Source organism: Muscardinus avellanarius, assembly GCF_963383645.1.
Source record: "Muscardinus avellanarius genome assembly, chromosome: 6".
Taxonomy (NCBI): Eukaryota; Metazoa; Chordata; class Mammalia; order Rodentia; family Gliridae; genus Muscardinus; species Muscardinus avellanarius.
Genome location: NC_137791.1, coordinates 135,604,680 through 135,670,311, shown reverse-complemented (window position 1 = coordinate 135,670,311; position 65,632 = coordinate 135,604,680). Strand labels below are relative to the sequence as shown.

Here is a 65,632-nt window from a genome sequence, read left to right as displayed (position 1 = left end):
GCATTACCAAGGCGATGGGCTGGTAACTTATTCCATAGGCAGGTGGTGCCTCTGTCTCTGGACAGCGCACTTACCAAGTGCGGGGTCAACAATCTACCTGGCTTCGCCTCTGCTGTATTGGGCAGTATCGGTTGCTCATCAACTGTGGGTGCTTTGAAGCCGCACACAGTTTACCTTCCTACACCCAGACCAGGTCACGGAGGAGAGGAGGTAAACAGAGGCACTGATCGCCTCTCTATATTTTTAGGGCCAAAGGCTTCAGTTGACTTTGAGGCTTTTACTATAGGCTAATCATTAGAATGAAGGGCAAAGAGAGAGGGGAGCTCTGGGTTGTAACAGCCGCCGCCCCTCCCTCCCCGAGCGCCTGTGCAACACCCAGGCCCTGACTACTTTTTACAGTTTGGACATTAATACCAAAGCCATTTTCTAATATCAGCACAGCCACCATGATGTCCCAACCTGTGCAGCGGGTTCTCTCTGGGGAGCTGACCTGTTGCCCTCTGGTGACCACAGCGTCCTCCTCTGGTGGAGCTGATGCTCTGGACCTCTTCCAGCTCCTACAGAGATCAGGAGTGGGGGAGACCTGGCCACCTGGCCACCCGCTCTGCTTGACCAGGGAGTGTGCATCTCAGCTCCAGGGCACTGATTCCTCTGGGTAGTTACTTTCAAAGCCCCAGTGCCTGGGGCCTCAGTGCTCTGAGGCATTCAGCCCAGGAGCTTTTGAAAGCTCCCTGGTGTGGTGGTGGTGGGGTAAGGGGACTCTGCTGTCCCAAAGAGACAAGTTATTCTGTGAATTAAACAGGAAAAAAAAGGCCTTTCTGGCTGCAACAAGAGCAAATTATCTAGTTTTTCTTTGGAGTAAAGCTCCAAACAGGAAGTTTGGTCAATTGATTTATCACCGAAATCCAGAGTAGTTTGCAAAGTTGGGCTGCCAGAAGTCAACCACCTGCTGAACAACTTCAACAAAGGATTACCAGCCTCCGAGGGCGGTTTCCTAGCAACCAGAAAGCTTCTAAAACCCGAAATAATTGCTCATGTCAGGAGCAATTCATTTCAAACAGCAAGGTCCTTTTTTAAAGAAAAAAAAAACTAAAAAAAAAAAAAAAAACAAAGCGCTATTATCTTTACCTGGATGCTGTTGGAATCAGGCAGCGGCCCACACAGTCAAATGACAGCGTGAGTCTCAGGGAGGGACTGACAGTCTATGAAAGGCAGCAATATTGGGGAAAAGTACAAGTGAACGTTGTCAGCGTTTCATTATTAGCTCTACTCAAAAAAGCCCAAACACGCAAAACAGAGATGGATGTTTGAGGGAGTGAATTATTCATGCAAGACATTTGCAAAGTCTCTGAGAGGTGAAAACGGATGTGCTAAAAAAGAGCCAACTTCCCAGCCGGGTGTCGTGGCGCACACCTGTGATCCCAGCACTTGCGAGGCTGAGACAGGAGGATCACAGATTTGAGGACAGCCTCAGAAATGTACCAAGACTCTTAGCAAACTAAAGGGATTGATTCAAACCAAAAAGTAAAGGGCTGGAGGTAGAGTTCAGAAGTAGAATGTCTTTTGAGTTCAATTCTCAGTACAAAAAAAAAAAAAAAAAAAAAAAGCCACCTTCCCCGTGGAAAGGTCAGCATTTATCTCTGCGGCTCTGGCTGCTCATCAATGATTCATTCAACGCCTGTTTCCTGAGCACCAACTCTGAGTGGTGGGAGGGCGGCTCTTCTCCCTATAAGTGGTGATGTTTCTGTAGGGTGCATGTAAAATCCACTGAAGGGCTGATCTGAGTGGATTTACTGGACAGTAACTTGACAGTGTGGCTGGTGTGGCCTTGGCGATGCTATCTGTCCCTGGTCACTTCCTATCTGGCTCTCTGCCTTCAGGCTGCCATGGGAGGGGCTGCCGTCCTCGGCCTCACACTGTGCCACCATGATGCCTGCCTTAGAGCCAGCCCACTGTGGACTGAACCTCTGAAACCGGGGCCCAAATGAACCTCTCCTCCTCTAAGTCGTGCTTGTCAGGCATTTTGGCCACAGCAATGGAAAAGAAAACAAATCCGCCACCCCGATGCTATGTGCAGACAAACCCTGAGAAGCCCTGTGCTGGCCCTGCAAACCCAGGTGGGTCCCAATGCCTCCGGTAGGGGCCTTCTCCCAGGGCGATCTCCCCAGACCCGCGCCTGCTTGACTTGACCCTCATGATGGAGTGTGGGTTGACAAAGTGTGCACGCAGGGATGGCTTCACAGACGGCTGTGCACTGCTGCAGACAGCCCAGAGCGCAGCGGAACCCAGCTCTTCCAGGCTGCGCCCAGGCAGAGGTGCTTCCAACTGGACCACCCAGGAGAACTGCCAGGGGGAGCCGGGATCCGGAGGGTCACACACACCGATCTTCTCCCTTGGGACCCTGTCTGGAGAGGCCTGAAGACCCCGCACTGGGGGAGGGAGCTTCAAGGGCGGAGGCCCCTCCCTGGAGGCAAAACCCCACTTCCAGGGGTAGAAGGTCGCAGAAGGCAGTGGGGTGATCTAGGGGTTCTGGGCCCTGCCACTGGCCCCATCTGATGCCATGCCACCCATCTGGGCATGGGGGGTGTCACCACAGAGCCTCAGCATTGTCAGCAGGACAGAGGAAGCAGGGAAACCCAGGTCCTCAGGCAGCCGCATGTGAGGGACTCCTGGCGCACAGTGGATGGAGGTGGCCAGATGCAACAGGCAGAGGGGGTGCCTGGGAGCTGGGCTGGGGAGAAGAGTGGAGAGAAGGCCATCGTCCAGGCCTGAGACTTGAGCCCGGGCCCGAGTGGGAGTGATGGCCACCAGGCTACCCTTTCCTAAGGCTGTGACTGCTGGGCGGCCGGCATGGGGGGCTGAGTGGGAATGACGCTTTGGCTCCCAGCTGGCTCTGCCACCTCCAGCCCACACCAGCCACTTTGGACAAGTTGCTCAGCCATGAACCTTCAAGAATCCTCCCAGGTATGGCGTTGGGGAGGAGGTCTAGTTGCAAGGTGGTCATCAGATCACGCCCAGGGGCCAGCAGGCAGGGCCCGTGCACCCACAGGCAAGAGGAGGCCGGAGCTGGCAGATCCTGGCAGCCCTCAGAGGCCGTCTCTGTAATCAAAGGGCCAGCCTTCCAGGCCTGCTGGGAAGCCAGGGACCTTTCAGTCTCTTCCCCACCACAGGGCCAAGCAGGGCTCCCAGGCCAGCCCCGAGAGCCAGGCCAGCCCCCAGCTACCTTCAGGACAAAGGCCACATCCCTAAGTCACCTCCATCTGGCCTTTGCAGCCACTCCCAGGACTCTCCTGTTTGGCCACACCACACCTGAGGCCCAGGATGCTGGGAAGCCTCCCCTGGCCTCTCCTCCCCTGGCTTTCGATGTGGTGGAAGCCTTCCTGACCCCTCGGGCCCCAGGCTGGATGGCCACTCTCTCCTCTCGGCTTCCCCAGCACTTCCTGTCTCACCATCTGGGCCAACAGCTAAGGGTTGTGATTTCCTGAGGCTGGAACTGTGATTGGCTCAGTGAAATCATTGCAGTGCTGAGCCTCACGCTGCAGTGCATGTCTGCTCTAGGCAGTACCCAGCCGTTCAGGGCCACCAGGTACGGTAAACGAGGAACGCTTCCGACAGGTGTGGGGGGATCTACACCCTCCTGCGGGAGGAGGGGGCTGCTCACATCTGGGTGTGTGTGTGTGGCGGGGGACAGACAGAAGAACAGGAGACAGGGGCCCTTTGTTGAGGGAAGCCCAGGTGTCCCAGCAACCACAATGACCCGAGTTCTGGTTATAATCCTAGGGAATCATCCCTGTGCATGGCCGGAGACAGGACAGTTTCACCAGTACTATACCTGACAGGGTGGCAGCCACCAAACCACGAATTACCATGCACGCCCTAGTTGGTCAGTAACTGTGACTGGTACAGTCTTCACCTAAAGCCTAGAGTTGACTGCTGGGCAGACGTCACCTGGGCTGGTGCCAGATGCCCCTGTGCCTAACCTGAAGGTCACCGTAAGGCCTCAGGGCCCCTCGTGCTCGGGGTGGTGCCAGGCCTGCAGGTGGACACCTGCCGCCGTGCGAACATCAATTCTGCCCTCCGTAACCCGGGCCACACTAGGATTTCCTTCCACAGAGCATGGATGACCCCTCGCAAGTACACAGTAAGTCTTACACAAAGACAGGGAGAAGCCGTGGAGATTTCAACAAAGCTTTTTATTTCTGCTGCTTTAGGGCCTTGACTTTCTGCTCTACAGTACTAACTCACCCCAGCTTTCCCAGGCACTAAGAAAGGACGCCCCGGGGTTCTTCCTATTCCCCGAGTCCTGGCGGGTGCAGGCAAGCGCTGGACAGGGGAGCCGCGGGCAGGCTGTGGCGCCAGTGCAGGCACGCTCCTCCACGGCTGCCTCACTGGCTCTCACCGAGGGGATCTGCCAGGCCTGGCCCACGTGACCAGACGCAGGCCGCTGCGCCAACCCCAGGGCGGAACAACAGCTGTCAAGGCTTAGCAGTAACCAAATAAATAAGAAACACTACCACGGCATCTATACAAACACGGATTTGGTTCTTCTGTTGTGCGGTGCTGGGGATGGAGCCCGGGGCTCTTACCTGCTAGACAAGTGCTCTGCCACCGAGCTGTATCCCCAGCCCACCATAAGGTTCTTTAGAAAACAGCTCCAACACAAGGGAAGGGCACCGGGTGTGTGGAGGTGGGGAGGAGGGTCCCATGCATAAAGTGCTTTCGGGGCACGGGGGTCTTTTGGGTTTGGCTTGGGGCCCAGCCTCCCAGGGAGAGGCGGGTGGCGGGGAAGGGTGGCATGCAGCTCCCGGCAAGCTCAGCATCCGGAGTGGACAGGGCTGAGGAGCCGCCGCCCTGCCCGGCGGTCCACACACGAGCAGGTCCTGGAGCCCGGATCTGCACCGGGAGCAGGCGGGCGGCGGGCGGGCCTCGCGGAGACCTGCACCGGGAGCCCGCGGGGCCTCCCGCCTCACACGGCCGACAGGAAGGGGAAGAAGAAGAAGTCGAAGGCGAACTTGAGGGCGCCGTGCACGGTGCTGCGCCAGTCGTGCTCGATCTTCACGTGCCGCTTGGCCGGCGAGAGCTGCGCCACGCAGTTGAGGCAGCTGATGGCCTTGAGCTCGAACACGGGCCACTTGCTGCCCAGGCGGCCCTCCAGGATGGTGCTGAACTCCACCAGGCTGCCCTGGCGCAGGCTGAGCAGCACGCCCTTGAACTCGCTGCTGGCCCGCAGCACGATGTCCTTGGTGATGTCGTCCTCCTCGTGGCCGCGGGAGCCGTTGGCGCTGCCGCTGAAGGGCATGCCCACCGTGATCTCGAACTTGTAGCGGTCGAACTTCTTGATGTGGCAGGGGTGCTTGGCCAGCAGCTTGAGGCGGCACAGCTCCTCCTCGGCTGTGGCGGTGTCGCCGGGGCTGCAGGACGGGTAGGCCTCGCCGTACAGGCAGCGCATCCAGTCGCCGATGAAGAACGGCAGCATGTTGATGGCCGACTCGGCGCTGTTGTCGATCTCCGTCACCCGCACGTACTTGAAGCGGCCCGTCCACGTGACCCTGTGGCCCTCCAGGTGGCTGCACAGGATCTGGGTGCGGGCCATGTTGGTCTCCTTCCAGGCCCGCGGCCCGCACAGGAAGCCGTACTGCTGCCAGGTGAGCGTGGAGTTGTACACCTTCATGCCCTCCGAGCGGTACACGTAGAACCAGCAGAAGAGCACGATGGCCGTGAGCCACACCAGGATGAGCTTGACCATGGAGCTGCGCGTCAGGGACTTGAGCATGCCCGCCACGGAGAAGCTGGCCCTGCTCCAGCAGCGCAGCAGCAGGGGCACCGTGCACAGCGCCACGGTGACCAGGATCTTGGTGAGCTCCAGGGACACGAACCAGCGGGCGAACTGCACCACGCCCATGAGGGCCAGGCCGGCCGCCAGGACCGGGAGCGCGAAGAGGAAGAGGAAGTAGCCGATGGAGGCGCGGACCAGGCCCAGCGCGGTGGACTGCAGCAGGATGACCACGCAGAGCTCGCACCACATGAAGCAGACCATGTAGGGCACCAGGTAGCAGTAGGTGCCCTTGAAGTTCCTCAGCCGGGCCATGCGGAAGAAGAGGTAGAAGAGGTAGACGTAGAGCAGGCAGGGCAGGCTGACGTTGAGGACCACCAAGTGGCCCACGGGCACCGTGAAGAAGGTCTGGCCGAGCGCCTTCAGGTAGTGCCCGTCCACCGGCATGCTGGGCAGGAGGGACAGCAGACCGGCGGCCACCTCGGTGGCCAGGGCCCTCCTGGTGTAGGGCTCGGCGCAGCTGCTCAGGCTCACGTAGCTGGTCACCGTGAAGAAGGCGGCAACAACGGCCAGCTCCGAGCAGGGGATGCAGTCCTTGCTGGCCAGGGGGAAGGAGAAGATGACAAAGGCGACCGAGAGCAGGAAGTGGGCGTAGGGCTCCAGGTGGTTCCAGCCGAAGTTCCCCTCGGCCTGCTCCACGTCCAGGTTGGGCTCGAAGCGCAGCAGCAGGTCGGTGAGGGTGCGGAAGTTCTCCCAGGCCTTGCTGTCCTGGAACACCTTGAGGGTGCAGATCACCATGGACACGAAGGACAGGTAGAAGACGACCAGGGGGATGCAGAAGGCGAAGAAGTCGATGGTCAGGTTGCTGATGATGAAGAAGAAGATGAGGGCGTTGATGTGGTGGGTGGGCACGATGGTGGACAGCCAGTGCATGCCCGCCTTGGAGGCCAGGTCGATCAGGTACTCCTTGACCTCCATGATGGCGTGCAAGGGGTACTTCACCACCTGCGGGAGACGGCGCGTTAGCCCGCCCTGGGGCAGGGACCCCTCAGCCCCCGTCCGCCCTCACCCCGCACAGAATGAATCACTGGGCCTTCGTCCTACCAGGTCTTCTCCCTGGAACACTGGTGCCTGCGTGGCAAAGAGATGCCCACGCTCTACGGCCTGAGAGGGCCTTCTCACTGGCCAGCCCAGTGCTGGCCCTGGAGCCCCTCTCGGCCCACCCATGCCTGGCTCCCCACCTCCTGCCAGGGTGATGGGACTCAGGTGTGCCTGCACCCCTGCAAAGCACCTGCATGAAGCCACCTGGCTTTCCGCAATGCACCCACTCGGGCCAGAGCCCTGGGCTGCCTGACCAGGAGATGGTTTGTGTGTCTCTGTCTCTCACTGCAAGAAGGCTGTCACCTCCCCGAGCCTAGCTTCGTCAAGGGGACGGTACCCTTACTTTAGAAGCCTATGGCAGTCCCGGGGTGGGGCGGGGCGTGCTGAGCAGCATCGGAGAGAGCTCAGCCCAGAGGCAGACAACGAGGGCGTAGAGCATCTTTCCTGGACCGAGACTGGATCAGCTATAGCGGGGCCAGGTGAGACCCCAACGACGAGCCGCCCGCCGTGCCCGCTACACCCGCCCATGCTGTTCACACAGACGCATCCCACGCAGCCTCCTTCAGAGCCAGCCCCCCCCACCTCGGGCTCTCTCCCCCATTCAGCATCTCGTGCAAGGGTCAGAACTGACTCTTGGCCTCTGTCACCACGAGACACGAAAATGGCCGCGAGAAACAGGGCGCGGGCAGCCTTGGGAGGGGGTGGAGCGATTCTGCCACCCAGGGGAGCCCACATCCTGCCTGGCTGCAGGACCCTCTGAGGCTCGGTCTGGCCAGGGCACAAGGAGATGGAGGGGACAGAGGGGAAGTGTGTAGACAGCCCTGCAGGCAAGCGTGGCACACAGGGCAGGGTGGGGCCTGGCCCACATCAGGGAGAGAATCCTCAGAGGCCCAGCCACGTGGGCAGGGAAGCGCGCCTGAGCGGCTGGGACGGAGCCAGGCCTGAGCACCGATGGGCAGCTGGACGCCGCCCAGTGCTGGCCTCCCCGCTCCCTAAGGCGGGCTCCCTCTGCCTGCCCCACCAGCACTGCGGAGGATCCTGGTGAAGACAGGGACCACGTGGGAAGGCGGTCCGCAGCTGCCCTGGCCAGCAACTCACGGTAGCCACAACAGTTGGAGGCCTCAGCAGACTGGCTTTTGCACAGGTGAGGAGGTGGGATTCACAGAGGACACTGAAATGTTTAAGAGGTGTATACACCCATAGACATGTGGAGGAATAGCTTCTTGAAAAAACCATACCCTTGCACCAGGTGTGGTGGCGCAAGCTTGTAATCCCTGCACTTGGGAGGTGGAGACAGGAGGATCACACAGGTTCGAAGCCAGCCTTGCTGGCTTAAGAGACCTTGTTTCCAAATAAAAATATAAAAATAGGTCTGGGAGTGTAGCCCGGAGGTAGAAGGGTTTCCAGGAACCCTAGTACCACCAAAAACCAAACAAACAAACACCATACCCTTAAGTCTGTTTCATAACATGGAATAAACAAACAAAATACTAACTGGTGGCTCCCCAGAACCTTCTGGGGTCACCACCCTTCCCCATGAGCAGAGACCCCCACTAGGAGATGGCCACAGGGGGCCCAGGCACTGTGGCACCAGCCTTTGGGGGCATTTCTTTCTTTCTTTCTTTCTTTCTTTCTTTCTTTCTTTCTTTCTTTCTTTCTTTCTTTCTTTTTTTTGGTGGTACTGGGGTTCCTGGAAGCCCTTCTACCTCCGGGCTACACTCCTAGACCTATTTTTACATTTTTTTAAAATTTGGAAACAGGGTCTCCTAAACCAGCGAGGCTGGCTTTGAACCTGTGTGATCCTCCTGTCTCTGCCTCCCAAGCGCGGGGATTACAAGCGTGTGCCACCACGCTCGGCCCTTTGGGGGCATTTCTAACCTATGCCAGGCAGCAAATCGACGTTCCTGGACCTGCATCTACTCCAGGGTTTCTCTGGGAGGAGACCCTAGGCCAGCCAGCTCAAACTGCCAGCTACGCGAGGAGCCAGCAGCATCCTCTGCTCATCCCAGTGGGTGGGCCTTGCTGGCAGCAGGAGAAAATAAAGGTGGCCCAGGGACTGCAATGTCTCCCCAGGTCACCAGCCCTGGCACCTGCAGGGGTGGTCTGGTGGTGCCTGAGTAGCAGGCATGGAAATAGTCTGACATCCTGTCCTAATGGTCAGAGCCGATCACTTCTTCCTTGGCCTGTGCGGCCACAGGCCTGGCGTGGAGAGCCTGAGAGAGCGTGATGCATCCAGAAGCTCTGCAGTGGCCAGCCCCTGCTTGGTCGTGTTGCATGACACCCCTGTCTGGGTCAAGCGGTCCAGTCCCTAGTGATCCCTACAGACCGCAAGATGGGCACATCTAATTCCCCCTCGTGAGCTGCACCGTTCTTTGTGAGAGCCCTAGGGCCATTTCGTGTGTTTGCACTGAGTGCCAAGAACGTGGCCAAGGCTGGGTGAGTGGCTCATGCTTGTAATCCCAGCATTTGGGAGGCTGAGACAAGAGGATCACGGTTTACGGACAGCCTCAGTTACTTAGCAAGGCCCTTCGCAACTCAGTGAGACCCTGTTTCAAAAAATAAAAGACTAAAAAAAGAGGGCTGGGGGTGTAGCTCGGAGGTAGAATGCCCCTGGGTTCCATCCCCAGTACCGCAAAATAAATAAATAAATAAATAAATAATAAAAAGACTAAAAAATTGGGCTGGGGATGTAGCTTGGAGGTACAATGCCCCTAGGTCCCATCCCCAGTACTGTAACAAAACAAAACACAAAACAAAAACAAGAACGTGGCCAAACCCAGAATGCGGCCCGCGTGTGCTGGTTCCGCTGCCCATGCTGGTAGTCACCTCCCTCAGGCACGCCCAGGCTCCCACATGGGTGCGGGCCCCTCTCCCAGCCCCAGTCTCCCTGAGCCCTGGTGGAGCTGGGAGTTACCAGCACTTTCCCCAGCGGAGGGACTGGCCTCTGGCCTTCCCTACATGGTGAGTTAGGTGAAAGCCCGACTCCACCCCTGCACCTGCGCCCCACGGGGCCCAGCACAGAGAGCCACAGAAGGGCCATGGCACTGGTCATCCGAGACACCGCCTGATGCCACCCCTGGTTCCCAGGCCTAACGGCATTAGAGGGCTCCTCCGGAGGACACGTCTTTACACAGGGCCAGAGGACCAGCCCCAGGATGTGCTGTGAGGTGAGGACCAGGCGGCGAGGCCGCCGCTCACCTTCTGGCGCAGCGGCAGGTCCTCGGGGCTCCTCCCCGCCAGCTCGTCATCATCGTCGTCGTCGTCCTGGAACAGGTTGGCAGGGATGATACCCTTGGCGTACTTCTTGGTGATCTCCACGAAGTCGTCCAGCGCGATGTAGTTCTTGGCTGGACAACAAGAGAAAAGGGCACAGGTCCTCGGGGTGAGGCGGGGATGGCAGATCGGGGGCCCCTGGGACAGGAGCTGAGTTTAGGTGCAGGTGGCCTCCCCTGGGTGTGTGCACAGCCGAGGACTGGCTGGATGGAGAGGACGTGGCAGGTTGGTGGCATGCCGGCTTCTGCCTTGGTGACGTGCGACCCGTCCCAGCTCCTGGATCCTGGAGTCCACCTGCTCCCGAGTCAGCCCGCTGCCAGGCCTTCAGCCACCGGCACCCCCACGCCCTCTGATCCCCGCTCTCCCTGGAGCCCTCCTCGGGGCTCTGTGCTGGTGACAAGCTGCCAGGAGCCATCGCCGCCAAGTCCCTGCTGCTATAAGCCCACTGGCCCTGCATCCAGCACACGTCTGCCAAGAGCCCTCTGGGCAACGGGGCACTTCTCGACGCCCTGGGAAACACTCAGAAAGCCGAGTGCACACGCGCACCTGCCCCCAGGCTCACAGGAGACAAACACTAGACGAGGGCTGGTGGCCAACAAGGGCCGCGTCCCTGTCCCCACTGACGCGCTCCTCGGGGCTGCCTGGGAGGGTGTGCAGAGGAAGTACACACACAGCCCCACACCCACCCACCTTCCAAGCCCCCGCCAGGGGTCTGCCCTCAGCTCTCCCACTAACGCGGAGCCATCTCGGGTGCCCCTGAAACAGGGTCAAAGGAATGAAAGGAGACCGAGGAGGGAAGAGAAGACTGTGGTTTTAACCCCAAGTCTTGTGTTCAAGTTCCTCATGTCTTTTCTCCTGGACCTGTTTTTTCTCCCAGGCCTCTCAAATTTCTGAGAAATGTAGAAATCTTAGTTACTGCGATTCACTCATGAAAAATGCCCAGTGCAATATACTGACATGTATATTTTTAGACTAGGTTAAGCAAAGGGAGATACGGGATTTTAAGAAACCTATAACACAGGGTACATTCAAAAAGCTATCCGTGGAGGAGATAACAGAGACCACGTCAACCTAACGATCCTAGGAACACCGGGAGTGGCGGGGCCCTGCAACCACCATGCGCCCAGGCGCACCCTCACGCCTCCCTCAGAACGGCCTGAGGCCGAAGGTGCTTCTCACTCAGACAGCCCACGCTCGCCTGCGGACGCCCTCACGCCTTACTTTCTGTAGAGCTCTGTCTCTGCTAAAACCCACCACACCCTCAGGTTATTTCCTGTTTCGAGAGCCTGGAAGGTCCTAAGAGAGGCCTCCTCTGCCCCTGGAGACACCACTCGACCCCCTGCCGTGCTGCCCCGTCTTCTCTGAATGGCAACCTGGCCGGCCGGCAGAGTCCTCCCCATGCAAGTGAGTGGCCGGCAGAGTCCTCCCCATGCAAGTGAGTGGCCGGCAGAGTCCTCCCCATGCAAGTGAGTGGCTGGCAGGGCAGAGGCCGGTGAGGGTGAGTGAGTTTCTCCTTTTTTTTTTTTTTTGTAGTACTGGGATAGAAGCCAGGGGCATTCTACCTCCGAGCTACACCCCAGCCCTATTGTTTATTCTGTATTTTGAAACAGGCTCTCACTGAGTTGCAAAGGGCCTCACTAAGTAGTAGCTGAGGCAGGCCGCCAACTGCGATCCTCCTGTCTCAGCCTCCCAAAAGCTGGATTACAAGCGTGTGCCACCACGCCTGGGGAGTTTCTCCTAATTTTGACCCTGAACATTCGAAAGGCACCCAGCTCAGGTGCCTCCAAACCTCTGTCCCTTCAGGTGCATGCTCTGTTCCTTTGTCCCCTCCTAAGTGCCTATGCTGGGTGCTACATACCGGGCTCTCCAGAGAGCCAGCTCCCTCACCCTCTGGCTCAGGTGGCACCCAATGTGGGCTCCCCTGCCCACCTGCTGGCCTTTCTTCACGTGACAGTCGTGTTTCCTGCTCCAGCCTGTGCTCTCAGTGGACGGGGTCCAGGGCCCCGTGCCCACAGCACGGTCAGCCATTCACACCCCCAAGACCCTGGCGGGGGTAGCCAGCTTGGATCTCCAGGGAGGGGGCAGTGTATGCTGCACCTGCATAGTGGGGTAAGTGGGGCGCCAGGGCCCTGTGCCCACAGCATGGTCGGCCATTCACACCCCCAAGACCCTGGTGGGGGTAGCCAGCTTGGGACTCCCAGGGAGGGGCTGCGGCTGCACCTGCATGGTGGGGAGCGGGGTTGCAGGGCCACCGGGTGCAGGACAGGCACACTACTCACATTCGCTGCTGACCAAGCGCTCCAGCATCCGCCTCTGCTTCTGCAGGAACTTGGGCACAGGGCCTGGCTGGGCCCCTCCATCTGCAAGGGACAAAGTGCACTGAGAATTAGGGCCGTCTCCTCAGGCCCCGCAGCCCCTAAACAGGGGTCCCCAGACTTTGGTATCTCTGAACTTCGGGGACCACAGGGCCCAGGGCCTTCATCACAGCCCATGGGCCTGGCAGGGGTCACTTGCCTTGGCAGTCACCTGAACTCAGCTGCAAAGCAGCTCAGCAGCCCGGCAGTGTCTCCACTGGGTGAGGGACATGGCTGCTGAGCGCTGGACACACCATCCTGAACAAGACCACTGCTGGCCACCACTGGCGGCTGAGCAGACAGCGAGGTCCCTGGGGATGAGGGCCAGGCTCTGTCACTCCCTGCAGCCCTGGCCCTGGCCCCGGGAGCTCAGCATGAGTTTCACCAATGAATCAACACCCGAGCCAGGATTTACGGCGTCCTTGGGTGAACGGCCGCTCCCGACCTCGGGGCACCGTCCCCATAAGGAAGGCCCCGTGGCGACGCGGCTTGCCCACCGTGCTCGTTGACCTGGCCGACGTTCTCCAGCAGCTCTGACACGGCCACCTGCTTCTTCTTCTTGGGGTTGAGCTTCCAGTACATGACCAGGGCGGCCTTGCGCACTGCCCTCTCCAGGTCGGTCTCGGAGGACAGCTGCTTCACCTCCGCCTCGTTCTCCGAAGTGATGCCTGAGAGATACAGGTGTTAGGTGGACGCTTCCCCACCTGCCTGAGCCCGCCAGTGCCCCTCGAGGGCGATACTCCAGAGTGGCCCAGGTCCTTGGCTACTGGGTAGACCTTTGACCCCAGTGGCCATCTGAGCCAAGCCCGAGTGTCCACGGTGCGCAGACGTGTTAAGGCTTTCTGTCTCCTGGCGCACGCCCTCCCCTACTTGATCCTCATGGAACCCTCCTAAGTAGGTGCTGCCCCGAAGCGGAGGCACAGAGGGGGATGCGACCTGCGACCTGTGCTCAGGGTAGAAATCTGGAGCCACGTGGGATGGGGAGGCCCTGTGCTGCCACCTGCTGCACGTCCATAGGTACAACCCTTGCCTGGCCCCTTGCAGCCCCTGGGGACCACAGCTCCCAACCACGGCCAGGTGATCTGCACTCACCTGTGCCAGCCACACCACTGCTGCAGGCTACGGAGGCTGGGTGGTGAGTTCTGGTTAGATGAAATTACCCCAAATTCAATTTTTTTTTGGTGGTACTGGGATTCCTGGAAACCCTTCTACCTCCGGGCTACACTCCCAGACCTATTTTTATATTTTTTAATTTGGAAACAGGGTCTCTTAAGCCAGCGAGGCTGGCTTCGAACCTACACGATCTTCCTGTCTCTGTCCCAAGTGCAGGGATTACAAGTGTGTGCCACCATGCCCAGCTCCCAAATTCAATTAAAAAAAAAACCACCAATCTAATTTTTGAAGAAAGAAGATACTGTATAATAAATGTCACTTTTTGTTTTTGCAGGTCTGGGATGGAAAACAGGGGCATTCGACCTCCAAGCTATATCCCCAGCCCTAGTTTTTATTCTTTATTTTGAAACAGGGTCTCACTAAGTTGTGGAGGGCCTCACAAAGTAGCTGAGGCTGTCCGTGAACCACGATCCTCCGGCCTCAGCCTCCCGAATGCTGGGATGACAAGCGTGCGCCACCACGCCCGGCTTAAATGTCACTCTTAAAGCATTTTGATACAAACAGAAGGAAATGTGCCAAAACATGGAGAACTTCTGCCTGTTCAGGGCCGTGGTAATCCAGGCCTTTAGGGTTTCTACAAATTCTTCCAAGTTTCATATGATAAGCAGAGGAAATGAAAAAGTACTGTCATTTAAAGAAAACAAATCCCCCGCAATACTTACATCTTGCCCCAAGGCTTGGAACCTTCAGGAAGCTGGCTGCTCCGTGGCACCTGGAAAGCCGCTTCCCTCGGGCAGAACAGCTGGTCCTCCCTGCCTGGTCCGCGGCCTCCTCCACGCCCTGCCTGCGTGGTCCTGCACTCGCCTCCTCTCCTCTGACCCTCCTGCTCACCTCCTCCCACTGAGCCACCTCTGGGGGCTCCCGGGCCCCTGGTCTCCCCACCCTCACTGCTCTGCGCACGGGATGGAAGGCCAGCCCAGGGAGCAGCCAGGCTGACCGCAGCCCCAGCTGGCGCTGCGGCACTGCCCTCCTCGGCTGACTGTGTTACATTCCCCTCAGTTTGGACCAGAGCTCAGAGGGAAGATGGATAATCAATGATTACTCGGAGATGCAGATCATCGGCCGGAGGGCCTGGTCTGTCAAAAGCCCGCCATCCTCCAGTGATGACGTCTCCAACGACAAGGCTGCTAGCCACACCACTTCCTTCCCCACATCAGGCGGCTGTGTGCAGCTGGACGGGGACTCACCTTTCCTGTCGGCCAGGCACCGGCGCAGCAGCTTCACGGCCTCCCGCCGGCCCTGCTTGGCGGCCAGGACCAGCCAGTCCACGGCCGTGCAGTTGTTGAGCTCCTCGTCTTCGCGGCCGGCCAGCCGCAGGTAGTGCTTCCCCACCTGCCGGCCACACACCGTTCAACCCCGCCTTCTGCAACCTTCCCCCGCGCCCCGCCAGCCCGCTCCCGCAGCCCTTGTCACCCAGGCCGAGAGGCATGGAGGGGAAGGTCCCACTGGAGCCCAGGGCACTCTGGGTGCTTGCTCCTTCTCACACGTGGTGAGGTGGGGCTGCGGCCCTTCTCCGCTGAGGGAACCATGGGGTCCGCCCCGGTCAGGTTTCCCTTGGGCCACTCCTGCCACGTGGAGAGGAGTAACCCTAACAGTGAGGTCAGCATGGGCCAGGGGCCAGGAAGCTGGAGGAGAGGCGGCATCTAGGAGGAAGGGGGCTTAAGGTGGGTGTGAGCTGACCTGAGATGAGCACGGCGGCCCCAGCAGGGTGCCGGGGTGGGGGATGACAGACCAACAGGAGGCTGGTCCATGGCCAGGCACAGCCAGGCCGGCTCCGCAGCCCCGTGCATGGGGCAATGACTCCCGCCACGGGCTGTCCCGAGTCCTCACCTCTGTCTGCGCCTTGGGGTCCCCAGCCTTGGCCTTCTCCAGGACTTCTTCAAAGGGGATTTCCATGTCTCCCTTCGTGGGCCCTTTAACACAGGAAAAACAAGCAGAATGTCACAAAGCCAGACCTGTCACCTGCCAGAGCGTTGGGATGGCAGGAAGGGGCTTCAGAGGACCTGGGGCTGAGCCCCGTGGCACAATCCAGGCCACAAAACAAGCCCAGGAGGTGGGGTCTGCCTCTGGGTTCTGCCTCCCAATTCTTCCCTATCAACTCGCAGCTATGGGGGCACAGTCCTGATTCTCACACTGTGCCCCTCAGCTCAGGCCTTCTCTCCCCAGGATTCCAGGTTGGAAGCCCCTGACCTTTAGGAACAATTTTCCTGGCATGGGCTCTTCAGCTGGATTACTAGGCCAAGAGCCTGACATCTTACTGCTCATGCTATATTCCTTGCTAAAATGTTATCTCCAAGAGCACCCCACAGAGCTGGGCGTGGTGGCACACACTTGTAATCCCAGTACTTGGGAGGCTGAGACAGGAGTATCACAGGTTCAAAGCCAGCCTCAGCAACTTAGTGAGGCTCTCAGCAACTTAAGTGAGACCCTATTTCCAAATAAAAAATAAAGTAGGAGCCAGATGTAGTGGCATACAGTTGTAATCCCAGTACTTGGGAGGTCGAGACTGGAGGACTGGAGGTTCTCAGCTACTTAGTGAGGCCTTCTGCAACTTAGTGAGACTCTGTTTCAATATAAAGAATAAAAAGTAAGACTGGGGGTATAGTTTGGAGGTAGAATGCCCCTGGGTTCAATCCTCAGTACTGAAAATACATTATAAATACATACATAAATAAAATAATAAAATAGGGCTGTGGCTATAGCTCATTGGCAGAATGCCCCTGGGTTCAATTCCCAGAACTATACACACACACACACACACACACACACACACACACACACACACACACACGAGAAGCCAGGGGTGGTGTCACATGCTTGTAATCCCAGCATCCACAAGGCTGAGACTGGAGAATTGCAGTTTGCCAACAGCCTCAGCCACTTAACAAGGCCCTTCGCAACTCAGAGAGATCCTGTTTCAAAACTAAACAAGATTTTAGGCCGGGCGTGGTGGCGCACGCTTGTAATCCCAGCTCTTGAGAGGCTGAGACAGGAGGATTGCACAGGTTCGAAGCCAGCCTCAGCTACTTAGTGAGGCTCTTAGCAACTTAGTGAAACCTTGTTTCCAAATAAAATAGAAAACAGGTCTGGGAGTGTAGCCCAAAGGTAGAAAGCCTCTGGGTTCCATTCCCAACACCACAAAAATAAATAAATAAATAAATAAATAAATAAATAAGGTTTTAAAGATAGGGCTGGGGGTATAGCTTGGAGGTACAATGCCCCTGGGTTCCATCCCCAGTACCGAAAGAAAAAAAAAAAAAAAGCATCCCCACACAGCTTCATCAACTCCCTGACCACGTTACACTGAGTATCACACCACAGTTTTGGAAAGAACTCCATTTCACCAGTCCCTTTGTTAATTAAGGCAAGCAACATACGGGCTGACAGCCAACACCACACCTGGCCTCTGAGCGCTGTGATCTCCTTGGCGGGCAGCTCGTGGGAGCAGCCAGGGAGCTGCCTGCTTCCCAGGAGCTCGTCAGAGATGAGCAGACGTCCGGCCCCAGCCCCAATACACTAGGGGCTGCACCCTACCCGCTCACCCGGGCTCTCCCAGCCTGGCTCCGTGCCAGCTGAGCGGGCCCCTGCACCCAGCGCCATGGAGCACGGAGCTTCCGCAGGAGGCGGTGTGGAGAGGCTCAGACAGAACCTGCCAGGTTCAAAGACAGGGAGGGGTCCCATGCAGTTTGAGGAGAGCAGGGGGCTGTGAAGATGCCAAGGCAGGCGGCACGGGAGGTCCCGGCGATGCATGTGCCTGGGAGGAGGCCTTGGGAGGCTGTGCGGGAGGGTGCAGTGTTCCCGCAGGGTGCTGGGCTCAGCTCCCCTCCAGGACCCCACTCGAGATGGCTCCAGGGCCCACGAGTGGCACCGAGGATACTTGCCCTTCGGAGCGGCCGCTGCCCACGCCTGCTGTTACCTGCTAGGGTGTCCACCGTGGCCTCGAGCAGCGCCATGGCACAGCCTGAGCGGTATCTGCCCTCCCTGTCACACCACACTCCCCCCTTCCCGTTCTGGCCAGCGCTCAGTGCAGCTCAGCAAACACTGAACAGAGGGATGAGTGGGGGGGGGCAACGAGGGAGAAAAAGCCATGATGCAGGCCCAAGGCTTTCATCTGTCTCCCCAAATCCTAGCATGGCCAGAGCCCAGCAGGCACTTGGCTTAGCACCCCAACGCCAAGCCGGGCTCCCTCCGGGAGGGAAGGAGAGCTGAAGAGAGGCCTTCTTCCTGGGCAGGGCCACCCACGCCATGTGCTGGGAAGCTTCCAGGGTCCTTCCCCACCAGCCCCACCACGCACAAGGCTCACCCAGGCACCGTCTCTGCTCCTGTGTTGCTACGGCTAACCAAATACGCCTGAACAGTTTTATAAAATGTTTATAAGCACATGTCAATAGTTCTTACAAGAGCGTAATTGTAAACACAGTCAATAAATATGGTGTAACGCCCTGCCTCCAGGGTGCTGCCACCTCCCACTTCCTTACGTGCTGGGCCTGGGTGGTCCCCGGCTGGAGGACCACAACACCCGCCAAAGGATGGCGTGAAGCACAGAGGGTACCGCGTGTCGGCATCGCTCCGTGGCCAGAGCCAGGCTGTGGCCTTGCATCAGGAGAGGCCCCCATGTAGGCTACCTGGACCAAGGTACCTTACATGAGGTGTCTGGTGACCACAGGGGGCTCCTCATCACAGTGGCTAGGGACACATCTCAGGCTGTGTGGTCACTGGATACCTAGAGATTACCCTGGCTCTCTTCTCTCCCCATCCATCCCTCAGCTACCACCCCCCACGGCTGGCTGGGGCCACGCTGCATGTAAGGGTTTTGCCATCAGCTTCCACAACTCCTGCAGGGTGGGTAGGGAAGGACATGGTGCGGGATCCGCACAGCCCTGTCTCTCCGGGCTGGCTGAGCTCTGGGGCAGGGACAGAGGCAGAGGTCCTCTGAGTCCCAGCCAGAAGCTGACCTTCTACCAGGCCCAAACAGGGCTTGTCGACTCAGCCCCCACCACTCACCCACTAGATATTTACTGAGCCCTGGTCCTGGGCAAGTCTGACTGCCTAGAGGCGAGAGTCCTGAGCTGATGAGGCAGGACGCCTGCCCTCACTGTGGCCCACGCTGGGGGCCAGCAAGGATGACCACGTTCTATCACAGCAGGTGACTGGAGACATCTGTGATGACGGGGAGGCTTCCTGAAGGAGGTGACATTGGAGGCTAGGAATGCAAGTAGGAGGTTAACAGTGACCGCAGAAGGCACGTCGCCAAGCTTCCGAAGACCTGGAAACCGCCCGGGTGAACCTCTCCGGACCCTAGCTCGTGGTAAGTCGGCTCCCAGCCTGGGTCACAGCACGTGAGCAGACCCACCTCATCAGGATAAGACGAGTGGAAGAGTGGTTTCCTAAACGATGGAGAGCAGATTCCCAGTGCTGCTCAGCGGCGTGACTCATGTCCAGGCTGTGACTCTGCAGCCAGCCCACGTCCACCCCTGCACCAGTCCCCAGCCACCCCCATCTAGACTGAACTCCACCACTGGGGCTCCATCGCTGGCTGGGCCGCCATTGGCCCTCCGCTGCCTGCCCATCCCTCAGCTGCCAAGCACACTGGCCGCCTCCTTCCCTGGCCAGGCCCATCCTCCCTGCTGGCCTGACCTCCCCCCTGCCTTCCCCTCCTGAACACACCTCAGCTCCTCCCCACTCGATCCCTCTACAGGCTCCCTCCAACTCACAAGAGCAGGGCTCCTTTCCCCACCCTCAGGCAGAGCTCTTCCTGCCTCCTCCACCAAGCACACCTGCGGGCTGCCCCGGCACGGCCACACCTGGCTAGCCTGGGTGAATGCCCCCTGGCGGGCCCGCCCTGTCTGGCTCATCACCCATGTCGCTACCGCTGCCCAGCAAGGCCACTCAGCACCGACAGCCGGCAGGCCTGAAAGACTCTGACACTATGGACTGGCCATCCACCGAGGCCTCCCGGGCGGCAGGCAGGCCCCGCACTGCCCCGCAGCCTCCATGGTGAGCCGTCCCCTGTGGGCATCTCTGAGACCGACCATGTGGCCAACACTGTTCTTGGACCCTCCTGACACCTCCTGTCCTCCACCAGGCCAGGCTGTGGTCCCGCTTGAGCCCCAGGAGGCCCAGAGGCTCCTGGGAGGCCTGGGGTCATAAGTGAGAAGGGATAAAGCCCGGGTGAAACCAGGGTGGTCTCGGCACCAGAGGAGCATGCTTAAACCGTGGCGCACCCAGTCTGGAGATGCAAGTTCCTTCTACATTCACCGGCTGGCTTCCTGCACGGGAACTGGGCCCATGAGCCCCTGATGGTGCCACAGGAACAGCCTTTCCCTGCCAGCTGCAAGCCCTGCCAGCCCTGGAGTCTACTCGGCTCTTCATGCCCAGTGCCACAAAACAGCCCCCAGCCAGGTGGGAAGACCCACCCAGCGCAACCACAGCTGCAGGTGGCTCCACATCGCAGGCTGTGAGGCCCACCGCTAGCCCCCGTGCTTGCTGGGTCACCGGGACCAGGTGGCTGGCCTAGGACCAGGCTTCAGTTCCCCTGAACAGAATAACGGGTGTCCACAGGTCTCAAGAGCAGGGACACCTGTGAAGAAGGCTCACGTACCACCAGCCATTCAGCGGCACCACCTGGTCAAACCTTGGAAGTGACCCATCTTGGCACCGGGGCACCCACGCCCTCCCCCAGGGCCTCGGGATTCCTGTGGCTTTTTTTTTCAGTACTGGGGATGGAACCCAGGGGTATTCTACCTCCAAGCTATACCCCTAGTCCTATTTTTCAGTCTTATTTTTATTATTATTATTATTATTATTATTATTATTATTATTATTATTACTATTGGTGGTACTAGGGTTTCTAGAAACCCTTCTACCTCCGGGCTACACTCCCAGACACCTATTTTTTATATTTTTATTTGGAAACAGGGTCTCTCGAACCTGCATGGTCCTCCTGTCTCCGACTCCCAAGCGCGGGGATTACAAGCGTGCGCCACCACGCCTGGCCAGTCTTTTTATTTTTTGAAACAGGGTCTCACTGAGTTGCGAAGGGCTTAAGTAGCTGAGGCTGTCCGCGAACTGTGATCCTCCAGTCTCAGTCTCCCAGGAATGCTGGGATTACAAGCGTGTGCCACCACACCCAGCTTCCTGTGTCTTTTATATATGTGTGAAGGCAGGAGGTCCTGGGGATGGAACCCGGGGGAATTCTATACCCAAGCTATGCCCCAGTCCTATATATTTATTTATTTATTTATTTATTTATTTATTTATTATTTATTTATTTATTTTTGAAACAGGGTCTTGCTGAGTTGCTGAGGCTGGCCTCAAACCTGTGACCCTCCAGTTTCAGTCTCCCAAGTCCTGGGACTGCAGGTGTGCACCACAGCTCTCAGCCTGTGGACTTTTGGCCCGCGCCATGGTTTTCTTTTCCTGTCTGGCCCCAGGAGCATCGGAGTTCTTGTAAAGACCAAAAGAGCCCAAGGACTGGCATGTTCTGAGGTGAAATGGGCCGGGCCAGCTGAGCTGTGCAGCGAGCCTTGGCCCGGTATGACCAGAGCCCGGAACCCTGCCAGCTGTGCTGGTGAGGCGGCCTGTGCAAGACAGGAGAGGCTGCTCCGGCAAGTCACCGAGCCTCTGGGCCTCAGTTTCCCGACCTGGGCCTGCTGGGGGTCACGACTTGGCCACCTCTGGTCAGAGCTGCACACAGAGGGCCAAGCAGGGGTGTGCAGCAGGACCAGGGCCCCGGTGGGGACACTGCTGGGCTGGGTGGTCATGGCATGCCGCGGCCTCTCTCGGGGAAAACAGAAGATGGCAGGGCTCAAGAGAGGACACAAGCTGACCAGGGTGGGGTGGGGGATGAACCCCTTTACTCACACGCCACCCAGGGAACAAAAGGCTCCCGTGCACCCAGCCCATGGGTGACGAGGAGGAGTCCCGGCCTCTGCCTGGGGAAAGGTGAGAGGTGCTGGGTGAAGAGAAGCCCCCGGGGGGCATCTAAGGGGTCTGCAGGTGCTGCAAACCCTGGAATATGGGGGGGCAATGGAGGGACCCCAGTGTCCCTGGGCCACGCCACAGGCCCAGCTGTTCTACTAGGAGGCCACAGCCTGGGCTTGGACTGGTAGGCTTCCCAGCCCTATCCCCTTACCGGCTCCCTCTGTGTCTTCTCGGTTCCTGGCATGAGGGCCCCGGGGCTCAGCCGGGGCAGCTGCTTCTCCAACACAGGGACCAGGGCCAGGGCCAACCTGGGGCCCGGGAACCCGGGGCGCCTCGCTCCTGTCGTGTTCCACCGAGGCAGTGGCGTTGAGCCGAGCGCGGGCCTGGGGCTGCGGAGCTGGTGGTGGCTGTGGCCTGGAGGGGCTCAGAGGAGGGGTGCTGGGGTCCATTGTGCCTGCAAGAGAAGCGGACAGTCAGACATACACCAGGCCCCCAACCCAGCCTGCTCCTGTTTTTAGTTTCTGGTAAAGAGCAGAAAGCAAAGAGATGGGCAGGAGCTGCCAGGTATGAACTCTGACCCCATCTAACCTCAGCCCGCGGGCCAGCCTGTGTCACAGGTCACCAGGGCCATCGAGCTCCGAATCCAGGGCAGCGATCCTGAGCTCGGGCCCACCGGCCTCAGAGCGCAGGGCCTGGCTCTGAGGCCGAGCAAGGCCCTCAAAAGATCCGTCCCTGACATCTGTGAAAGTGGCCTTAATTGGAAAAACGAGTCTTTGCAGATATAAGAAGTTAAAGATCTTGAAAAACTGTGATCGCCCTGGGATAGAGTGGTCCTAAATCCAAAGGCCACTGTGTTCTTAGAAGAAGAAAGAAAAACTCAGACACACAGAGCAGGCCATGTGAAGACAGTCCAGAGTGACGCGGCCGCAGGACAGGACACCGGGGTTGCCGGCCACCACCAGATGCTCCCTCCCTCCCTCGGAGCCTCCAGAAGGGACCACCCTGCCCACGCCTCGGCCTTAGACTTCTGCCTCCAGATCTGCAGTTTTAGGCCAGTAAGTTCCTGGTGATTTCTCATGGAAGCTTTAGGAAATGAATGCCCTGGTACAAAGTAAAAGGTCAATAATGTGGGAAGGTGGAAAAGACTGGGGGGCAAACTTGGTAAAGCCAGATTCCCAACTGGATCCGCCTGATCCAGAGCCCGCAGACCAGCCCTGATCCCAGGGCATGAGTCACCGGACCCCAGCACCCCGGCTATTCAAGCACAGTAAAAAGCAAACGAATGCACACAGGGTGGTGGTGGTTTGAGAAGAGACTTCTAGAATAGCCGAGAGGGCCAGACCAGAGAGTCCAGGGCACATGTCATGACGGGGGAGGGCTCAGTCCACAAAGGGGCCTGGAGTGCTGCTTAGCAACATGGAAAGCAACCCATCAACACAATTAAGGGCCACCGGGAGCCACAGGCCTTGGGCAGGAAGTCCTAGAGGATCACCAGCCCAGATGGGCTTCAGGAGGGCACCAACCATCAGGCCCGGACACACTGTAGGGTGGGCAGAGACTTCCTTAGATTCCCAATGGCCTTTCCCATACTCAAGGCACATCCATCCTTATCATCAAAGAGGGAACACTGAGGCGCACAGCTGGGGAGGCCAGGCATGAGATCTGTCTCCTAACCCTTCTGTGCCCAGGCCCCTTGCTCTTGGCCCTGGCCTGCTGCTGTGTGGTCCTGCGCAGCCCTCGTCTGTAAAAGGGGACATCATGCTACCCTTGGTCCAGTGAGGACCAGGGTGACCGGAGCCCTGAGCTGTAGGAGGAGTGAGGGTCTGGCTCCCGGCCCCAAGGCCACCTGAGTGGGTGGTGGTGGATGTTTCTAGAGACTGTCATCGCTGGAAAAGTCAGGAGGGGCTGCAGGCGCCGTCTATTAGTCCCAGGCGGTTTCCGTTTTTCCCCTTCCTCAGCTACCAATGAGACCCAAACATCAAATCTGTCTAAAGAACAGTGTAGATTGCAATCAGAACATTCCTCCCTCAGACAGACTGAGCCCTGAGTTTAGTTTTTCAATGTCTTTGAGCTCCCTGCAGGGATGTTTTAAAGCCAAAAGCATGGCCAAGCCTCATGAGTCTGCTGGGAAGTCAACTCGGGGCTTGATGCTGTCTCAACCTCCCGGCTACAGGGAGCACCAACTCCCTCCTGGAAATGTCGCCATTTACCTGCAGGTGCAGACCCGGAAAAGTGCATGCCCGAGGGGGTGTGGGAAAGTGAGCTGACCCCCTGCACAGAGCCCTGGGGGTCAGCAGACACAGTGGGGAAGGGCACTGGCTCACTCACTGTTCCCTGGGGCTTCTCCGCCGCACAATCAACGCTACCTTCTGTAATGGTAGACTACCTCAATGGAGGGCTGCCTTCTCTTGAACAATGGCTCTGCCGTCAGTCCCCAACACGCGCTTTCCGATGGGATTCCCTACCCTGGCAAGCAGGCCCGACATCCTGGTGCCACCGATGCAGACACTACTGAGCTTCAACCCTGGCCCCATTTCAGAGCCTAGGAAACTGAGGCCCAGGAAGGTGAGAGGCCCCTGGAAGCAGATCTTGATGCCGGGGGCTGAAATTCAAGTGCACACCTGTAGGATTCCCAAACCTCAGCAAACACAGCTCGGAAAGAAACAAAGGGCGTCTGCACCTCCCTCTACCCTCTCCTGCTGGTCCCTCCCCTCCACAGCACCAGGCAACAGGCCCCTGCAGCACCTCTTCCTGGAAGCCTCCTTCCCCTCCCACAGACCACAGCTGGACAGCCTGCATTGGGGGCTCCCGAGACACCTCTGGGGGGCTTTTCCAGCTGCCCCTGCAGAGGTCTTGACTTCCTCGCCTGCTCACGGATAAAGACAGTACTTGGATCCTCCATCAGCCCGCCCTCTGCTACAAAGGCAGGAGGCACAGGTGCTGTCCTGCCAACCAGACCTGCTTTACAACCACGACTGGGAGATGCCGCTTAACCTCATGGGCGTAGTTTTCCCACTTGTAAAGTGGACATAACAACTTCCACATCAGGATGCAGAGGGGAGTTCCAGGGATGGAAAAGCAGACCAGGGGCAGACTCAGTAGGAAGAAGAAGAAAAAAAAAAAAACCTTAGAAAAGAAAATTTCAGAAAAATCAACTTTCTGGCTGGCCTGTCAGGCCAGTATCATACAGGTCACATTACAGTCCAAGTAAAACTGTTTAAAGCAAAACTTCTGGTTTTAGTAAGAGTGGATGAATGCAGAAGGATTCGTTTTCAGGTTCCCTGAGGGCTGGCCAGGCCTGGTTATAATCAAAGAGCTTGTTATTTCAAAATACAAAAAATGATTCCAGGATCCAGAGGGTCATAGGGACAAGAAACACCAGGAAAAAAAAAGACAAAAATAAAAAAAACCATGGAGGAAGGAGCTGCCTGGTATCTGCTCCTTCCTTTGGATTCCAGCTCCTGAGCCCCAGGGCGGGGGCTGCACCCCAGAGTACAGAGGGCCCTACTGAATGTGGGGTAGAAGCCTGAAGCAACCTGGCCTCAGAAAGAGGCAATACAGCCAGGCTTGTCATCCCAGCACTTGGGACGCTGAGACAGGAGCATCATGGTTCGTGGACAGCCTCAGCTACTTAGTGAGGCCCTTTGCAACTCAGTGAGACCCTGTTTCAAAATAAAGAAGCCGGGCGTGGTGGCGCACGCTTGTAATCCCAGCATTCGGGAGGCTGAGACCTGGAGGATCGCGGTTCGCGGACAGCCTCAGCTACTTAGTGAGGCCCTCTGCAACTCAGTGAGACCCGGTTTCAAAATAAAGAATAAAAAATAGGGCAGGAGGTGTAGCTCGGAGGTCGAATGCCCCTGGGTTCCACCCCCAGACCAAAAAAAGAATAAAAAAAAAATAGGTCTACCCAGAGGTAGAATGCCCCTGGGTTCCATCCCTAGTACAAAAAAAAAAAAAAAAAAAAAAAGAAAGAAAGAAAAGAAAAGAAAGAAAAAGAAAAAGAAAAAAAGAGGCACTAGTTGGGTATTGATGGGCTGGGCGGCTTAAGCAAGTGCCCCCCAAGGCTGGGTATCCCTGACTGCACAGCAAGAGCCTTATGGCTGCAGCTCTGCCCCCAGCTCCAGGACAACCCACTGCACCATGGGCAGGGCGGTAGCTTAGAGCCCGTGGTTGTATAAGATCCCAAAACACAGAGCGGAGAGCATTCTTTCCCAGTGAGCACCAAAGCATATTTATATCCCATCAAAACATGAATGCCAGCACCAAGGAGCCAGCTGAGGAGCTGCCCCCCCCCACTGCTCCCCCCAAGTCCACACAGAAAAGAGAATGACCGTGTGTGGCTTCCTGCCCAGAACGCCCTCACCCGCGCCCAAGCCAGTGCCTATTCTGCTCTGGGAGTGTGTGTGTGGGGGGGTCCCCACTCTCTAGGCCAGGTCCTTGGAAACCACGCTGGGAAGCCAAGATGACAACAGCGTCTCAGCCTCCAGGTCCCAACATGGGAGAACCAGGGGGTCTATGCGCAGGGGCGCCCCTTACAGCAGCAGCCTCTGGCTTCTAGAGCAGGGCCGGGAAGGCAAGTGACCACCTTCCCTATGGTGCGGCACTCAATGGCTATTGAATGTGGCCCATAAATGAAGGTTTAAAGATGGGGAAAAAAGTTTGTGTAACACTGCTGAGCAGAATTGAAAGCAAGATAAAATATCGTCCTGGGTCTGTTTAGGATGAAGACATCCTCAACATCAGCTAGATAAAGATAGGAAAACATCCTATCTTTATCTGCCGAAAAAGATAGAAGAAAATGTTCCCCCCATCTGAAATGTTAACATTTGCTATCTCTGAATAAAAAATTATGGGTATTTTTGCTTTTTAAAATGTATTTCCCTAATTTTCTATGATGAATGTGTCATTTTTTTCAAATTGAAGCAAAGTGATATATAAAAACCCATCTGTGATCAAACCCTAAGGACGAGGGCCCAGTAGGTCCTTGGCCTGGAATGTCTGCTCCAGCCTGGCACCTCAAGACAAGGGCACAAAGCCCTTGGTGGCTCGCAGGTACCTATTTTTGCCCAGGGTATTAAGGGCCAAACCAAGGAACATTCCGGCTCACCCAATGTGGCAAGTTCACAGAAACAAAGGGAGAAGGAAACGGGGTTGCCCTGGGCTCTAAGCGTGGATGGCCCTGGTCTGCTGTACCTGGCCCCTGCTCGGGCCAGGCCGGGGCTGGTCAGCAGGTCCATGCCAGGCACTGTGCTGGTCCTCCTTGCCTGGCAGAGGATATATGGAGGGCCAGCCTTTGAGCAGCGCCATCTGGATGGGAAGGGAAGCACTCAGGGCTGTGGGGTACAGAGGGGGCCCTCGTTCAACAGGGGCAGGGGCAGGCTAGGGACTCCGTAAAGGCCCTACTGAGCCTACTGAGTCTTTAGGATAAGCAGGTGGGAGCCAGGGAGGCAGGGTGTTGGGGGGATCTGGGCATTCCAGAAGGGGATGTACCCAAAAGAACAGAGAACAAAGGCTAGGGTGTAGCCAGCAAAGCCAGCAATGTGGCTGGCAAAGCGCAGGTGACTGGGACATGATTCCTGCGGGGGGGGGGGGGGCACAGGAAGAAGAGCAGAGCAGCACCCCAGGGCCTGAACAAATGCCAGGCTTATGGGATGGACCACATGCCCCAGGCCAGAGGGGAGGGGAGTTGAAGGACTATCGGGGGTGTAGAATCAGATCAGATCAGAGAGAGCAAGCAGGAGGCTGGGACCACTGGGGAGAGGGGCTGGGGGAGGGCAAAGATGTAGGCAGCAAGAAAGATGATTGAACTTAAAGGAATCTCTTTCTAGATCTGCTCAGACACCAAGGGCTCCTGTGAGAGCCACAGGCCCCTGGAGACAGGGCAGGGCCGGGAAAGGGCAGCTCTGGGCTCCCCGGGGGGCTGCCAGCACCCAGGGTACCAAGGCACAAGGCTCCATGACTGATGGGTCCTGGCAGAAGAGAATGCCTTTACCAAGCACAGAGTCCTGGGCCAGACGCCAGGGGTCACTGTCCAAGGCGAGGGAGGCAGGACTGCAGTCAGGAGTGGGAGCACAGGGCTCGCGTGTGGAATCACTGCTGAGATTCTAAGCAGGCACCACACCCACCCACCGAGCCTCGCTCCTCCTGGGCCAAACTGGGGCTGGAATTCCTACCCCTGAGACAGAGGGTTAAATATGGGGTGAGGGTGTCCAAGGAACCCCCAATGCTAGTTCCTTGGAGTTTCGTGACATACACTATAAAAAATGGTGTCAGAGGACACTGCTCCATCACACCCACAGGGGCTGGGTCAGTCTCCAGGAATTTTTCATCAGATCAGAAATTAAATACCCAGGGCGGGTCACACCAGGCAGGGTCGGGGGCTGCCGCTCTCCTCCCCCCATTGGCCGCCGAGATGTGCGTGGGGGGAGGACTGCCACCGCTCGCTCCTAGGTGGGCCGTGGAGATCCAAAAGGGCCGCTATCTCCCGGCAGTGCACCTGGGGCCCAGACGCCCTCCCGAGGCTTGGGGGTGGCCCGGGCTCCCGCCCCACCGGCTGCGGGACGCCACGACCCGGCGACTCGGGGCCGCGGGAGGTTCGGGGGCGTCCCCCAGCCGCTCGGACTCGGGGTGCGCGGCGAGCATCTAGCGGGTGCCGCGACCCGAGTTCCCCCACCCGAGGGTCTCCGGACTGTGGGACGGGAGGGATCCCCGGCCCTCCAACTTCTGGGAACTTTGCAGAGACTTCGGGCCGGGCCACTGATCGCTTCAAAGGGGAAACTGAGGCCGGCGGTGGGCAGCATCGCCCCGCGCTCGGGGGCCCTCCCAGTCCCTGCGCGTACGCACCGCCACCCGAGACCGCCCGGAGCACTCACCCGCCCGGGAGTGGGCCGCTCGCGGCGCGCTCGGGCCTCCGGGCCGGCCGGCAAAGTTGCCGAGGAGCTGCCGACGCGCCCGCCGGGAGAGCAGCAGCGGCGGGCGGGCGGAGCGGCGCCGGGAGCCGAGCCGGGCGGGGCGGGGCCTGGCGGGGCGGGGCCTCGCCGTCCTCCAATCCTGGCGCGGCCCGGGGCACGCGGCGCCGGCTCGGCTCGCTGAGCGGCTGGCGCCACCGCCAATCACAGTGCGTCTCCGCCAATCACCGCGCGCCCCGCCTGCCGCGCCCGGCTGCCCCCCCCCCGCGGGGCCTCGGGGCCCAGTGTCGGGAGCGCGGGCCCGCCCACGGCGGAAGTTTCCGAGCGGACTCGGCCCCGGCCCCGCCCACGGCGTCCCTCGGCGGAGCGAGGCCCGGGAGCCCGGCGGGTGTCGGGACCCACGCGCCTCCGCCGCCGCCCTGCACCCGCCTCGCTCCTCCCCGGCCCGGACTTGGGGTCCCTGAGCCGGACGCCCTCGGTCCCGGGCGGGGGGCGTGGAGGGCTCCCCCAGTACGGCAGGGCCCCAACTCTGCCCGGGTACGCGAGCGCGTCACCAAGCAGTCTGTGCAAGCGCGGGGTCCAACGCAGGGAGCACTTTTCAGGACACAATCGTGAGGTTCGTTTAAAGTGTGCATTAGCCCACGGAGCCATGCCGGCTCCCGAAAAGGGAGGAACCCCTTCTTAAGGTCCCCTGAGAGAGGTGTGGAGGTGAGGGCAAAGATCGCCGCTTTACGCTGCCCCGCCCTGGGCAGTGCGAGGCCAGTCCCAACCCGGCATCGTCCCGGGTTATCCCTGCAAACTGCAGCTCAGCGGTGCCGACAGGTGGGGGCGGATATTCCCGGTGGGTTTGGAGATGGGGTTCTGTCCACGCAGCACACTGCCCGGGGACTTTGGTAAAGCAGCAGCTTCCCCTCCACGCCGCCCACAGTGACCGGAAGGCAGGCGGGAGTGAGCAGGCTCTGCCCAGGCCTTTTTTTTTTTTTTTTTTTTGGTACTGAGAACTGAAACCAGAGGCATTCTACCTCCGCACTACCTCCTCAGACCGATTTTATTTCTTAGTTGGAAAAAAGGTCTCACTAGGTTGCTGGAAACTTTGTGAAATTGCTGAGGCTGTCCTGGAACCTGCGACCCTCCAGTCTACCCAGGCTTTCACACATGGAGGTTTTTCATTTCATCCTTATTGACCTCAGGAGGCAGGTAACATGAAGCCCCCCCCCCCCCACACACACACACACCCTTCTGCACTGGGGATTGGACCTGGGATGTTCTATTAACGAGCTACACCCCCAGCCCTTTTTAATTTTTTTTTTTTTTTTTTTGGTGGTGCTGGGGGTGGAACCCAGGGGCTTTCTACCTCAGGTCTATACTCCCAGACCTATTTTATATTTTATTTAGAAACAGGGTCTCACTAAGTTGCTGAGAGCCTCACTAAGTAGCTGAGGCTAGCTTCGAACCTGTGTGATCCTCCTGTCTCAGCCTCCCAAGCGCGGGGATTACAAGCGTGTGCCACCACGCCCGGCTCCTTTTTAATTTTTATTCTGAAATAGGGTCTCATTGAATTGCAGAGGTTGGCCTTAAATCTGCGTTCCTCCCATCTCAGACACTCAAGTACTGGGATTTCAGAGGGGCGCCACCATGTCGGGCTCATTTTTATTGATGAGAAAAATTGAAGCCCTATTATTTGTCCATAGTTGCTCAGAACTCTGCTCCCCCTTCATATATATATATATATAGTAATTTCTGTATGTGTGTGGTGCTGGGGATTGAACCCAGGGCATTGTACCTCCAAACTACACCCCCAGCTTGATTTTTTTTTATTCTTTAATTTTTAAACAGGGTCTTACTAAGTTTCCGAGGGCCTAAGTAGCTGAGGCTGGCCACAAACCTGTAATCCTCCTGTCTTAGCCTCCCAGGTACTAGGATTACAAGCATGCACCACCACGCCTGGCTCTCCTAGTATTTTAAAACTGGGGGAAATACAAAAAGAAAGCTTGAATTTTAGAGTCTTCCAGAAGGGCTTGAATACCCCTTCTGGATGTTTCCTAAGAGAATGTCCTGTAGTAAGAGCACTGGATCAGTTCTGTAAGAGACGTTTTTACCGAAACACGTTTCTCCAAGTTGTTTCAAGCTCACCTCTAAGAAGACACACGCTGCCCGGCTAATTACCTTTTTAAAAAATCTTTTCCAATATGGAAAATGAAAAAAGCCCTTAGCGGTTGTAATCTGCATTCCCGTGGTGACTAATTGCCTTAATCTGTTCTCTGTTGCTATAACAGAGCACCGGAGGCTGGGTAATTTAGAGAGGAAAGAAGTTACTTGGCTCACAGTTGTGGAGGTGGGAAGTCCGAGATCGGGCCGCTGCATCTGGTGAGGGTCTGGTGCTCCATCACATGGGGAGGGAGTGTGGGAGGCCAGCAGGCACACGGGAGGGCCGAGGAGAACACACGGGCAGGCGCGCTCTGTAACAGCCGGCTCGGGAGGCAGCTCACACACGGCTCCTCAAAAAGGCAGTCACCCGCCTTAGTCCCCTTTAAAGGCCCCACAGCCTCTCAACAGTTTTCACTGGAAACCAAACTTCTTTTTTTTTTAATGAATGTTAAGTTATTTTTAATTCAAATAAAAACATAAAAGCCATACATACTTTGGGGGTAAAGTGTGTTTTGATACATGTATATATATTGTGTAATATTTAAATCAGGGTGAGCCAGGCCTGGTGGCCCACGATTGTAATCCCAGCACCTGGGAGGCTGAGACAGGAGGATCGCACAGGTTCGAAGCCAGCCTTGGCTACTTAGTGAAGCTCTCAGCAACTTAGTGAGACCCTGTTTCCAAATAAAGTATAAAATAATAGTCCTGGGAGTATAGCCTGGAGGTAAAAATGCCCCTGTTGTTCCACCCCCAGTACCACTAAATAAATAAATAAATTAGGGTAAACATATCTATTCATAAAACATGTAACATTTATTACGTGTGTGTGTGTGTGTGTGTGTGTGTGTGTGTGTGTGTGTGTGTGAGTGAAGGGTACTGGGGCTTGGACCCAGGGGTGTTCTACCTCTAAGCTATACCCCAGCCCTATTTTATTTTTTCTTTTGAAACAAAGTCTCACTAGGTTCCTGCATACTGGCTTTGAACCTGCAATTCTACTGTCTCCGCCTTCCAAGTATGGGGATTACAGGCATGCACCCAGCTGAACATTTACCATTTCTTTGTGGCAAAAGTATTTGCATTCCTTTCTTCTAGCTTTCTGAAGCCTATAGGACATTATCCTTATCTGCGGTTAATCTGCTGTGCAATAACACACCAGACTGTAACCAAGTGCCATCGTTTTCCTGCCCCCATTTCTCTCCTCAGTACGAGTTCTGAGGGGACAGACCGTATCTAAATAACACCAGTGAGTTTGGACACGTCATGGTTCTTCACCTTGAGAAGCGCGTGTTTCCCATCTAGCTCTTGAGAACTCAGGCTCTTTGAGAACAGTTGCACGAGTCCCTTTTCCCTTCAATCCACCTGTGCTCCCCGGCAGCCCGGAGGGGTGGGGCTCCCTGAATGGCCCCCACAGCCCCCTGGGCCTGGGAACCAGCAGCGTCACACTTGTGAAGCCCAGCGGAGAGGCCCCTCCAGCAACTCCTGATTTGCCAACTTATTCTCCATGTCCATAAGGGTCGGTGTGGCCTGGTCATCTCCTGGCCTGCCGGCTGGCCACTGCCCAGATCACAGCAGCTGCTCCTTAAGGACACTGCACACACCACTGCACGAAGCTGAGACACGTCACAGATCCTTGGAGGGGGCTCAGGAACAAGAGGAAGAGGGCAGATTGAACGCCGCTTTCAAAGGACTAGGGGAAGAAAGGAAATTCAGGAAAAATGTGCAAGACTGCTTTAAGTGGCCAGTCAGAGCAGAGCAATATTGGACACTCGCCATGGAGCCAGAAACCTAGCCAAGCAATGGGCAGACTCAGAAAGAGAACAACTGAGATGAGGGCACATTCGCACACTGGAAGACCACTTGGAGTAAATGCTGGGAAACGGAGAGAAAGACACGAAAAGCTCCAGGGGGGAGTATCATGTGATGAACAGGAGCTCCACGCTGTGTCATGCGTGGCAAACCCCAAGGACACAGAGAAAGTCTCAAGGCATTTCAGAAAGAACGCCACGTGCAAGGCAGAATCCGGTGGCACCCGGTTCCTAGGGGACTGTGGAACAATGCCCAGACACTCCGGCTGTGTGATCAAGGGGCCTTTTCTGGGCTGTGATGGGACTCCTCTCTCAGGGAAAAAGAAAGAGTATTCAGCCAGGCAAGAATGAGCGCAGACCCAGCCAGGCCCCCTTTCAGAGGAAAGAAGCCACGAAGTTCCCTCTTGCTGAGACGGCTCAACCACAGTGGGGATCAGGGCAAGTAGCGCGGGCGTCCAGAGCAGGAAGTGCGGCCTACAGTGACCCCTGCAGAATATATATGGTTTAATCTACAAGTGTCTGCGACCTCATACTGTAGTTGCTAAATAAGGATTTTTGAGGCATAAGCCATGCGCTATAGGGGAAATCTATACTAGCCTAAAATTAAAAAAAAAAATAGAAACTATCTTAGTGTGGAGAAGTCAGAACACTCTGAGGTCTCATCTGGTCGGGGAGAGGAAGAGGCAAGTCTGATTTGGCTTGTGGGAAGAGAGTGGGGAAGGAAAGGCTTGTGGTAGGCCTCATTACTATTTATTTACTTATTTATTTTTGGTTCTAGAGGTTGAACCCAGGGGCATTCCATTTCTGAGCTGCATCCCCAGTTCTTTTTATTTTGAAACAGGGCCTTGCTAAATTGCTGAGGCTGGTCTTGAACCTGCGATCCTCCTGTCCCAGCCTTCCATATACTAGGATGACAGACTGCGCCACCACACCTGGCTTGCCACTTACTTTTTAATATGTTAACAGGGACTATCAGTTTGATTATGACTCTCAGGAACTAGAAAGCAGCAAGTAGTAGAAAAAGAGCGGAGGACTTCTGAACCGATGGGCGGATTCCAGGGAGAACAGGTGTGCAAGTATCCACGTAAGATAACAACTCTCACGTAAGAAAATGGCTTATTTCAAGCCAACATGGGTAAACATACCCAAGAGCAAAAACCCAACAACAGGAGCTCCAGAGGATGAGGTCCCCCAGGATATGGTTCTCCCATGAAGAGATTACACGAGCCTTTTATAGTCCCCAATAAAATAGAATAAAATAGGCAGAGTCATCAGGTAGGCAAGGGACAAAATGGTGGGGAGACCTTCCCCAGGATTCAGATGACTTCCAGAGAGCACGGAAATGTCCTGCAGGATCCATGTGCTGTCTCATTTCCGGTCTTAAGGTTTTTTTGTTTGTTTTTGTTTTTTTGTTGTTGCTTTTGTTTTTGTTTTGTTTTGTGTGTGGGGGGGGGTACTGTGGTTCCTGGAAGCCCTTCTACCTCTGGGCTACACTCCCAGACCTATTTTATACTTTTTTTTTTTACTTTTTGGAAACAGGGTCTCTTAAGCCAGCACGGCTGGCTTCGAACCTGCGTGATCCTCCTGTCTCCGCCTCCCAAGCGCAGGGATTACAAGCGTGCGCCACCACGCCCGGCTCCAGTCTTAAGGTTTTATAGAGGCCAAGTGGGGTGCGATGGCACACACCTGTAATCCCAGTACTTGGGAGGCTGAGGCAGGAGGATCACAGGTTTCAAGGTCAGTGCCCAATAACTTAGTGAGACTATTTCAAAATAAAAACTAAAATAGGGCTGGAATGTGGCCCAGTGGTAGAACACCCCTGGGTTCAATCCTCAGTGCCTCCCCCCACATACACCCAAAGAATTAATAGACCAAATGTCCACCAAACTCAGCATACATTTATCCTGTAGTCACAAAAAATGCTATTTTGGTGCAAAGGCTGATTTCAAAGGACTGTCAAAGCAACCCCAACAGCTCACTACAATTTGGGCTTCTTACTGTACGACAAACATCCCTCCTCAAGACCTCACTCCAGTCAGTGAAATTCAAACAAACTAGAAACTCCCATATACAAACGCAACCTCTGGAGAACTTCACAGAAGTCAAATTAAGGAAGGGAAAAGAGAGGAAACAGCAGCGATAACAAAACAGCTTGATAAAAGGAAGCCGGGTGTGGTGGCGCACGGGCGTGGTGACGCACGCTTGTAATCCCCAAGCTTGGGAGGAGGAGACAGGAGGATCGCGCAGGTTCGAAGCCAGCCGCACTGGCGTAAGAAACCCTGTTTCCAAATAAAAATATAAAATAGGTCTGGGAGTGTAGCCCGGAGGTAGAATGGTTCCATCCCCAGTACCATAAATAAATAAATAAATAAATAAATAAATAAATAAATAAATAAATAAATAAAATGGAACATGTTGTAAAATGAATAATCCAGAGGCAGCAGCTTTCATAATTAGTTCGTGGGCTGGATTTCCCAACAAAAGCCCACACGATGGGGGTAAAAGCTAAAAGTCAGTGAAAAGCTATTCACAAGAAACCCACCAAAAACACTGACAAGAGGCGTTCAAAGCGGACATCTGGAAAGTGGGATTTAAGAAAAGCCAAACAAAAACCAAGAAGCTAGGTGTGGTAGCACACGCCTGTAATTCTAGTACTTGGGAGGTTAGACAGGATTGCAGGTTCAAGGCCAGCCTCAGCAGCTCAGCGAGAGACCCTCGGCAACCTAGCAAGACACTTTCAAAATAAAAAGGTCTAGCGGGGCGTGGTGGGCATGCTTGTCATCCCCGCGCTTGGGAGGCAGAGACGGGAGGATCGCGCAGGTTCGAAGCCAGCCGCGCGCTCTGGCTTAGGAGACCCTGTTTCCAAATAAAAATGTAAAAATACGTCTGGGAATGTAGCCCGGAGGTAGAAGGGCTTCCAGTAACCCCAGTACCACCAAAATAATAAAAAAAATAATAATAAATAAATGAAATACAATAAAATAAAAAGGTCTGAGGGTGTAGCGCAGAGGTAGAAGGTCCCTTGGTTCAACCCCTCGTACCGAAAGAAAAAATAGGTAAGAATAGAAAATCAATACTGGATAAGGAAGACTTGAAGGCAGAATGGATTCACATGAACAAAAGAGTCTTATATAAGTGAACGAGGCAGAATGCGCTCAGATTTAATCATCACAAATCTCAATGTGTTAGAAACTTTAGCAGCAGAACACTTAAAGCAATAACTGCTAGAAATACAGGAGGACTTGTCAAAACACAGGCCTGGTGGGAGGAGAGCTTGCTTTCAGCGCCATGTCTCCGGGGAGGCCGCGCCCCTCACCGCAGAGCTGGGCCCCGCTCTTCCCAGGAGTGTTAATGAAGCAGTCAGTGAATGAGGCCCCGGTGCAAGGACCGAGGACCTTACGCAGGCCCGTCCTTGCTTAGGGCGCAGCGTCCAGACTCCCCGGCGTTCTCCTTGGCAATGAAGTCAGTAAGTATTTGTTGAGCTGAAAGTGGGCTTTAAATAGAAGTCAGCAAGAACGTGGGGCAACACCATGGACACAGACTTGGAAAGTTGTGGGTTTGGGGGGCACATTTGGACACCCTGTGGACGGGTTTGGACCCTGTTCTATAAGCGAGATTTGGCCGGGCGCAGAGGAGAGCGCGCTGCGAAGGCGGGGCAGAGAGAGGCTTGAGGACCCTGGGCTTGGACGGCAGAGGAGCCGAGGGATGTGGGCGCTGAAGCCTGGACGTGGCCAGGAGCAGTCCTCCGTGTTTTGGCTCTGTCACGCTGACTTGAGACTTGGCCTCTGGAACTGTCACCGAACACGTTTCTGTTGTCTGAAGCCACCGTGTCCCCGCAGCCACAGGAAAGTCATGTAATTGTCCTGACCCCAGGACTGAGGTGTCTAGCCAAGGTCCTGCAGATGAGCTTGGGCGGGCTATAAAAATCCAACCGCTGGGCAAGGCATCACCAGCTCTTTGGCATTCACACAGATACCGTCACAATCAAGGAATCAAGGTGCCAGCTCCCCTGGCACAGTCCCAGGAGGACAAACAGGCAGTAACAAGCGCCAGGGAAGTGCTCCCTCGGAACCAGGCCGCAGGTTCCAGAGACTGTGGCGCTCAGAGCATGGCGACCCCCTGTGTTAGGGTCTGGGTTTGGAATGGCCCCCCAAAGGCCCCCAGTACAATAGTAGCAGAGGAGAAATGATCGGATCAGGCTCTAATCTCACCCATGGGTAAGTCCACTGAAGGGTTAATAATCTGAAAGATTCACAGGGTGGTAACTTAGGCAGGTGGGTGTGGCTGGAGGAGCTGGGTCTCTGGGGTCTGGCCTTGTGGACTGTATCTGTCCCTGGCGCGTGTGTGAGCATGCACACACATGCGTGCGCATGTGCGTGTGTGTCCTTTTCTGCTGCCAAGAGCTGAGCTGCTGTCTGCTGCTACACATCCTGCCACCATGATGTCTGCCTTGGAGTTGGCCTACTGTGAACTGACCTCTGGAACCATGGGCCCAAATAAACCTTCTCTTCTTTATGTTGTTCACGTCAGGTGTTTTGAGCACAGTGACAAAAAGAGAAAAAGAAAGAGAAAAGAAAAACAGTGTAATATGCAGTGACTTAAGTCTGAGGTTTTGGCCCACTGGGTCAATGAGATAAAACCACTTAGGGGCATTTGGGCCATACACTGGACTCTCGGGGCCACCCATGTCAGCATCCCTGGGAGCCAGGACCAGATCTGCATTTTTTTTTTTACTACTGGGGATTGAACCCAGGGGCATTCTTCATTTTAACAGGGTCCCCGGGTACTCTGATACACAGGGACACTTGAGCCCATGAGCAAAGCCAGCATTTCACAGTTTTATGGGTGAGGCAACCAAGGACATTGGCAGCAGTCGCCTAGGCACAAGTTAGCAGCCCAGAGCCCACGGGCTGCCCCAGACCTCCTGAGTCAGGGCTGTGTTTCCACAAGAGGCCCAGGGCTTGGAGGCGGATGAGAGGTACAGAAGCCCTACCAGGTAGAGGCGCTCAGCCCAGGCTGCCCACATACAGGCCGCCCACAAGGCTTGTCCTGCCCAGGCCCCTGGACCAGAAGTCTGGATTCCACAGGCAGCCCGGGCAGATGCGGGACGGAGGGGCACAGGGCCACCTTGGGGACTTAGAGACACCCCTGGCTTCCCTGCTGACCCCACTGGCCCTGGCCTTGACTACATCAGGAAGCTAGTTTTGGTGTTTCCGCTTGATGGATCTTCCTAATGCATCTTTGAGACAGAGGCTCCCCAGGGTTGCAGGTGCCACAGAACCTCTGGGCTCCCACCCCTCTCGGCCCTGCCTCCCCCTCCCGTCCTCCTCCCTCCTCTCCATCTTTCCTTTATAAACCTGAGCTGCGCCCACTCCACAGTCTCCTGGGAGTCACAGCGCGGGTGGGAAGAGCTGTGGAGGGGCGGGTGCTGGTCACACGGCTGCGTCACCAGGGACGGGCGCGGCACTGGGGCCCACGCCTGCCAACACCGCACACCCCCGCGTGCACACGCCACCTCGTGGCGGGAGCTCTGAGCCCGCCCGTCTGAGTCGAGCCGTACCACTCTGAAGCGGAGTGACTGCCGTGCGCTACCTTGCCCCTGCGTCACAAAGTGCGCCAAGGAGTTTCACGTGATAGGAACACACAGGAGGCGAAGGCCCCTTGGAGAGGGAACAGGACCTGAGCAGGGAGGAGCACGCACGGGTCCAGACCTCCTGCATTCCCGCACCCAGGCCGGCCACTGCGCCCCACACTCAGCTGTGAAAGAGGCTCAGCCTGCCGCCCTGGACAGGGGGACGGGGGCCACGGCAGCGCGGGGCCTGGCTCATGACGCCATGGCAGCTCAGGCCCTGGGCTGTGCCACCAGGGTGGGATACAGCAGCTTACGCTGAGCACGCCAATAAGCCTGGCACCATCCACCCACTGTTCACACCAGGGCCAATGAGCCTGGCACCACGCGCCCACCGTTCACACCAAGTTCATCTTATTCAACAGGAACATGAGGGAGTTTATTAGATGCCTACTGTATACTCCCTCACAGAGCTCCCTGGGCACCATGGAAATGGTGTTACCCTGCTCAATCCCCCGCAGAGGGCTTCTGAGCTGGGTTGGTTGGGAAGCTGGAAACAGCAGCCTCCTGTTATCCCTGGAGGGGCTGACCCAGGGAGAAGCTGATGCTGGAGCAAATCCCAGCAGGGAGGCTCACAACAGGCGGCAGTAGTCAGGGAAGGCTCCCTGGAGGAGGGGGCAACTTTAGTCTGCCTCGCCTTTTATTTTAATAGGCTTCATGTCTAAGCTGCCGAGGCCTCTCCAAGTCGCTAAGACTGGCCGTGAACCTGCTATCCTCCTTTCTCTGCCTCCCAAGTACTAGGATTACAGGCGTGTGCCATCCTGCCTGGCCAGTCTCTGAGTTTAGATAAACATATGACATGCCCACCACTTAGAGTATCATCTGGAGTAGCTGCTGAGAATCCCTCCTGCCTCAGCCCCTGCCCGCAGTGATCCTGCGCTGTCTCCCTCGCTCCGCCTGGCTCAGGACTCAGTGAGCGGCTTGTCGGGTTGGCTTCTTTCTCTTAGCAGGTGCACGCAAGTTCCTCGATGCTTGGTGGCTTCGCTGCTTGGTGGCTGTATTATGTCTGGAGCCAAATAACCCCCCACTGGCTGGGCACCGCCGCGCTTTCCTTTGCTCGGCATGGAAGGACATCTTGGTAGCTCCCATGAGCTGCTGCCCTTCAGTCAGGGGGCCAAGCATGGATGGGGACATCAGGCAAGTTGCCCCTGAGTTCCATCGCCAGTACTGCAAAAAATAAAAAATAAAAAAGGTTTTCCTAGAGAAAGCAGTCTCCATGGCTGTTTTCCGTTCTCCCTTGTCCTCGTATGCATGGACCACGGGCTGCCATCTCAGGGCACCACTGCTCTTTTTCCCTAAGCAAAGAGCAGGGACAATCTGTCCTGATCCAGGAAGACCTGCGGCTTGAGTCTCAGTGGCACACGAGGTGGCTTTCAGAGGCGCGTGCACGGCAGGTGTGTGTGAAGGGCTGCGGGGCCCCAGGTGGCCTGGGGCGGCGGAAGAGGTGGTTTGTGCGAGGTCTTAAAGAGGGAAGAGCTGTTGGGTGGTACTATTTTTCTCCCTATTTTATGGTAGGGGGAACAGAGTTAAGGGCTTACTCACGTCACAGTGGTCATAGGTTCAGAAGCAGCCACCCACACTACCTTGATGGCTCAGAGCCCAGCAAAAATCAAAATTCCCTATTTTGTAGCTGGGGCTCAAAAAGGTCAAGACATTTGCTTAAGGCCACAGGGCCAGGAACTGAATCTTGTCTCCTACATCCCACAGGAGGCCACTCCCTGACAGCCAGCTCTTTATCATAAAGCCTACTGAACTTTAGGCCGCTGCCTCCTGGGTCGCTCTGGTTGTTAAATGACACAGAGATGTGCGCTGAGTAGACACCTTCATTGAACCCTCTCTTTGGAGCCTGCCTGGCTGTTATCGTGCATGCCTGGATGGAATCAGAGCTCTAGGAAGGTGAAATTGGAACCATCTGCAGGTCTCCCTTCTCTCCACCTTGGGGTCAAGGGACAGTGGGCTGACTGAACTGCAGTGGGTGCTGCAAATTATAAAGTGCTTCTAAAGCCTCATGAATATGCAGATAAGATCCAGTAAGGCCTCAGGAACAATCACGCTCTTTCCTGGCAAGCCGAGAGGATCATTACCAGAAATTCATCACCAAATGGAAAAGGCTGTAAGAGAATCGAGCGCGACCTGGAGGAGCCTGAGCCTCCCGGGGCTGCTCAGGGCTCACCAGTCCTCTGCTTCAAGTCCATCTAAGAGCACGTTCTCCACTGGCCCCAACTAAAGCAGCCCACACTTTCTCCACCACGTCTCCGCCACAGACCTGGGCGGGCTCCTGAGTATTTATTTGTATTGTCCTTGCTGAGTGAATGAATAAACGAACTTCTTCTTTCTTCTTCTTCTTCTTCTTCTTCTTCTTCTTCTTCTTCTTCTTCTTCTTCTTCTTCTTCTTCTTCTTCTTCCTCTTCTTCCTCCTCCTCCTCCTCCTCCTCCTCCTCCTCCTCCTCCTCCTCCTTTTTTTTTGCGGTACTGAGGATGGAACCCAGGGGCATTCTACCTCTGAGCTACACCTCCAGCCCAATTTTTTTATTCTTTATTTTGAAGCAGGGTCTCACTGAGTTGCAAAGGGCCTCACGAAGTAGCTGAGGCTGTCCACGAACCTCGATCCTCCTGTCTCAGCCTCCTGAATGCTGGGATTACAAACATGCACCACCATGCCCGGCTTCCAGCCCTATTTTTTTATTCTTTATTTTGAAACAGGGTCTCACTAAGTTGTGGAGAGCCTCACTAAGTGGCTGAGGCTGGCTCCTGTCTCAGCCTCCTAAGTACTGAGATTACAAGCGTGTGCCACCACACCCAGCTAACCCAGTGGTATTCTACCGCTGAGCTACACCTGCAACTCTATTCTATATCTTGAGACAGGATCTCACTAAGTTGTAAAGGGTCTGATTAAGTAGCAGAGGCTGGCCTAGAACCTGCGATCCTCCTATCTCAGCCTCCCAAGTACATTTGCCACCACACCTGGCTTGTCAGTTCCTTTATAACTTGAAGCACATGATCTACTAATATCACAACCAAGCCCGCAGTCTGGGCAATGCCAGAAGGCTCTGCACACACTCCATCAGCCCAGGCCACGGTCCGGGGTTCAGGTCACACTGTGGCAGAAGTGGCCAGCTGCCCTGGCAGTGTGAGCTCTGCATCCCCAGCACAGCTGCCCAGCACAGACAGAATTTCCCAGGCCCCTCGCTCTGCAGCTGTGTGACCAGATCTCAGGAGTAGATCCATGAGAAGCGATGCACATGCTGCCCCTGGGGTGCGGATTGCGCCATCCCTACACACATCCTCCCTGCCGGCCAGAGGAGGCCTCTGGGGTTCCAGGGAGGGTGGAGCCACAGGCTGGATGAAGCCCGGTCCCTGTGGAGGGAGGCTTCTGGCCACCAGACTCAGTGCCAGGCACAGGAGCTCCTTTCTGCTAACCAAGCTACTGACATCAGATTATTTGTTACAGCAGCAAGCCTGGCCCTGAATAACACACAACTAACAAACCTGAGTTCAATCCTGGCCTTACCCTCTGCCAGCCATCTAACCTTGGGTAAGCACCGTCCCTTCCAGCCTCAGTTTCCCCACCTGCAACAAAGGAGTCCCACCTGCCTCTGGAGGTTGCCTGAGGAGTATAGCAGGTCAGTGACGCATGTCAAGGGACTGGCACGGAGTTAAGCAGCTGTAACTGAACGCAGCTGCCTCCCGTGCCCACGCCAACACCCAATCCATCCAGCCATCCAGCCAATCTCTGTCCCTCTCCTGCTGTGGCAGAACGTCAGACACTTACACAGGGTGTTTTCTGAGCAGGCCAGGGTATTATTTGAATAACAACAAGACACCTAAACTAAGCCAAGAAAGGTAATAGCAGTTGTTGAAAGGTGAACAGAGAGTTGATAAATGTATTTGCTGGCCTCTCTCCTGGCTAGGGAGAATTCCAAATACGCGTTCTCCAAGTCCCTGCATTAGCGATTCTCATTGTGGTGAAGCCGTTACCTGGGATCCTGTGGCAGTGCCGATTCTAACGCAGCAGGCCCAGGGCAGGGCCCGACCCGGCTCCTCGAAGTGCTCTCTGCGGGACAGGCACATCCGCACAGAATACCATGTGTATGGAGCAGGGGGCACAGAGGCCCCGCCTTGCCCCACGCCGCCCACCGAGGCACCGTCCCATCTGACCGCCCCACAGGGACATTTGCGAAGCGCTGCTCAGCTGGCCGGCCGGGTTTAGGCCACCTGGAGGAGACCGGGCGAGGCCTTCCAGCACTCCCTGATAGGGTCCTCCGGAGGCGGCGCTCAGCACTAGCGCGGGCGGCACAGGTGGTCGGAGACCGCTCATTTCGCTCTGGTGACACGTAAGCTTCGCTCTGCCCACACCCGCGCACCTGTTAGACATTTACTGCGCCTCCTCCTGCCTGATGTCTTCTACGGAGGCTGTGTCCCCCTCTCAACCCATTTCAGAGGGACAGGAAGGGAGGCCCCATCCCTCCTTGATGGCCCGTGGCCATGGAGGGCTGCACAAGAGAAGCAGGGACTGAGGGACTGTAAGTCCCACTCCTGCCAGCCAGCAGCTGCTTCTTCAGGTCTGAATTCAGGAGGACCTGGCTGTCCAGAAAATGAACCAACACAGTGCCCCGGGGATCCAGGGAGCCTGCGCAGTAGATTGGCTGGACTTCTACAAGCCTGCACTGGGGCCTCGCCCCGCCCCTCCCACTGTTCCTCTGAGACCTGACGTTGGGGTCCTGTGAGGTCACCTGGGAGAGCCCGCGGGGCCTTGGCCTTTGCTCCTGTGGACACTGGCCACATGCTCGGCATCACGGTGGCAAAACCAGCCTGCTCTCCAAGGGCTCAGCGTCCAGCCCTGGAGCAGAAGAGGATTTCACAGGTGAGAGGTTCCAGGGGTCCACAAAGAAAGGGCTTCCACAGAAAGGGGGATCAGAGGCTGAGGGAATTTCCTCCTGGGGTGCAGGGGGGCTGTGTGTTGGCCTGCGGGGTCGGCAGGGCAGCCTGCTCTAGGAAGCAGCCCGCATGGTTGGCCGCGGGCTGCAGGAAGGAGGTCCAGTAGCGGTCAGCTGCACGGGGCAGGAGGCAGGGCAAGCACTGTTGCCCTGCTCGACCCTCAGGCAGCGAGAGGAGCATCAGGTCTCCCACTCCTTGGAGAAAACCCTCCAGGGCTTCCGTCCTCCTGGTGATAGCAAAGTCTTCCTGTGGCCCTGAGGCCCCGGTCCCGACCCTACTCATTCTGCTCACCAGCCCCATGCCCGCTGGAGCCCACTCCTGCCACGGGCCCTCGTGCGTTCTGTTCCCTCTGTGGGATGCTGTTCCTCACACCGCATAGTGGCTCCCATACCTCAGGCTCAGGACACCTGCCTCCTCCCACTGAGGCCTTCCCTGACCTACTGGGCCAGTGCCTGTATTCTCATGGCCTTCCAGTACGATATCAGGCCTGTCGAGGCTGAGCAGTGCAGGGTGGGGGCAGCGCCTGCCCCCTCCTCCGTTCCCTGCTGGATGCTGGGGAACTGCGGGTGGGTTGTTGGCCTGTTAAGAACCCGGAGTCCAGAAGGGAGGGGCTTGTCGGCTCACTGCTGCCCCCAGTGGCTGGAGCTGTGCCTGGCGCCTGCAGGGCCTCCACAAAGGCAGAAGACAGGTGGACAGGTGGGCTTGGACCTGGGGAGCCATTCGGGGCTTTTGAGCAAGGGGGTGGCCAGGTCAGGACTGTGCACTGGGAGGACACAGTCCGCCACTGTGGCCAGCAGGCTGGGGGGCTCCAGTTCCTGCGTCTAGAGGCAAGAGGAGGACCGAATGAGGGCCCAGCTGGGCAGGGACCCCCCTGGTCCTATTACTCAGCCCCAAGAACATTAGGGTCATGGGCAGGCCTTGCCCCGCTCACCTGGAAAAGGGCCAGAGCTCTGTGGGGACACTGGTGAGTGTCAACTCCCCCAGAGGCCCAGGCGAGGAGAACCCATCCGTCGCTGGTCCCAGGGCCCTTCAGGGAAGCCACCAGCACAGGGCTCCCGCCCTTGGCTCTGAGATGCTGGGCTCTGGTCCCAGCTCCGCCACTGAGCCTGGCCTACAGGGCCTGTGATACGGCCACATCCTGGGCTGGGTCTTCCCCATCTGACAGGTGAGTGCCCTCACCTGTATACCTCTCCACGCATGCTCGCAACCCACGGGAAGAATGTGCCATTCCCTAGAGAAGGCCGAGCACCTTCAGCTGCAGGAAATCCCAGGTCTCCCAGGGGCCTGCATCACAGGACAAGGAGCCCTCCCCGTGGAGACAGGAGCATGGGGCTTGGTTTCTGTTCAGTGGCAAGTTCTGGGCCCAGGGCAAAGCTCCCCAGGAACGACCCGCCCGGTCGGGGCTCAGCCTTGGAGCCGGAAGCGCCTCTAGGAGACTCGTGGCCCAGCTGCCTGCACTTTATGATGGGGACTCCTGGGCTGAGAGAGGAGAGGAGAAGCGGCCCGCCAAGGCCATCTGGCTGCAGAGGAGCCGAAGGGTTTCCACCGTGGGGAGCAGTTCTCTGACCCCGCCTTGGCATGCCCTTTGTACATGCACATCTTCCACGAAACATGCCTCGGAGGAGGTTGGCACAAAGCTCCTGTAGTGGATGTGACGGGTCGAGTAGAGGGTCCAGCTCCGTGGCTGGCATTTTCTCCAAGCTCCTGGTTGGCAAATACATTAACTAACGACCTGGCTCTGGTGCCCTCCAGTGGCCACACTGTGAATGGCAACAGGAGGAATCTTACCAGGCAAGTTCCCAGGAGCGTGTGGGCCAGGGCTGCACTCCTTAGCTCTTACAGGGCGAAAGCCATTCTGCGTATCATTAATACACGGACACGGGGTCAGGTCTGTGGCAGTTGGAGATTACTGTTCATAACAAGCACCCGGGTGATGTGAATGAGGTCCTGGGTTTAGAGGGAAGGAGAGATGTGGTGGTGTCTGCCCGTAAGTAACCCCAGCACTTGGGAGGAAGAGACAGAGGAATGCAAGTTTGAGGTCAGCCTTGCAACTCAGTGAGACTCTGTTTCAGAATTTAAACACAAGAACTGGGGTGTAGCTCAGTGGTAGAACACCCTGAGTCCCCCCCCCCAGCACTAAAAACAAAGTGAAATTTTCCATTTCAAATTTTTATTTTAAGTTTTGTAAACATAGTATGTAGTGATTCGTGAGAAACAGCACAAACTTAGAAAGTGTAAAAGTAGTATTCTGAGTAATACATAATTTATGTAATATAACAAACAATACTTTGATAGCTTCATTAGAAGATTTCTTTGTCTCTTTTCTGCAAATTCACTTGTGATCGTAACGTTTATACTTTTGGTACCTTCATTTTGATTGGTATGATTGAACGGAGCGCCAGCTGCTCTTGGTAATTCCAAGGCCCCAAGCATTTCTGGTCAGTTTTAATCTTAAGAGGGATCTTTCTGTGGGTGAGATCATTATTGGAATTATTAAGAGAATTTTATTATTTTATTATTAAGATAATTTTATTATTAGAAATATAATTTTATTATTAAGAGAATCTCCCAATGCCTTAACATTGGGAAGCATTTCTGATGAAATATTTGAAATGCAAATGTCAGAACATCTAGAGCTGCTGACCCATGCAGCCCAGTCCTTCGAGACACACGCCGGCTTCCTGGAGTCTGCGTGTGGCTGTAGTGTACACAGCGTATGCTGGTGTTTACTGTCTGACATTTCCTGTGACTGCTGGAGATTCCACGAGGCCAACAGGAATTCCACAATTTGTATATAGTTCAATCTCCTGTTTATGCCTCCCATCACGGTGTCTTGAATTATTTAGTTTAAAAATAGTCTTCCTCATTAATGCTTGTTTCATTGAAGTTTGATGTGAAAATAGGGTTCTTTGAGGACAATGAAACCATCTTTACACTTAATTTCTTTTCTTCCTTTCTTTTCTTTCTTTCTTTGTGTGTGTGTGTGTGTGTGTGTGTGTGTGTGTGTGTGTGTGGTGCTGGGGATATTGAACCCAGGGGCATTCTACCTCTGAGCTACACAGCCAGCACTTTTCATTTTTTATTTTGAAATAGGGCCTTGTTAAGTTGCTGAGGCTGGCCTTGAACCTGGATCCTCCCGTGTCAGCTTCCCAAGTACTGGGGTTACAGGCGTGTGCCACCACGCCTAGCTTTATACTCAATTTTTATTTTTTTAGTAAATTTTTATTGTTGCATTATAGTCATACTTTTCAATGGGATAAAAAACTAGTGGAGATATACACACACGCATCACCCAATCAGCCCTCCCCAATCCCTCCCCCTCCCTCCTGCCCACGCTCGGCTTCCTGACTGACTTTGATACGTTTAAGTACATCATGTGCTTTATTTATTTATTTATTTATTTATTTATTTATTTATTTATTTATTGGTGGTACTGGGGTTCCTGGAAGCCCTTCTACCTCCAGGCTACACTTCCAGACCTATTTTATATTTTTTATTTGGAAACAGGGTTTCTTAAGCCAGCGCGGCTGGCTCTGAACCAGCGTGATCCTCCTGCCTCCGCCTCCCAAGCAGGGGATTACAAGCGTGCCCACTGCGCCCGGCTTTATCATGTGCTTTGAAGAGCTTCCCTTACCCTCCCTCTATCCCCTCAGATGTGTCCCCTTCACTGCTCCTCTGTAGGCTCCCTTCTTCATCTAGAGCTCCTCCTGTTCCCATTTCTCCCTAATATTTTGAACATTAAGAAAAGCATCTGATTTCTTATTTTTTGTGACATTTCACTGTAAATGCCATAATTTTGTTCTCCCTTATGGCTGGGCAAAATTCCATTGTGTACACATCCCATAGTTTTGAAATCCACTCATCTGTTGAAGGACATCCTGGCTGGTTCCACAGTTTGGCGATGGTGAGCTGTGCAGCTATGAACATGGTTGTTCATGCATTAGTTTGGTATTTTTGTGGGTTTTTTTTTGTTTTTTTTTCAATTAAAATTTTTCTTTTGTATTATGTATAAAAACAGGAGGTTCAGGAAGGCAGGCGTCATCGCTAATCCTACAGAAAGAGCGGTGAGGCCACACCAGGGCCGTGGGTGTGCTTGGCAGGGGCAGCTGGGGCGGCATGGTCACCTCTGTGGGGCCTGCAACACCTAGAGCTCGTCAAAAGAAGATGACATCTTCCTTGCTGGTTTCCTCGCTGATGGCCAGTGGCGTGTCCGGCAGGGGTGAGGGGCAGGGGGGCATGGGGCGGCCCCTGCCTTGAGGGAGCCGGCCTCTGGGGGGGGGACGTCAGCCCGGGCTAGACCCGAGGCTGGAAGGCTGGGGTCTGAGGTGGGCGTGGAGCTGCGGCTGCCCAGCAGGCTGGGGCTCGGTGCGCGGCGGCCCCGTGAGGCAGGCTCATCCTTGCCCTAGTTTGGTATTTTTATTTCATTCTTTTTGGTAGATACCCAGAGGTGGTATTGCTGGGTCATATTGTAAGTTCGTTTTCTTTCTTCTGAGGATCTTCTATACTGTTCTCCAAAGTGGTTGCACCAACTTGCAATCCCACCAACAGTGTATTAGAGCTTCTATTTCTTCACACTTATTCCCACTTACTGAAAACCTGAAAGCCAGAAGGTGAGTAACTTTGACAAGATGATCTACTCCCAACCAATTTTTTTTTTTTTTTTTTTTTTTGGTGGTACTGGGGTTCCTGGAAGCCCTTCTACCTCCGGGCTACACTCCCAGACCTATTTTATATTTTTGAAACAGGGTCTCTTACGCCAGCGCGGCTGGCTTCGAACCTGCGCAATCCTCCTGTCTCTGCCTCCCAAGCACGGGGATTACAAGCGTGTGCCACCACGCCTGGCCCAATTTTTTTTTTTTTTTTTTAATAGAGGTCACTTGGATCTGGAAATCTGCTGAGAGATTAGGTGAGGCAGCAGCAGCTTCTAGAGCTTCCTGGCCACACAGTTGAAGAAACCCGCTGGCCCTTTGCTGTGGAGCAGGCCCCAGTTCCAGGCCTGCTGCGCAACACGCTCCGGGCCCGGCCTCGCTGGCTCCAGACCCGGCCTCGCCCCGCGGCAGACTCTGGGCCTGGCCCATACTCAATTTTATGGCTAAGCCTTTGGAAATTGGCCTAACAGTGTTGCGATGTTTAGCAGATGGGCTCTGCTCCAGCACATCGGTGCGGCCATGTCTGTTCTGTGGTAACTCTGACAAAGGTTCACTCCTGGGCCTGCAGTTCTGGCCCAGCCCTCTGTGGGGAGAGTCAGTGTTGGCACAAAGGCCTGGGCCTAGATGGGCTCTAGGGACAGGAAGGCTGGCTGGCCTCCCACAGTGGTCTGAGATACTGGCTGCAGGGTCGCCTGCTGCCACCACCACCCACACCTGCCGCCTAGGTCCCAGACCCGCCAGTGCCCCAGTGCCACGGCCTGCCTCCTTTGGAGTCTGCGTGATCACTGCATGCATGACGTGGCACATGCTTGAAGAAAGCAGGCCCTGAGGGAGCGTTGTCCCTGGTCAAACTACTCCTTGTTCTTAGATGTTCTTTCATAGCTATTGTTCTTTTGGTAATGATTCTGTTAACTTTTCACACAAATGGCTCCGGTGATGTAAAACGAGGTCCCAAAATCAGGACTGTGGGAGAAACTGATTCTGTGGAAGATAAGTTTTCTGGTAATATATGTCTGAGCCCTTAGACTCCCCCTGCCTTGCTCCAAGCTATAATAAAATTGGAGAGAAGACAGAGGGGGGAAATGTGCCAGTATTGGAAAGAGACATCAAAATATATTAATGTGCTGGTATTGGAAAATTGCTTTGATAATTTCCAAAGTGTAAAATATAGTCAGAGCTTAGGTGCTGTGCAGGCACTCAGGCAGGGAGGGGGCTGCAGCGATTACAGTGCAGAGGTCCTCTCTGGCTTTGCCCTTCATTCTAATCATTAACCTATAGTAAGAGCCTTAGAGTCAACTGAAGCCGTTAGCTCTAAAACTACAATAGAGGCAACCGGAACCTCTGTTTACCTCCTCTCCTCTGGGATCCGGCCTGGGCATAGGAAAGGTAAACTTTGTGTGCGGCTTCAAAGCACCCTAGCTGATGAGCAATCAATAGTGCCCATTACTATAGAGCCGAGGGCCAGGTAGATTCTTGACCCTTGCACTTAGTACATGCACTGTCTGGAGACAAGGAGGCACCACCTGGCTAAGGAATAAGTATGTCAGAACAAAAGACAGAAATAATAAGTATACAGGTATAAAGTTTTAATGGTTATAAAGGAAATCTTGTGAGAATGAGAAAGCATTTTGTATGAAGTAAGTTTTATCCTAAGATTGTCCCAAATGGGAAGGAAAGGACCAGGATAAAAATCAGAGGGCTAAAGCAAGTTGCAGAAGGTTTGTGGTATGTTTATTTGCATATGTGATGAAGGTGGATTATTAAAAGAGGAGGAGGTTTCTGTGTATGCCCAAGAGGAAAGTGCTCAGCAGCAGGAGCGTGCTATGGATAGTAGAGGCTCGAGGAGCACATCTGACAATTAAATCTAAAGACTCCAGAGTCTGCAATGATATTTATCAGAGAACAGTTACTGGAATCAGCTCGCCTGTGTCTTCTCGTCATGGTGCCTTTGGGCCCTGTCTGCTAAAATGTATTGTGAGTGTTGTCTCATAGGATTGAAGCTTTCAGACTTCAGATGGGTTTTACACACAGAACGTGACAGACATCTATCGCTGCCCTCTGGATCGTCATAGACGTACACGGCATGGACCCATCTGATTCCCCCATGCCAACCACATGCATGAATGTTATCCTAAAGCTGGGGCCCCCAACCTCGTCCCTGTCCAGCTCAAAGAAGTTACTAGACAGAGGAGGACATGGACAAAGCCTAAGGTATGGAAGGTTCCAAAAAAGTTAAAGGAGATTCTAAAAACCGAATTCTCCAAAAAACTCTGGGTGTGACTCCTGTCGTTTTTGGAATTTGCCCTCTAAGGCCGCCCATCTGCAATGCCAAGGGACTGGCCTCAATCACAAGATCCGGGGCGAATCTTAATCACAAGACCAGTGATGTTACGGGTCTTCCTTTTGTTTTGTTTACATGTCCTTCACTATTGTTCTTTGGTGTTTACACTTTTCTACTAGGAATTTCACTGAAGAAGGGTATAAGAATCTTGATTTTGGAAAATAAATTTTGTCAGTTGCACGAGAGGCAATTGTCTGGTCCATCATTTCAGGTCTCTCCCTCCCAAGTCCCGGAGAGGGATCTCCACATTTAGGACCGTGAACAGGGACTTGAAGGAGTTTTATTTGATAAGGGGGAGAGATCGCTGCAGAAAAAGCCGCTGCAGAACTAAGCCGAATCCTTGCCCACCTTCCAAGAATCCTGTCCCAATGGTCCCCAGTGTTCCGGCCGAGCTGGTCCATTGCACCCCAAGGCTCCAGAGTCCTAGTACTAGCATACTCAGTCCCTGTGCACACTGCATGGTCCCACAAAACACAGGCCCAAGGGTTCAACCAAGAATTTCAAGATGGCGCAGCATGGCGTCAAAGCCAGCTCAAGGCCCTTCTGAGAGTGTGATCTGTGTGACGGTCAGAGGTACCACACCCCAAAGGCCAGCTGTGGCCGCCATCAAGGCTACACCACCATGTGCTCAGCACCTGCAGGCCCAGGGCTGGGAGCCCAGGAACCTGACGACATCCAGTGGGGTCCTGCAGTCACCCCCAGTTCATGGGAGAAATTAGCTTCTCCGAGGTCAGATAACTTAACAGAAGCCACCAGCTACTCCGCTTAGTCTCAGGGTCCGTCTTGTCCAGCTCCATGCCCTGCGGGGAGGTGGAGCTGACCCCAGGCCCAGGGGCCTCACCTCTCAGTGCAGAGAGGAAAGAATTCACCCTGGGATGCCCTTCTGCCTAGCCACAGACGTGGGTAATCACAGTTAGGGGTCCTGTGGGAAGGGAAGATCAAGAATTTTTCAACTATAACTCATAATCTATGACAGAGTCCTGAAATCTACATAATGGGCTATGTCCAGAAGTTTCAAAACATGAAATACAGCCGGGCATGGTGGCACATGCTTGTAATCCCAGCATTCAGGAGGATCGCAGTTCGTGGACAGCCTCAGCTACTTAGTGAGGCCCTCCACAACTTAGTGAGACCCTGTTTCAATTAAAAAAAAAATAAAAAATAGGGCAGGGGGTGTAGCTCGGAGGTCAATGCCCCTGGGTTCCGTCCCCAGACCCTCAAAAACAAAACAAAACCATGAAATAGAGCTGGGTGTGGTGGTGGATGCCAGTATTCCCAGTACTTGGGAGGCTTAGACAGGAGGATCGCAGGTGTAAGGCCAGCCTCAGCAAGTAGTGAGACCCACTGCAACTTAGTGAGACCCTATTTCAAAATACAAAATAAAATAAAATAGGGCTGGGGGTTAGAGCACAGAGGTAGGATGCCCACAAAAAAGGGGGAAACCTCATTAAATAGAAAATTCAAACTGTCAGCAGTTTGACACCCTCCAGTGGTATGAATACTGTTTTGCAAGAGTTTTGGTCTTGTTATGTCTGCACGCTGCTCACAAATAAATGCACTGCTTATAGCCTCTGCCCCATCCCCCAAACACACGTTTCCTTTCCCTTCCGTCCCCTCCCTCCCTTCCTTCTTCCCTCTCTTCCCCTTGGTACCAAGAACCAAACCCAGGGGCAATCTTCCTTCGAGCTATACCTCAGCTCTTTTTAAATTTTTCATTTTTGAGACGGGGTCTTCCTAGGTTGTGGAGAGCCTTGCCGAGTCACTGAAGCTGTCCTCAAACATGCGATCCTCCTATCTCAGCCTCCCGAGTGCGGGGATTATAGGCGTGACTCACCGTGCCCGGTTCCTGGGGTACTGTGAATCAATTCAGAAAAGCACTTTCTCCAGAGGTCTGCACCCCAGTCATCGGGCCAGGAGCCCATCAGGGGACCCACTATCAGGGATCGTATTCCAGAGGCAGCCCCTCTGCACTGCCGGCCTCACCCATGGCTGCAGACCTGGCTCAACATGGCCCCCAGCCCTCCCAGGAGAGATGCGGGCTCCTGTACCTGCCAGCTCACCAGGTGGGGCGCGGGGACGCTTTGGGCTGGGGGAGCTTGCTGGCCGGATGAGAACTCCAGACCTGAACTCCAGCTCCAAAGTGCGCTGTGAACAGAAGCCAGGTGGGGGGTGCTGGGAGCCATGAGCACAGCCGAAGCCCACGGCAGGCAGTGTGTGGGTGTGCCGTTACCCTGCAGCTCCAGGACAGATGTGGCGGAGTGGCTGTCCACGACAGCATGAAGTGCCGCGTCCGATTCCCTGCGGCGTGCACCGGGCGCCTTGACAAATGCACCCGCGTTAGTCCACGCGGGGCCCAGCAGTGTGGAGCCCTCGTCCCCGCCTAGTTGATGGCCCGCGAGAGCGGCCTGGAGGTGACGTCTGGGTGTGGGTGTGGGTGAGTCTGTGGGGCTTCGGCCTGGAGCACTGGGCCTGACCGGTCCCTCTCCTTCCACGCCCTCGAGTCCGCCCTGCCCTCCTGTGCCTGCGCACTGGACACCGGCCTCCCCTGGCGGCTTCACCTTTGTATTTTTAAGCCCTGGCCTCCGTGCCGGGTGCCCGGGGGTGGCCAGCCCTGACGGGCTGTGTGTCCCAAGTGCCCTCCTGGCCTCTCTGGCATTACTTGACCCTGTGATGGGAGGGGGCTGCACAAGCCCCGGGGCCAGCGCCGTATTTGTGGGAGGGTTGGCCGGGTGAAACACAGGATGCCCAACTCTACTGGAATTTTAAATTTTAAAATGGAAGTAGGCCCCAAATATGACAGGAGGTTATTTATTGTAAAATAACCAAATGACGACTATCCCCCGATGACCTGGAATTCAGACTTCGCTGGCGTCCTGTCTCCCTTCCTCTGCTTCCTCTGGAGACCCTATCGGCGGCTTCCTTCGGAGAACTGGAGGGTCCTTGGTTACTGGTGAAGGGTCGCTGGGTGTGCCGAGGTCCAGCCTCCCTCCGGAGGACGCTGTGGGGGTGATGTGGTCCTGGGTGGACAGAGAGGGGGGGAGGAAGGACAGCGAGCAGGGCAGGGTAGGCCGGGCTGATGTGGAAAGGGAGGGACGCCCCTCCTCCTCCCGCACACCCGCTTCCCCCGCAAGGCCACTGTCCACCACAGCGCAGAGGATGCGGGGTCTGGAGGGGACCAGAGCAAGCCGGCTCCCTCCTACAGAGGCCCTGCCTCCGGACAGCGCCCTCCGCCCTCCCAGCACCAGGAGAGCAGAAGCAATGCTGGAGGTGGGGCAGCCACGATGGGGCGATGAGGTAGGCGCATGTGACCCCTAAAGGGCCCTGCAGGAAGAGCAGGTGCCGGGCCCTCCCAGCCTGCACTATTCATACTGGGCTTTTCTTACACGGTGTGATTAGGTCACGCTGCAGGCAGCCAGCCCAGACCCTGGTGTCCACACCCGTGCTGTGCAGGAACCTCCAGGGTACCCCTACTGCTCCAGTAGCTGCACACCTACCTACAGGCTATGACATGCACAGCAGTGCTGGAAAGGCTGCCATTGCACTAGCCCTCGCTCTCACTATCCACTGGGCACCCAGGCAAGCCTGCTGACTGCAGCGTGCACTGCGATTCCCTGCCAAGGGCTTTTTGACCTTCTGCGCCCACTCTGTCACCTACACAGCAGCCAGGAAGGATAAGGAATCAGCCCCCTGAGAGCAGGTGGATAAGTACCCAGCCTCTGTGCCATCAGTCCTACGCCGGCCCCTCTCCCCCAGCGCTGGCTCCTGTTGCCTGGACACCCCACCTTTCCTAGCTCTTTCCTCTCCTCTCTTCCCCGCTGCCCCTCCCGGGGTGCCCACCAATCCTGATCTCGAGGCTGGCTTCTGGGGACCCTGATCCAGGCGACTGGACCATCTTACTGGATCCTCGCCCCACTCTGAGGCTGATGGGAACTGATGTTCAGTCTAATAATTCAGTGAAGCAGCCCAAAGCACTTCCCGAGCCACAGAGCAAGGGGTGGCTCTAACTCCGGGCCCGGGTCCCCTGTGGCTGCGGGGTGGCTGGGGATGCCGGGAGCAGGCGTGTGCTGTCCCTCTAAGGGGTCCGGTGGTACCCTTTGGACAGCAGCTCTGCCCAAGTCCTCCCAGTCAAAGCTTCCATGGAGCCACCGAGGACCGATGACTGACAGATGTTCTGCTGAGCGGGGACACGAGACACAGGCGGACCTGCTGCTCACACATGCACGCTCGTGCACACACACACACGGTTTATTTCTCCTCAGTCAGCAGAGCTGCCTGACTGTCCATTTGCAAGGCTCGGTCCTCCCAACCTCCTTCCTCCTGGGGTGCCTGGGCGATGGCCCGGGGTCCCGTGGCTGCTGTGCTGGGCCTCAGCTTCACACTGCAGAGGTGGGAGGGGCAGGAAGGAGCTCAGTGCCGACCACGAGCCCACCTGTCCAACGCTCCTGAGCCCTGCTATGTGCTGGGCCTGGGCTGCAGAGCTCAGAGGCTCACTGCCCACCACTGAGTCTTGAAGGATGGAGCCCCTGCTCCCCACCTGGCCCGAGAGGGGGCCGCACGGGTGTGCTACCCAAGGCGGCTCCATCAGACCGGCAGCCAGCTGCGTTATCCGGGCACCACCTCCTGGGAGCTCTGGGGTCACGGAAGCCTCACGCCCAGCCCTCGGCATGCAGGAGGCAGCAGAAGCCGTTTTCTGGGTGGGGTGAGCTGTGTGTGCTGTGGGGGCCGTGGAGAGGCTGCAGCCAGGAGTCTGCCCTCGGGGCTGCATCTGGACGTGACCTGGTGCTGTATGCTGCCTGCCATCACGCCGTCCGGGCACTGGGTCCAGTGCCAGGGAGGACACTCCCACCAACGTGGCTGGATGGCAGCCAGCCCTGCTCAGCACCCTGCATCTGCTGCCCAGACTGCTGAGTCACGACTGCAGGGACCGGAGCGGAGCCTCAAGCAAAGGGCCTCCGCACCCGACAGTCTCAAGACTCGAGACTCGCTGCCGGCCTGGAGATCGTGGCCGGGGCCCCTCGCCTCTGCACCCCCAGCTTGGGCCTGGCACCCGCACTGCTGGGCTTTAGGAAGGCCCTGGACCACTGACCATCGCCACGTCCCCAGCACCCAGCAGGGACACGCTGGCCACGTGGTGTATTTGGGTGAAGAAGAGCGGGCGGAGCGTGTCCTGGGGAGTGGACAGAGGGTCACCCAGGCCTGGCTTCTTGGGTGGGGAGGGAGCACCCTGCACCAGCTCACCTGTGTCCATCACCTGCAGGCCAAAGCGGGACAGCATCAGTACCATGTTAAGGTTCTGCAGCTCCTTCTCCAGGACCAGCCCGTGGGTCTTGAGGCCCACCAGCTCCGCGTCCAGCCTCTGCTGCTGGCTCTGAAAGAGCAGCCGGGGGCTCAGCCGGGCCAGCGAGGGTAGCACGGGGCGGGCGCGCGCAGGGCAGCCGGAAGAGGTGGGCGAGTGGATGGACACAGGTATCATAAGCAAATTAACAAGCGAGTAACAGGTAAGTAGGTACTGGTGTCAGTAAATTAACAGGAGGTAATTATGTGAGTAGACAAAGGAGAAATGTGTAATAAAATAAATAAGTATATAAATAAGAATAAACAGGGGGTAAGTAAATAAGTAGAGAAACAGAGATGCGGAATCCACCAACTGCTAGCTCTCACCTCCTGCCCAGGGAGCAGAACAACCCCCCCACACACACAAACACACACTTGCACACAGGTGTGAAGCTCCTCCTCCTCCACGTGGCCTGATGCCGAGCACAGGCCCCACAAACCCCGGAGCGGATCCTGGGCCCCACTTTCTAGGTCAGGTAGCAGAGGTCCAGGGGCTTGGTGACCTCCTGGAGCTGAGACCTACTCTGGCCCACCTGATCAGGGTGGGGCCCTTCCCAGCTTCCATCCGCTGGGCCTCCTGAGTCCCCGGCCCATGGCACCCAGCTCTGCCCGCCAGGCCCCTCTCCTCCTGACCTCTGGCCCTCCTGGCGTCCTGGAAGGCCACAAAGGCCTTAGTAGGAGCTCAGACTAAGAGGGTCATGGTCAGTAAGGGACACTCCAGGGTCCCCGGCCTGCTACCATTCAAGGGATGGCGCCTTCAGGCCCTGGCTTGCTGACTTAGGACAACAGGGGGTTTCCTTCCTTCCTTTTTAATTTAACAGTCAAAGCTCTTTGGCATTCCTGAACAAGCTGCAGGGCCAGGAATAAAGCTTTCTCCGAGGAAGAAGGGGTTTCAGTGCAACTTGAGAAGTGCACAAAAGTCTGGGATGAAGGGCCAGTTGGAGGGACTGTGAGCAGGCCGCCCCAGAGGATGGGGCTGTGACAAGGATCCAGGCGATTCCACAGATTTCTTGGCACCTGCCAGGCCCTGTCCCGAGCACTCCCTGGCATCCCCAGATGATAGGCGGGGGATGGACAGATGCCCCATCAGCTGCTGAGAGCAGAATCGGGCCTGGCCCCTAACCACTGTGGCACTGTCCTCCTATGACCTCGGAGAGGCTGAGCCCTTCAGCACCTGCTGGAAACTTTCCTATGGAAGACACGGGGAGAAGCGCAGAGACAGGCCGGTGGGCGCTCGGCACGGTGTCGGTTAGGAGGGGACACCGGATGCTACCCAAGATGCCCTGCAGCCAGGAAGTGGGAGCCCGCTGCTGCTGGGGGCCATCTTAGTCTGCACACGCCACGTGGAAACTGTCCGCAAGCAGACAAGCTTCCCTGGACAGGATGGGACCCCAAGGTGAACTTCGATGACCTCCTGTTTGCCTAGAAATGCCCTTGCCCCCCCCTGAACCTGGTCTGTGACCCTAAACCTGTGACTGCCCTGACACTTCTTCATCTATAGAAACATTTTGTTTCAAGCCGGGCGCAGCGGCGCACGCTTGTAACCCCGGCATCTGGGAGGCTGAGACAGGAGGATCACGGTTCGCGCCCAGCCTCAGCTACTTAGTGAGGCCCCTTGCAACTCAGTGAGACCCTGTTTCAAAAAATAAAGAATAAAAACAGGGCTGGGGGTATAGCTTGGAGGCAGAATGCCCCTGGGTTCCACCCCTAGAACTGCAAAAGAAGAAAAAAGAAAAAGAAATGTTTTGTTTTAACCCCAAATAAAACAGGGCAGAAGGAGAAGCAGAAGCTTGCTCGGCTTTCTCCCCAACTGCCCCCATGTCTGATGACGGTCATCCACCACAATGACTTTCTTCTGTAAGACCATTGCGACCGAGTCATTTCACGAAAGAGGATCCTAATCAGCGGCAGGTTTTCGTGGCAAGAACGCGGAGTAGTGTCCATTACAAGCAGTGTGTTAACTGCATGCTGCGGCTCGGCCCAGTCATAACTGGCCTGCAGCTACCGGAGGACCTTTGGAAAAGGACACGATGGAGACAGGAGTCCCCGTCCTGATGAAAGCGGGGATCACCAGAGTCAAAACCACGCGGTTTAATCTGAGGTTTTAACCTTATATCTGACTCCCTATCCTTCTATCTCTATTTTGAAATATAGCTATATCTAGATGTATTTAGATAAATATACAATAGATAAATAGCAGAGATACACCTATCTATAGAGATAAACAAATAGATAAATAGACTCAGATATTTATAGAAGACTAGACTAGAAGATACTACACTGAAATGTTAACAATGCTTCTTAGCTGGGTGTGGTGGCACACATCTGTAATCCCAGTACTTGGGAGGCTGAGACAGGAGGATTGCAGGTTTGAGGCCAGCCTCAGCAACTTAGCAAGACCCTATTTTGAGATTAAAAAGAACTGGGGGTGTAGCTTGGAGGTAGAATGCCCCTGAGTTCAAACCCCAGTACCAAACAGCAATAAAAATAACAAAGGTTCTCTAATAATTAGATTTAAAGGTTCTTGACATACTTTTCTGAAATTTATAAGTTTGGAGTAGGACGCAGTGGTGACACCTATCTATAATCCTAGTATATAGGAGACTAAGACAGGAGGATTGCAGGTTCGATGCCAGCCTCAGTAACTTAGAGAAGTCCTCTGCAATTTAGCAAGACTCTTTCAAAATAAAAAATAAAATAGGCACAGGAGTATACCTGGAGACAGAATGCCCCTGGGTCCATCCCCAGTTCCATACACACACACACACACACACACACACACACACACACACACACACAAATATTTGTTCAAACTTTCCTTCAGTGATTATAAATTAATATATATGTAGAATTAATATACGCAACACATTTAAAAAGGAACTAATGCCAGGCACGGTGGGACACACTGCAATCTCAGTACTTGGAGGCTGAGGCAGGAGGATCCCAGGGACAGCCTCAGCAAATGGTGAGACTCTCATTAACCCGGTGAGACCATGTTTCAAAATAAAAATAAAAAAAAAGGAGGCGGGGGTGAAGCTTAGGGATAGAAAGGTCCTGGGTTCAATACCCAACACCTCAAAAGCAAACAAACAAATGATAAAAATGAAACTATAAGCAAGGTTTCACCTCGGTGTGTGTGTGTGTGTGTGATTGAATCCAGGGGCATTCTGCCTCTGAGTACACTCCTAGTCCTTCTTAATTTTTTAACTTTTAATTTCTTATTTTTCTGTGCTACTGGGGATTGAACCCAGGGGCATTCTACCTCTGAGCTACACTTCCATCTTATTTTTTTATTTTTATTTTGAAGCAGGTTCTTGCTAAGTTTCTGAGGGCCTCAGCTAAGACTGACCTCGAACCTAGAATCCTCCTGTCTCAACCTCCCAAGTACTGGGATTACAGGCGTGCTCCACCGCACCTGGCCCTCACTTTCTGCTTTCACGGAAACAGGGTCCTCTTGCTTTAAACCTGCCGTGGCCTGCGCAGAGGCCGCTGGTGCAGGGCCCCCATGTGGCCCCAAGCAAGATGCGGAGCAGGACAGAGGTCCAACCCGGCCCTGGGGAGGAGGATCAGGTTGAGCCGCAGTTAGACGCTCTGGACCACAGCGTGCAGCAGCCCGGAGGAAGGGTGTTGAGAGACACAAGCAGGTGACGCAGCGGGCCGGGGCACACACTTCCCGGCCAGGCACGAGGCCGCAAGAACGCTCTGTGCACTGGAGAAAGACACGGGCGGATCTCTTCCCACACTTGGTGGGGTGGCCCTGGGCTTGGGGAGGCTCCTCCCACCCTCCCCGGGCCAGCCCGGGGCCTGCCAGGCAGCTCCAGGTGGACCACGGTCTCCATCCCCGCTCCCTGGCCATCGCTGGCTGGGCCCTGCGTGGAGCGGGCAGCCCGTGCTCAGGTGGCGTGGGCGCCCTGTCCCTGCCCTCCCGGCTCGCACGCTCAGCCCGCACACCCGCGCCTCACCTGGAACTCCTCCAGCTGCCTCTGCAGGGCCTCCTGCTGCACACGAGCTCTGTCCAGAGACCTCCTCAGCTCCCTGAGCTCAAATTCCTTGACTGCGAGGGAAGGGAAGGCAAGCGAGGGCCTCGCGGTCTGTCTGCAGTCCCCAGCCTCCCTCCCTCGCTGGGCAACCTTGGGCTGGCTGCTTCACCGCCCCGGCTGCACCTCCGAGTCTTTAGGAAGAGGGCCCATGGTGACTCCCCCACAGTGGCCTGGCTGGGACCCTGATACAGGCAGGTTACCCTGGAAATAACAGCGTTAGTTTCTTCCTCTGATGATACAAGCGGGCGTCTATGCAGTGGAGAAACCGTGGCAGAACACACAAGGCCCTCCCCTGCCCGAAGAGAGGCGCCATTCCCGAGTGGGCCTGGGCTTCCTGCCGGCCATTTCTGTAGCCAGGAGCTAGTGGAGAGGGGCCCTGGAGCCAGCCGCGGGCTTTAAGCCTCAGCGCGGCCACCCGCTAGCTGTGCGAGCTTGACAACTCACCCAACCTCGCTGTGCCATGGCGCCCCATCTTTAAGAGGTGCTGCTGTTACTACCTCGCTGAGCTTTTATGAGAATTAAAAGGCCATTTGCAGAAAGTGCTTAGAACTGTGGCCGGCTGGCTGAAAACCCTCCGTTATTCGCGGCCTGGTTATTATGTGTCCTTTTCTTAGTCCCCTGGTCTTTTCTTCCCCCCCTTTTGTTTCACGTAACATGGTAACCTACGAAACAGCTTTCTCTGTCCAGGACCCCACGACCCTGGCCCACTCACTCCGCATCAGCTTGAAGATCAACTCTTGCAAGAAGCCGAAGTCCAGCGACGCGAAACCCCGCTCCGGGATCAGCGCTCCCAGCTGGGGCACGTCCAGGCCCTCGGCTTCCTCCTCCGACTTCTGACCTTCCTCGTCCTCTGGAGCTTCTGGGGGCCTCGAGAACTCGGCCAAGTCTTTTTCGAATTCCCCTAGGAGCAAAGACACGCTGGGTTGAAGCCCAGCCCACCTCTGCCCGGACAGAGCTGGCCCAAGCCCGCGCGGTGGACAGGGCGCTGGGGCTCCCGGAGGAGCGCCCGCGGTGTGTTCGGGGCAGCTGTGGCGAGGTCCGATTCCTCCATCACAAGACCTGCTCATGTTTACAGTGTGCAACTCAGAGGCTTCTAACGCCTTCCCAGAGCGCGGCCCTCACGCAGGTCAGCAGAACAACGTGGTCAGCCCAAAAGAAGCTGCCCCTCGTGGTGCCCTGTGCTCCCACGGGCGGGCCCTGCTCAGCCAGCGACCTCCCTGCCTCTGTGGTTGGGTTCTGTGTGGAAGAAGGCTTGGTCCCCAAGGTACTGGGAGGCGCTGGAAACTTAGGGGGCGGTCCTAATGGCAGGAAGTGAGGTCATCAGGGTGTGGCTACTGGGAGGTGGTAGGACTTTAGGGGGTGGGGCCTAGTGGCAGGAAGTGAGGTCATCAGGGTGTGGCTACTGGGAGGTGATAGAACTTTAGGGGTGGGGCCTAGTGGCAGGAAGTGAGGTCATCAGGGTGTGGCTACTAGGAGTGGTAGAACTTTAGGGGGTGGGGCCTAGTGGCAGGAAATGAGGTCATCGGGGTGTGGCTACTGAGGTGGTAGAACTTTAGGGGGCGGTCCTGTGACAGAAAGTGAGGTCATCAGGGTGTGGCTACTGGGAGGTGATAGGACTTTAGGGGGTGGGGCCTAGTGGCAGGAAGTGAGGTCATCGGGGTGTGGCTTCTGAGAGGTGGTAGAACTTTAGGGGTGGGGCCTAGTGGCAGGAAGTGAGGTCATCAGGGTGTGGCTACTGGGAGGTGATAGAACTTTAGGGGTGGGGCCTAGTGGCAGGAAGTGAGGTCATCAGGGTGTGGCTACTAGGGGTGGTAGAACTTTAGGGGGTGGGGCCTAGTGGCAGGAAATGAGGTCATCGGGGTGTGGCTACTGAGAGGTGGTAGAACTTTAGGGGGCGGTCCTGTGACAGAAAGTGAGGTCATCAGGGTGTGGCTTCTGAGAGGTGGTAGAACTTTAGGGGGTGGGGCCTAGTGGCAGGAAGTGAGGTCATCGGGGTGTGGCTTCTGAGAGGTGGTAGAACTTTAGGGGGTGGGGCCTAGTGGCAGGAAGTGAGGTCATCAGGGTGTGGCTACTGGGAAGTGATAGAACTTTAGGGGTGGGGCCTAGTGGCAGGAAGTGAGGTCATCAGGGTGTGGCTACTAGGGGTGGTAGAACTTTAGGGGGTGGGGCCTAGTGGCAGGAAATGAGGTCATCGGGGTGTGGCTACTGGGAGGTGGTAGAACTTTAGGGGGCGGTCCTGTGACAGAAAGTGAGGTCATCAGGGTGTGGCTTCTGAGAGGTGGTAGAACTTTAGGGGGTGGGGCCTAGTGGCAGGAAGTGAGGTCATCGGGGTGTGGCTACTGGGAGGTGGTAGAACTTTAGGGGGTGGGGCCTAGTGGCAGGAAGTGAGGTCATTGGGGTGTGGCTACTAGGGGTGGTAGAACTTTAGGGGGCGGTCCTAGTGGCAGGAAGTGAGGTCATTGGGGTGTGGCTACTGGGGGTGGTAGAACTTTAGGGGGCGGTCCTAGTGACAGGAAGTGAGGTCACTGGAGGTGTGTCCTGAAGGGGATGTTGGGACCCCCCACCCCTCTTTCTCTCTCCGCATCCCAAATGGGATGAGGTGAGCAGCCTCCTCCACCACACGCTCCCACCGAGATGCACTGTGAGCCACAGGCCGGACCATGGACGGAAACCCCCGACACCGTGACTTAGAGCAACCTTTTTCTCTTTATAAGTTGATGATCTCGAGTATTTTGTCACAGTGGTGGAAAGCTGACTGCAACACCGTGGAGTTCCCCGTCTGGACTCATGTAAATGGAGTCCTCAGCACCCGTCCTTCGCATCTGGCTCCTTCTGCTTACCATGCTTTCAGGTTATTGAAGGTGCCATTCTTTTTTGACTGCATGGATAACACCTTTGATCTGTCCGCTAGTTTGTTGATGAACGTTGGTTTGTGGCCGCCTCTTAGATCTTATGAATGATGCAGCTATGAACCGGGGCGCACAGGGTTGGGGTCAACATACATTTCCCGTTCTTCTGGGCGTCTGTGTGAACTGTGATCCTCCTGTCTCAGCCTCCCAAGTACTGGGATTACAAGCATGTGCTGCCATGCCTGGCTAAACTTTTTCCTTTTTAAAAAGCAGCGAGGCCTGGCATGGCGACGCCTGCTGTAACCCCAGTACTTGGGAGGCTGGGATAGGAGAATTGCAGGTTTGAGGACAGCCTCGGCAAGTAGTGAGACTCATCAACCTAGCAAGACCCTGTTTCCACATAAAAATAAAATCGGATTGTGGGTGTAGCTTGAAGGTAGAATGCCTCTGGGTTCAACCCCCAGTACTACAAAAAATACATTAAAATAAAATATAAAAATATAAAAAGCAGCCACTTAGCCAGGCATAGTGGCACATACCTATAACTCCAGCACTTGACAGGCCGAGACAGGAAGGTCGCAGATTTGAGCCCAGGCTTAGCCACTGAGCAAGGTCCTCTGCAACTTAGTGAGACCCTGTTTCAAAATAAAAAATCGAATAGGGCTGGGGCTGTGTAGCTCAGAGGTCGAATGCCCCTGGGTTCAATCCCCAGTATTACAAACAAACCAAAAAGCACCTGGTATTCGTGAGTTTGATTAGGACATCTGGGATTCCAGGTAAAGGGCAGGAAGGCATCCAGCAGGCTGCCCGGGCACCGCTCAGGGCCCATGGGCGCAGCCGCGGGAGCCGGGGAGGGGCTGGCCGCCCGGTCACCTGTGAGGTTCTGCAGGTGCGGCTTCCCCAGCAGGTGTTCCTTCTTGTTGTGCAGCGAGCTGAAGAACTGCTGGCAGGTGCGGCAGTACAGGTCGCCGTTCTCATCCGCCTGGGGTGGAATGATTTCTGTGAGCAGGACGAGGCTCGAGCCTTGGGCAACGGCCCCTCAGCGGCCTCCTCTTCCCCCTGTGCAAACCCCTTGGAGCACAGCCGAGGACCTCAACGCTCGAGCACCCTGCCCTGGGTGGCAGAGCTCCAGGCGCGTGCCCGAGAGGGAACGTCGAGCGGTTCTGGGGCCTGGGAGTGCAAGTGCGCTCAGCCCGTTCTGGGTCTTGCTGACTCTTTTCAGAAAGTCTGCTGAGAAATCCTAAGCCAAGATGACCTCTAGGACCAAGGGACAAGATCAAGTCCTGGCTGAGGACCCCGTGTCTAGCTCGTGGTGCTCACGGACCTGTGACTATCTCAGGTCAGTCCCCGTATCTGGTGATTTCAGTGTCCAGTCCTTATCCTCGGTCCACGCATCCTGACCTGCTCGGTCCCAACACCTGTCACTGTCCCCCATCTCCGGGCCTTTGGGCGTCCTGTCGCTCTGCCTGGGCCACCTGCTTGTGATGCATCCCTCCTTCTCAGCCCCGTCCGGCTTCCCCTGAGAACTTCTGCTGATTCTCTACTACAAGCTGGCTCAGAATCGCTGCCCTTGGGCGCCTCGCCCTGGACGCCTCTCACTGCAGAAGATCCCTGATGTAACCTAGCAGGGGCACACGGACTTTCCTTGCCAGCCCGCCTGCATGTTCCCGACACTTAGTCTTGTGCCTTCCATGAGGTTCCATGTACATTGATCCCAGAAGCACAGAAAAGAGGGTGTCCCCACGAGACGGGTACTGAGCCCACTCCAGCTCCTGAGCCCAATGTGTCAGTGCCAGAGGGCTGCTGCACCAGCTGTCTCCACTAGGGGGCCTAAGACTAAATAACGTATTCTCTCACAGTTCTGGACACAAGTTCAACACAGCGTGACCTGGCCAGGACGCAGGTGCTTCATGCCCTTAGGATCTGGGAGAGACTTGGTTCTCTGCACCTTCCAGTCCCTTCCAGTGACTGCTAGAATTCCCTGGCATGTTCCCATCTCTCCCTTCGTGACCACACGGATTTTCTGTGTCCAGTCGCCCCCTGCCTCCTCTTATAAGGATACCTGTGACAGAATGACCACAACCCTGGCTCAAGATCCGTAACTTAGCCAGGTGTGGTGGTGCACACTTGTGGTCCCAGTATGTGAAAGGCTGAAACAAGAGGATCGAAGGTTCTCGGCCAGCCTCAGCTTCTTAGCGAAGCACTCTATCCAAAATAAAGAATTAAAAAAATAAGGCTGGGTGTATAGCTTGGGGATAGAATGCCCTTGGGTTCAATCCCTATTACCACACACACACACACACACACACACACGCCACAACTTACACCCTAACCCCATCCCTTGCCACATAAGGTAGCAGTCACAGGTCCCAGAGACCAGGAGGACATCTTTCGGGAGGGACCATTTTCACTCCAAATGACGATAAGTCCCGTCCCTCCCAACCACTTACATTGATCGCCGACAAGTCAAGGCCCTCGCTCTCGAGTCCACTTCCTGGGGTCTCCGGGCCTGGTATAGAAACAGAGGTCAACATTACAACAGTGTTCCTCAGAAGAAGGCTCAGTCTGACTCGGGGCCTTGGTGAGGGGTCAGCGGGGCCTTCTCTGGCCATGAGCACCCTCTCAGAAGGCTCCCTGCGCACTGCAGGGGGCTCAGTGTCCAGCTCCAGAGAACTTTGGCAGATCCCATGAGCCCACAGGGAGCACAGGGGCCCCCAGCCCGCACCTGTCAGCACCTGGCCAGGTGTGACATGAAGATAAGGGGGAACCGAGAGAAAGAAAAGCTGGTCATTTTCCAGCATGGAAAATTATAGATGATATCGCGCACACGTGCGTGCGTACATACGTGTGTGTGTGTGTTACTGGAGATGGAATCTAGGGGCCTTCTCTTCTATCTCCAGGTTACACCTCAAGACCTATTTTATATTTTATTTGGAAACAGAGTCTCAATAAGTGGCTGAGAGTCTCACTAAGCTGCTGAGGCTGGCTTTGAACCTGTGGTCCTCCTGTCTCAGCCTCCAAGTACTGGGATTACAAGTGTGCATCACCATACCTGGCTAAGATGATTTTTTAAAAAATGTATATTATTGCTATCATATTTATATACAGCAAACTTTTAAAATTTGCCATTTTAATTAAGATGCTAACATTTGTTTCGAAGCCAAACTGCTTTGGAGTGGGCTTTCCTCGTACGATGCCAGGTTCTCACATAATGGTAGCTTGTGATCACAAGATCAGGGATAGCCATGGGCCCTTAGCTTGAAGAATTAGGCAAGATGTGAGTGGTAGGGCCTGGACATGGAGTGTTCCCCAGAAAAGCTCCTGTGTTGGCAACGCAGCCAGGTTCCGAGGTGGGACTGGGCTGGAGGAGGTGGGTCACTGGGGATGTGGCCTT

General features: G+C 55.8%; 1 protein-coding gene across 1 annotated transcript; it reads right to left on the bottom strand.

The window, feature by feature from the left end:
- Positions 1 to 4,966: 4,966 nt before the first annotated feature.
- WFS1 (wolframin ER transmembrane glycoprotein) lies at positions 4,967 to 22,046 on the bottom strand (the record flags this gene model as incomplete). Its single annotated transcript, XM_080697345.1, has 7 exons — positions 4,967 to 6,778; positions 10,073 to 10,221; positions 12,427 to 12,507; positions 12,999 to 13,169; positions 14,862 to 15,006; positions 15,505 to 15,587; positions 21,809 to 22,046. The coding sequence occupies 7 exons, from the start codon at positions 22,044 to 22,046 to the stop codon at positions 4,967 to 4,969; spliced, it is 2,679 nt and encodes an 892-aa protein (XP_080553471.1).
- Between the last annotated feature and the right edge of the window lie 43,586 nt (positions 22,047 to 65,632).